The following is a 72,089-nucleotide window of genomic DNA, read 5'->3' as shown; positions in this document are numbered from 1 at the left end:
GATGTACTTGCACTGGAGGAAACAGGATGGTTGCGTCTGACTTATAGAGGATGGGTTTACTTTTGCGTCAACTGGTGTTAAGATGACATTATTAGTTTACCAAGAACTGTTGTTATATAAATTATGTAGTTCCAGTACAAGTGATGTTTCGACAACGATGTTTGTGCCTTTATATGAGGATTGAGTGAGATGGTTGGGTTTAATGTCTTCATATGAGGAGTGAGTGAGTTGGTTGGGTTTAACGTCTTCATATGAGGAGTAAGTGAGTTGGGTTTAACGTCTTCATATGAGTGAGTGAGTGAGTGAGTGAGTGAGTGAGTGAGTGAGTGAGTGAGTGAGTGAGTTGGGTTTAACGTCTTCATATGAGGAGTGAGTGAGTGAGTTTGGCTTAACGTCTTCATATTAGAGACGACGTTGTGTTCCCGGGGCTTTGTTTCAGGAGAACAATTGACTTGTTTGTGCATGTGTTTGTGACGAGTGCAACTTGTGGGGCAGGATTCGCTCACTTATTCGCGAACACTTGGTATAATCACTATTTGATAGTGACTTATAAACACATGCTTATGCTATAGGCGGAATTGTACACTCGACTCTGCTTTCAGAAAAGATTGACACAAATGATGTGCGATGCAGTTCCTTATTTTGACTTTTACTATATGTTCCCAGGATTTTTCAGGTGAACACGTGCACTTGACTTGCCATTGCATGTCTTTTTGACGGGTGCCAACTGTGGGGCAGGATACACGAATACTTGGTATGATTACTCTTTGATAAGATTCAGGAACACATGCTCATGATGTGGTCAGAATCGTACAATCGACTCTGTTTTTTGCAGAGATTTCTTATGAATATGAAAAGGGTTGTTTCACTTTTCTTTACATGCATCATGAACCATTATCTTCATTGTCTCCGACATAGAAATAAGCCTGTGAAACTGTCAAGTTACAGATCCCGCAGCCACGTTGATGAAGCAAATTAAATAAGCATTAGAAATATCTGAAATTCACAAAATACACTCCTTTCTCTGCATCGATTGTATTAAACAAAGTTGTGTAAAGTCGGTTACATACATGTATGCTGAGAACAAGGCTGTGACTTATTTGGGTCAGATGATGTACAGTTTATATGTCTGCAGAACAGAGATTACTTCCAAGTAAATCGGAGTTGTCTTGAATGTTAATCAGATCATAATGCGTCTCATATCCAATCACCACGTGATTACACATGGCGCCACACAGAAAACACCTGACAACCGATATGTGTGGAATCAAGATCAGCTCCCAGGGAGGTTTACACACTATGTACGACTATTAAGACATAACACGAATGTGTATGTGTTTGTTATAATTACATGTACACACGAGATCTCAAAGTCTTGCAAATGAATGCAACAAACCCGGATGTTAATGTCAACGGATATCAGTAGATTTCGATAAGTAGATCAGTAGACATATGACAACAAACTTTGAGTAAAAAATGATTTTTAAGCATATTTGACTCGTGAAGATCCGGGTAGAATATGAACTTCAGCAAGCCATTCTTGACATAATTAAGAGGCGACTAACGGGATCGGTTGGTCAGGCTCGCTGACATAGTTGATGCATGTCATCCCAATTGTGTAGATCGATACTCATGATGTCAATCACTGGATTGTCTGGTCCAATCTTGATTGATTTCACAGATCGCCGCCATACATCTGGAATATTGCTAAGTGCGGCAAACGTAGAAACAAACAAAACATGTATGCGCATTGCATCATTAAGAAAAATTCACTAAAGATACTATATTAAAACATGATGATTACTTTTACATATAACTCAGTGCCAGGGAAAGGTTGAATGTCACATACTATGAAGATACAACATGGGAGGCTGCTGATGGGCCACGTCAAACAGTAACCGTCTGTTCTTGCATGCACAGTTAGGTTGTAATCAATACAACACATGTATCACAACATCCCTTTAAGTAAGCAAATGTTATGACCCTTTGCCTTACGTTTGGTGTTTTGTTTTGTGTAATGACCGTCAGAATGGAATGTTTGCACTGTTACGTAATTAACATTAATGTTTCCTGTCTGTTGGGCTACATTATTAGGATGATATTCTGTTGGCTGAAAAACTCACCAACTCAATCAATCGTCACTACAATGCACGTCACTCCATCATAATTCCCCGCTGACAGTGGAAGTTCTTCTATGACAAGGTATTACTGAGGTTTTTCAAAGGTTCGATTCAAATCTACGCTAATGTCTTTCATTGAATACATTTAGCAATATTGATGTAATTTTGATCTAATAAACATAATTGATATGTGTGTTGTAATTTAATAGGAATAGCTATTATGGTTGGTTTATAGAGGTTTGATCGTTTTCTATGACACAGATGAAGCCCTAAGTTCGAAGCAGCAAATAAGGGAGTGCTCAAAGAGCCAAATTGCCATCATTTCAGCAGAACACAGTAAATATTAACCAAATACATTCTCCACAGAGATATTGCCTTATTTAATTGTCAAGAATACAGAACTACAAGCATTAGTTTTAACAGAAGCCTCCTCACAATACGAATGCTTATAATGTCCATTTGCTTTGGTTATTACCATCACTGTCAGTGATTCATAAACACATGTTTTTTTATAGTCGGAATCGTACAACGGACTCTGCTACGGAAATAGTTTTTGTTTCTTTTATTCACATGAAGTCTTTGATATGCATTAATAAATTGGTAGAACACCAAACGTCTGACAATGGGTTGTAACATTTCCCTGACGTACTTAAAATGGATTTTGTGATATATGTGTTGTATTGATTACAACCTAACTGTGCATGCAAGAACTGACGGTTACTGTTTGACGTGGCCCATCAGCAGCCTCCCATGTTGTATCTTCATAGTATGTGACATTCAACCTTTCCCTGGCACTGAGTTATATGTAACAGTACACATGATGTTTAAATATGGGATCACAGAATATGAATGTTATTTTCGCGGCGTTGTTTTGCTTCATACTGCATCTTTGTTTTGTGTGTTTCTTTGTTTGTTGAACGCCACACTCAGCAGTATTCCAGATGTATGGCGGCGATCTGTGAATAAACGAGACTGGACCAGACAATTCAATGATTGACATCATGAGCATCGATCTAAAGTATTGGTTGGTTGGTTGGTTGGTTTGTTGTTTAACGCCGCAATCAGCAATATTCCAGCTATATGACGGCTGTCTGAAAAAAAATTCCGAGTCTGAACCAGACAATCCAGTGATTGATATCATGAGCATCGATCCACGCAATTGTGATCGATGACCGTGCATCAACCAAGTCAGCGAGCCTGACCACCCGATCCCGTTAGTCGCCTTTTACGACAAGCATAGTCGCCTATTACGGCAAGCATGGGTTGCTGAAGACCTATTCTACCCCGTATCTTCACGGGTCTCTAAAGTATTGGGATACGATGACATGCATCAACCATGTTAGCGAGCCTGACCCCGCTGGTTGCCTTCAGGTTTAACCATTAACATAATTGCTGTAATTAACGTTCATTTAATAAGAATTGTGCAAGATAGAAATTCATTTACATGTATGGTGTACGAGGGCTGGTAAAAAAAAAGTTCTAAGTCTAACTAACTTTCAACAATGGGCCATAACAGATGGAACTTGTCAATGTAGTATACTGAACCGTAAAAGAAACGTCACCCCAAGTAACATTGCATGAAAAATTGTCATTTAAATATCTGGGTAATTTTTGTCGAAGTTTCTAAAATGTGACATTACCTTGTAAGGAAAAATGATATTTGATGATAAAAAACAAAGCAGTTGATAATAAAACCGATCGCCCTAACGCATCACGGCAACGGTTATGGTAACCCGATGCACGTGAGTTCCGTGCAAATTGAAATGCACATGCGTTCCCCAATTTCTTGCCCTCTAAATATCCGCCCAGATCGGATAACATTCATTCGGTATTGAATTGCTACCACATGCAAAGATTGACAAGAAATCAGCGACACCAAGCTCTTGGACGATTGTAAGCTGGACACACACCCCGGCAAGTAGCCAATGCATTTCAAGTACACGTAAGGACCATATACAGGCTCCAGCAACGGTACCAGACCACAACACTACAGATGACCGCCGGGACCGTCCTTAATGTGTACACATCACCAGCATTCGCGCCACTAGCAGTGGAGAATAGCCGTTACTGTATCTCAACAACAGATGGCAGAGAGAGTCTGGCGACGCCGTGGAAAACGTTATTCGGATGCTTGTGTTGTTGAGAGAGACTCGTGGGGTGGTCCGAGCGTCATGGTGTGGGTTGAAATTGGTCTTGCACAGAGGGTCGGCACTGTGGTCTTCCAGAACATCGGTCCAGGGAGAGGCAATGGTGTCACAGCAGCTCGGTACATTCATCAAGTCTTGAGACCACACGCCATACCTCATTTGGCACGCCGCCGCAACCACGAGTTTCAGCATGATAACGCCCGTGCCCACACTGCGAGAGCAACAAGAGACTTTCTCCAGCAGAATGGCATTTCAGAACCATGCAGTGGCCTGCCCTCAGTCCCGATTTAAATCCCATTGAGCACCTGTGGGACAAGATTCAAAGACGGCTGAATGACGTCCGACCAAGGCCGACAACTGCAGCTGAATTGGGTCAGGCGTTCCTCAAAGTCTGGGCTCAAGTGCCTATGTTCTTCATCAACCGCATCATCCATTCCATGTATCGACGTTGCCCGGCAGTCATCAGTGCACATGGCGGACACATGAGATACTGCCATTGTGATGCCATTTTCTCACATACTAGTGTTGTGTTTCACTTTAAGAACATTTGACACTTTAATTTCAACCTTGATGATCAGTTTCATCTTTTTAATATGTCTCAAAGTATGTTTACAGTGTTTGGACAAATAAGGTTTCTCATATATCTTTCCATGGTGACGTTTCTTTTGCGGTTCAGTATATATTGTTTAAGTAGTTCATTGCAAATGTATTTGGTCTGTTGAGGCCATTTTGTATATCAGTGTCAGCCAGTTGTCAAATTGACACAGAAATTGAAAAGAACGAGTACCGAGCAGTCATCAAGTTTTTTTACTTTGTAGAAAAGTACCCCTTTGCAAGAAATTCATGACCGCATGTCATAAGTTTATGGGATAGGTGTCCTTGCAATTCCACTGTTAAACGTTGGGAAGCTATGTTTAAGGCTGGAAGAACAAGCCTTGATGATGATCCTAGGTCTGGACGTCTCTCAACTTCCATCAAGAAAGATTCAATCAAGTAGAGAGAAAAACGCATACCGTCAGATAGATGTTTTACATACCATAGCTGAACTTGAGGAACAGTTTAAGCCATTGATCCATTGAAACTATTATTCATGACATTGTACATTAACAGATGGATAAGATATCTGCTCGTTGGGTGCCAAAATTTCTAAATTCTGATCTTGAGGAAAAAAGAACTGACATTGCCAGAGAAGATTTAGAGCTACGTGAGGATGATTTCGTCAAATTCAATAAAAGGATTAGTAACTGGTGATGAAACATGGGTCTCCCACTGTGATCCCCCGAGTCAACACGTCTATACATGGAATGGGATCATTCCACTTCTCCGGCACCGAAGAAATTCAAGTCTTCAAGATCAGTGAAGAAAGTAATGGCCACTGTATTCTGAGATGCAAATGGTGTGATCCTTGTTGATTACTTAGAAAGTTAAAACACGATTACCGGTGCCTACTATGCTGATTTGCATCATCGGCTGAGAGATTCTATCAAAGAAAAGCGGCGAAAATGCTGACTGCTGGAGTTCTATTACCTCATGCCTCTTCTCACACCTCTCGACTTGAAAAGGCTGCTGTGCGACAATGTGGGTTCGAAGAGCTTCCCCACCCTCCATATCGTCAGACCTGGCACCAACTGATATCCACCTGTTTCCTAAACTGAAAGAATTCCTCCTTCGTGGAAACCGCTATGACGACAACGGTGACCTCAAAGCTGCCTTGAATGTTTCTTTCAGGGTGGCTTCAGAAAACTTCTTCCTCACTGGATTTAAAAAGTTTCACTATCGATATGAGAATTGTATTAACTAGCAAGGAGATTATGTTGAAAAATTAAATTTAAAGCACTTTCACAATTGTTGGTTTTGTTTGTTAGGCTTAGAACTTTTTGACCAGCCCTCGTATGTAACCGTCTGTACTGAAAATATATCAGAACCAAATTACTGAATATATAAAAGGTCTATAAGGATCACAACCAATGTGATCATATGTTTGTCGGGACATAAAACAATTGTCACCTGTAGTTACCAAATAACAAACCTGTTTCTATGTACACATTCAACGGATAATCACAACAGTGGGTCTGTTTGGAGAAAAGTGTTGAGCAGGTTGAAGACGGATTATTAACTGTTGTCAGGTACCACTTCCACACATCATCTTACATTCGTGGAACACGCCTTCCACCAAGACTTACATAAAGATACAGGGTTTATGGGGCATACAAGGAACTCCACAGACAAGGAAATGAATATAATCGAGGTAAATCAAATTAGGAATCGAGACACACCATGACAAGTGCATGGTGAAAGAGCAGTAGAACATCTCTACTTCAATTATAGCTGCGCCTATCCAAAGCGGCTGGTCTTGTAACCAGAGTGACACAAAGGATCCCGAAGAATATACTGGACTTAACCATCGACCAAGCTTTCTGCAAGACATATTGACCTAATATTAAATCCCATCCTTTCTATAATATGATTTACCATAGTGGTTTGGATTGACTCTTTGGCTAGAGGACTCGGGTACTTGATTGCAAATGCAATTTTTGATCTTGTTAACCAAGGCTGGTTCAGTAACAAGCTTTCTGCCTCTATAGAAAGCGTCTTCTACGTCTGCAAAAGGACTCACTTTCATGGATCCTTGTGTACACACTTGAAACAACCGGCTTCTATTGTTTGAAGTACTCCACTGTGTTTACGTTGCAATAGGTTTGACATTCAAGAGCCCTGAATTACCGACTGCCGATCGATGTATCATGACTATGTAATGTTATTAAGTAATGAGATAAACACGGGTCCAAGATTAAAATCCATCCCGTCACAGCGGTTGCTTCACTCCGCGTCATGCACGAATGAGATCAGACACGTGATAGCATTGAATAGCATTGTACCTGACCTGAAATAATACTATTACGCATTCAATGAAGGCAGCACGGTATAATAAATGATATAGATGCTTACTTGACTCAACGAAAACATACGCGATGATTCTATGATTGGATGACTGGCATTTGTAGAAAAACTTTATAATTGGTTGCTAGTTAGCTAGCATCCCGGTAACGCTACAGGATGCCACTGCCAATACCCGAGGCATTGGAACTGTCGTTATGGAGGTTCTAGTTGTGAAGAGCTACTTTTTATATGGTTGGTAGGTAGATATCGCACCACTGAATAAGCCCTCAGGTTTAACCATTCCTATAATTGCTGTAATTTGCGTTCATATAAAAAATTGTTGTGTAAGATAGTATTGGTTTTCAATTTTCCTTCTTAAGTACGTGGATGCCACTATGACCTTGACGTTGAAATACCTTCACCTCTTTCGGCCTCCAGAATATTTTTCTTATTTTGTTGCAATAATAGGCTTTCTATCCATTTTAGCCGTTGTACTTCAATGTCCCTCGACATTTCCTTCATAAGATGAGCGAGTGATTGTCAACGCTCCTAAACATATCCATGTGTAGTGATGCCTACTCTTTCAAAGACACCAAAGGTGCTTTGGTAGTTTCCTCGATCTCGATTTCTTAAGGAACACTATTTTGTGTACGACAATACTGGAATACACATTCTATACTTAAAATTGTCACTTACAATTCCAATTGAAGGGAAGTACAATCTAAAGTGAATTAGTGTTTACTTCTGGGCCCAACCGTGACTTAGACCTTCATATCTCAATATACGCCTCCGATATGTTTTTTTTCGTTTAATGCGACAGATCGATGACGACTATTTCCAAAACGTGTAGAATGAATAACCTCACACTGTTATATGGATTGGATAATGTCCAACTCCAACACCCACTCCCGACGTTTTATTTTACCGAACCAAGGTCAGTGTATTATTCAGTAATTCAATATCATGGGAGCTGCATTAACTCTAACAACCATTGCTTTACACCATATGAAATATGATATCTTGCTGTGTCACTACAAAAATAGTTGCAATGCAACCCGAGCTTATGGTTAATAATTATGGGACATATAAGGTGAAAATCGTATATTTCAGTCCCAGATGTGCATCTTTCAATCAATAAAATCAAATAATAGTCAGGTCTATGTCTGTTATGTTGTGGTAGCAGATGTTGCTTCGTCGTTCATGTTTTATCGACATAAATTCACTAATTTGTCATTGAATTACAAAAAGGTGAGTTCGCTTTGGGGAAGATTACAAAAATAGTCAATTTAGTGTTGTGAGTTTAGTATTTCCTATAGGTATTGACACAATACCTGTTTATAGGTAAAGTCATTGTTAACGGCAACACCAACACCACATATAGATCTAGACTCTCTGGAATATATATTTAGAGGTACTTATTGACACGCGGCTAATTATGGACAGTTGGGCTGTATAAGAGATAAGGGAGCACAATGCCAATGCAGATAAGCCATAACTGTCGAGTGAGCTTCCGTTTCTGAATAGAATGCGTTCCCCATTTGTAATTAGTAATAACTTAGCGTCTGCTAGTGCCTTCAGCAAATATGCCCCTGGGTATTCTTCTCTGGAAAACAGGTTTCTTCATCACTGCTTTTGCCTTCTTAGGTAATTAAAAGTGTGTGGTAATCCATTGTCCGTCAAGGAGGCCCAAGGAGTACTTTTGAGTGAGTGAGTGGGTAGGGTCCGTACTTTCAGAAGAATATAATGACATCAGTAAACGGGTCTGTACTTTCAGAAGAATATAATGGCATCAGTAAACGGGTCTGTACTTTCAGAAGAATATAATGACATCAGTAAACGGGTCTGTACTTCTAGAAAAATATAATGGCATCAGTAAACGGGTGCGTACTTTTAGAAGAATATAATGACATCAGTAAACGGGGCCGTACTTTCAGAAGAATATAATGACATCAGTAAACGGGTCTGTACTTTCAGAAAAATATAATGACATCAGTAAACGGGTCCGTACTTTCAGAAGAATATAATGACATCAGTAAACGGGTCCGTACTTTCAGAAGAATATAATGACATCAGTAAACGGGTCCGTACTTTCAGAAGAAGACAGTTTGATAAGTTTAACCAAAACGTTCACTGTTGGGAAATATGATTTTCCATTTTGTTATTTCTAAAATGTTGAAGCACGTACATGGGCATGGTATGAAATGTTTTAGGTAGAGACAGGTAAACTTCAATGTTTAAGTTAACTGTAAAAACATTGAATCATTCAATGGTTGTGATTCTAATATTTAACCTCTTGAACATTGCAACTTTATACTTTTATTGTATGTCAAGAAGAGGGGGGGCTTATTGGTTAAAGCGTTCGCTCGTCACGCTTAAGAACCGGGTTCGATTCCCAACAATGGTACAATGTGTGAATCCAACTCTCTGGTGTCCCCCGCCATGGTATTGCTGGAATATGTCTGTAAGCGTTGTAATACCATAATCACTCACTCACTCATTGTGTGGCAAATAACTGTCATTGTTATTGTTGTTTTGGTTTCTTATTGTTTACTTTATTTCTGATCATGTACATGTATGTGAGTCACATGACGCATATAATTCTACTTCCAAACTTTAAGTTTGGTCGATTGTGAAAAGGGCCGCTATTCAGACATACAATGTACATCCCATAAGCCTATGATCCTGATTATGATCGATGGCTTGTCAGCACCATACCCGTGCTGTCGGGTCTCAACAAACTGGTAAACGTCACTTCGGGATTTCCTCCAACATTAAGCTGACAAGCAGTAATAAACCCTCAAAATTCACACAACTCAACTTCTCAAAATAGTATCGTTTTGTCTCTAAAACTTTCTCTTACACTTAATCTGAGAACTTAACTCAAAGCTTCTTCTCTTACAGCATTGATGAATATACTCTTAAGTAAAAATCTTAACCATCAATTATTTAAGGCAACTTAAGATCAATCTTAGAATTTTCTTGGAATACAACCCTCTGGAGAAGGGTACCGACTAGAAGAGAATCAGTATACCACACTGAACTCCAGTGCTTTAGTTTCATTACCATTTGCATTAGAGTAAGGTCATATCTTCCGAAAGCTGGTCTCTCCTCCCACAAATAGCTGAGGAAAGAAATGCTTCTCCTCTGTCAATGCTGTGCTACATTAACCAAGAACCTACTCTCTGGCCTACACATCAGCAGCATCCTCCAGACAGTCGTCTCAAGGGATGACTGATTTAAGATTTTTGAAGGAATGTTTACCATTTCCTTTTCAATTAGCCGAGAAACCATTCTAGATTAGTATTCGAAATGTCATCTCAAATGATTTTTCAACGCGTACAAGAATGGATCTATTCAAATTGCATTGGTTATGTCTTTCATTTTCGCACGATGTAGAGATGGATACAACGCACATAAAAACCTATTACAGTTTATTTTTTTAATTCATTTTTCGGTCCGTTCTTGCTAAAACCTGAGTTTGAAATAAAATTCGCAAAACACAGTGATTTATTTCTGCACGTACTGTCACCAGTCTGTTATGTTTAGAGATTGATGTTTTTTACTGAAATTGATAACGTCTGGCCAAACAACGTTTACACACCATACATAGTGCTGTTATTAACAGGAGTCCATGCTCATTGTACTTTGCATTGAACGCACGTTTGACTCAAGCAAATCCAAATCGACGTTGTTGGTCTAACGAAAACTTTGTCATATGTATCTATCTATGCGTTAATATCTAAAATTCACACAGATAATGTTTCGCATTCACAACTGTCAGTACATAGGCATCAGACATCAGCGCATTGTCCTTTTTGATTTTCCTACGCTTTCACTGCAGCCACTTTTAATTTCACAAGCACCATACTCAACCAATAAATGACAATTTGTTTAACTTTTTTGTCAATATTGATTAACGGTAACTTCAATATCAAACAACGCTATCAATATCTGATGCTTGCTCGACATGCTTGCAAATCTTTAAGCATAACAATAACTACTGGTAATATTGTTCAATATTAACTTGCGTTCCATGTATAGCGTTTCTAGTCAAAATAATGAAATGATAGAACTACGTAAGCTGAAACAAATAGAACTAGGGGATATATGACATAGGTTTTAAGCCTCCAATCCATCATCTGGCTTATCAATCAGCTAATAAGTCACTGTTATGCTTTCCCTTGGCCAATATCAAGGGTCAGATAACTAAGATGGTATTTAAAGCGACGGGATGGCCTCAATTGCTTATCTCAACGTCTAATGCGATAACGCTGAAACCAACTCGGTTGCACAATCACGCAATCCTGTGACGTGCGATAACTAAGACTAGGGCCAGATCCAAGAACGACAATCGACCGTGTGTTGCTACAGACACTAGGAATAGTTGCCAGTGTCTATCACAGCATCTTGTCAGTTCGTAATGGCCCCTGTAAAGTACACAATACCAAAGTATTTCATCATTTCTTCCCAGTTCTACTCAATCAACACCATAACAGATCTCACACCACGAACGTGGCCAAGAAAAAACGTTGTTACATATGCGTCTAATAGTATATCCAGAGTGATATGACAAAATGATGAATGCATTATGCTGGCCCTCTCTGCTACCCTACCGAGTAGGGGTATAAGTTTAAGGCGCCGTAATATCAATCAACAGTGGATGAAACATTACTTCCTTAAGATGTGGGTTAACAGATGAAAAAAACACACAAAGGAAATCTCTATGTCTTGTGAATGTAATTAAATTAAGAGTGGTTGATACTAGTACAGAACAATACACACGTGGAAATGATTGTCTCGGTGTAAGCGTTTACAAAAAGTTCCGTTTTATCGAAAAAAAGAAATACTTTAAATATAATCATTTTGATCATGACTGACAATCTGTCTCATTGAGAATATCAAAGTACAAGTAAATATAATCATTCAAACTTATAATGAAGGATGGTGAGTGTTATATGAATTATCAATAATCAGGAATTATTGTCTATTACTTCCTTACAATATCAAAAATAAATATTAATGAGGCAACAATCATTGATCCCCAATTTTCCATTTCGTTATGCAGAGAACTTCGACTTTCGACCACATACATGCCTATATAATTATATTGTTGTTGGTGTTGGTGTTTAATAATGTTTGTGTTTTGCGGATGCAACTTGTGTATTTTGCAATGTAAGTACACACTTATTATCAGTAGTAGTAGTAGTAGTAGTAGTAGTAGTAGTAGTAGTAGTAGTAGTAGTAGTTTCAGATTAAAATAACAAAAATGCAGCAAATGGGCTTTGGGTGATCCTGGCACGGTTAGGCTGGTTAGGCTCATCATCGGCTCAGGGCCCTTGCTCCCTCTACACGCAGCCCAGACAGCGAAAGGGACTTCTCCCCAGGACATGCTGCCTAGTCGAACTCACAGAGAACTTTTCGGAGCATGTGAAGACTACCCGACACTGCAGCCTTCTGCATTATCGAGATTGTCAGAAGGGCTGTATTCCTGGCAGAAAACCCGGGTACTCTCCCAATGTCAGTCAACAGCTTTGGAGGTACCAAACCTAAGTCACCGAGAACAATGGGGAGACGGACAACTTGGTACTTGGGATGCAAGCGTGACATTTCGAAAGTGAATCTAGTCAATCACACTAGTGTCAAAAGGGACCGAATATTAAATGATACAAATGATTTCATTGTATTTATCACAGACGACAAGATCAGGTTTTGTATTTATCATTTTTCATCGCGCCCTCTACATATTCTTGGTAGTACCATGGATGGACCTCTGTATCAAAACCACAAGCATGGCGAAGACGCAATACAATGATCGAGCCACTCCACTATGTCGCTTAAGATACTATGTTTGTGCCAAAGAGGGGCATCCACTGACAATGCTTTGGACAATCTCATTAAACTCATTGCTTTATCCTAATTTCATATTACCATTTTGATGCAAATCAAACATTGACGGTTTCGGGTGGGAAATGACAGCACTTTTCAGGCCAGCCGACTTCATCCAAGCGAAGGACTGCGCAGCGTTGTTGCTCTGCTTAACAGACTCGCATAAACTCGACGCAGTTGTTCAGATAGCCTCTCATTGATTTTTAATTATAATTGGGCCAGGACGAAAGTAGTAGTAGTAGTAGTAGAAGTAGTAGTAGTAGTAGTAGTAGTAGTAGTAGTAGTAGTAGTAGTAGTAGTAGTAGCAGTAAAATTTGCGAAAAGTCATCGGGCAATTCTTTTTCGATCCAACATGGAAATATGACAACATAATTTGTTAGTCCGTCACTGTGACAGAGCGTTGTGACTTGTCGGATAAGTCTACAGATGCTTCAAATAATGTCTTTGGCTCCAGTGCCTGGTGTTTGATGAAACCGCGAACGGACAGCGCTCGCCCCCCGGAACTCTACATCATCCCCTTGTACCGAAATACCATAACGACGAGTACCTCCTTTCCTAGATTACCTCGTGGAACATAGAAGAACTCAATCATGTATCTGAACCATCTTCCACCATCCCGTGACCAACTTTCAACACTCTACCCCTCCTAGCTGCAACAGTACACCACTCTGTCCCGCTACCATCCTTAACTGAACTATAGTATTGCCCTAGACCTCATCCCTCGTGCGAGTATCGATCTCCGACAAGCTAGCGATCATTGGACGGTCTGCTTGGCGCTGTGTTCACAGTACCCTTCTTTCGCTGCCACTCACTTCGTCATGTCAGATTGAGGCATACCTATAAATGCCCGAGCACTGCAAGTGGCACGTCACTTGTGAGTTACCCTGCAGTGGCGGGAAGTCGGGTGCAATGGAGATAGAGAGGGATTTACTCCGTGTTTACACTTACATTACAAGGATTCCAATCCTCCAAGTAAGTGGGCGTCATTATACAAACAAAATGCATTAAGAGGTAGTTAAGTTTATAATTCTCCAGAAACCAATATCCCATAATGTGCTTGAATTATGTGTGTGAAAACGACTTGATATCATCTAATATTGTAATGTATATGAAACAACGAATATGTAACTGCATATATGCATGTTTGTATCAAATAACATAATTATCGTTTGTGATGAAAAGATTGATAATAGACGCGATTATACTACGACTAACAATAATAATAAATAATAATAATGTGTTTCATGTTTCTCCATAAAAAACGTTACCTTTGTTAAGCCGACAGTCTTCCCCATGAGAATAACGTGACCTCCATCAATGTTGTATGGTAATGGCACACACCGATCAACTGTGTTCTACCTATATGAACGTAGCTAAAGCTGTGGCTCTGAATTACTTCATAATCTAAAATCAATAGTAAATACGCCTTGATCAAGATGTTTCTGCATCATTGATTTGGTATCCATTGCCTATCATCACGGCACTCAAACCCTGTGACCGGTCCGTGTGATAGATATGCTGAAGGTATTTGAATTAAGTTCAAATGTTGTCGATGGCATTGTATAAAAACCTCAGTCTGTGTTCACATCACCAGACCTGGGTGAACTTCATACATCGCCTTCAGCAGTGTCTGCAATGAATCTAACGATGCTGGGTTCCATGGTGGAACATAGACTATAAACTGGGTCATCATAGTGACCTCACATAGCTGTAGAATCGGTATTAAATGAACATGATAGAAATAGAACTGGATGTTTTATTAATCACGTAATGTCGTAATACCATGTTGTAAAATATGACCACGCCTACATGATTCCTGTATGTGATTTCTTGCCCTTCTTGTGATATATGATATGGTATCCTGTCTCTCAAACCCTTATCCTCGGTATAACGGCTGGAACACGGGTACCAGGAACTTACCTCCACGTTTCTTCATGATGCAGATCATATCAATATTTAATATAAACAAGTAGAAAGAGAGCTGCAAACTAAAACAGGTGTTCTCTCGAAGTACAGGTGAAGAAAGTAAACTCTCAAAACGAGCTTGTTTGGACCACACGAGTGTTGACATATGCTTGAAATGTTTATTTAGTTACCCACAATCTAATCGTTGCGCGAGTTTCATAACAGCTCATCGATTGATCACAAGAACTGTTGATGAAACAATTGCCAAAGTGATTGCAAAACTTCTGGAATAATTATAGAATTTATCAATAATGTCTCATTAGCGCTGTAGTTGATATATTGTTCTACTGTCATCACGCATGCTTATGAGCTGGATAATGACATTACTGGAAGGCTGATGGAGAGGTAAAACAGAGTTAAACAACTCTCCAGTGCATCGCGGCTATCATGCATGGACTGTGTTAGAAAATGAGCTTTTCACTTCTTTTCAACTTGATGAAATTAATTGACATGTAGTTGATTCTATACTCACTAATGGACAAATTATATATCATTAGGAAATTAGAGAATGCATTCGCCATTAATTCTATTCAAATGTCTTATTTACAATATAGTGGTTTAATTTCCCGCCGTGTAGCTGTTCTACAGCAAATCCACATTTATTACAGATTCTTTTGAAGTGGTTTAACATGCATGCATTGATCTAAACTAATGCTAATATGATCCCATGCATATGCTTCCACACATCTTAGGAGAAGCATATTTTGAACAGTTTAACAAAGTGCTTGTCTGAATTAGTACATAAGTACAATAGTTCAATTAAGATTACTAAATACATATATTATTTATTCTCTGATATAACATCAACATTAACTGATACCAATGTTCGTCCTTTAACACCCCCATTTTGTTTTATCCTGTGTTTATACTTCAAGGCGACTTCGTTCCAACAAACACCATCATTAAACAATTGATTTTCATTTAGGGTTCAATAAACACTCAACTCAATGAAACAACATTTATAAAAAGGAACTATTTGGTAAGGAGAGCCATGAAAACACATTGAAATGTTCAACTGTGCTTTTCTTTAACCGTGTTTAAACATTCGATTAAAGAAGATACCGAGGACACCACATATTTTCGGTCCGATCTGAATTCGAAACCTACTTGTGTTGGGTTGAATGACGGAACTACTATCTCCTTCATCCTCAATTTAACGTGAATATCGACAACAGTACTGAATAGGGTCTTTTATGTTGCGTCTATAATAAAGGATTTTATAAAGGATTTTCCTTGAACCTTGAAGAAGGACAATTACGCCATGTTGATCAGCTGATAGGTGTGCCCTACATAATTATAAGCTTTGCAAAGTTCCAGGAGGCGATCTATACACACAGCATAGCAGATTCCATATCTGGGTTGAACTCGTTCACAATTGATCGCTTTTTACTCTGAAATTGCCGACTCTTAAGTTTTCCGCTGGACAATATCGACAAACAACGCATTACAGAACCTGATCTATAGTTCTTCTTCTATTACTCATATTAAAGGAATTACGCCGCTGTTTAGGATCAGTGTATGATGACGTTCTGAAGGGATTGTCGGTTGTAACAACATCGTACGTTACACAACTGCCAAGCCCATGACTATTATGTATGATTATGTTTTTAACATCGACATAGGGAATGATTAATACGCAGCTTGCTGGATGTTTGGTATTGATAGATAGCACTTAAACCAATAGGCAGACGCCAAATATAGATACGATGCCACATTCCTTAAATACAAATATTACCTTAACATGGTGCAAGGTAGCTTTATTTGGATATGTGTTATATGGATGCTTCTGTAAGATCTCAGTTGCGCAACTGCATTGCAATCTAAAGCAGCAGTGTTTGAAGGGTTCGTCGACAGGCTGGAAGCATGGCTGTAGCTGTGGCTCGCACTGTTTATTGACTTGTACCTAAATCCAATTTGATGTATCGACGGCGATATCAGCAGTGCTTGAAACGGACATCAGTCCTGTCTCACAGCTCACAGCCTAACGTATCCTTCCGACAGTCGAAGCCCTACGTTCTCTTTCTCTCAGTCGCCTACATCGTACACTGTACGTCGTATAGGCTTATAAGCTTCAGGCTTCTCAAGACCTTGATGATTCCGGAGGTCCGCAGTACCATGGTGATTGTATGCTAAAATGAGGATTGGTTGGTAACAATGGGTGAGCTTGCTGATTGCGTGCGCCCATAACACGAGTGCGGGGATCTTTATTCATCCACTGGTGCCCGATATGTTTTCAGTTGAGAAAATCGCTGACGTATACATTTGTATACCGTTGTGTGTATACCTGTTTGTAGTTCAACGTCTCCGTCACCACGATTCCAGTTGTAGCCCCACGGCCTATCATTGCACGAGTCTGGGCCAGGCGCACCGATGGTTGAAAGCAGGAGGCCACAAAGCCAGGCCACACGATCCCCATTTACGTCGGCTCTTATGACCAGCATGAGGCACTGAAGCCCCACTCTGACCCGGAATCCTCACAAGGAGGCTGTGTGTCTAAGTTCAGAGACATGGAAGGTGAAATTGTACATACCGAAACGGCTCGTATATTTTACACAATAGTTCTTATCCAGTCCATTTCTGGTGTCCCCACTGTGATATTGCTGGAATATTGCTAAAAGCGGTGTAAAACCATACTTACTCATTCACTCGCTCTAATTCAGTCTCGTTGCATTGTGTCGTATCTAACAAAGCTCGACTGTCATTAAAGAGATCATATCCTTCAAGACACGTATCTAAAGAACGTGGTATAACCTTTGAAACACCCCACTGACGCCTTACACAAAGTATGTTTCAGAAGAATCCATTACATATTCGACCGTTATCCATTTTTCAGTGTAGACACTCATTTGTTACAGGCACATTAGTCTATTTCATTACAGTGTTCAACAGTCTCATGGGATTTATCGTTTCAACCAGTTGTAAATATGTATGGGACATACGTAAATAGGTATACATGTGAGAGCGTAATCTGACGTCAAGCATCACATATTAACACCTTTTTGACCTTGTTGTTACTACTGCAGAGTAAAAAGCGTGAAATAGCGGTTGCTATATACAAAGACCCTCAATAATGGAAGGAACAGAGCAATACCGTTCAAGCGTAGTGTTACGCACCGCATCATTTGGATCCAATAGCTTATCATAAAAAGTACCCTTCGAGGCCATACCACACATGACCATACCACACAAGGCCATACCACACATGACCATACCACACAAGGCCATACCACACATGGCCATACCACACAAGGCCTCACCGGGTAAGGCCATACCAGCCAAGGCCATACCACACATGGCCATACCACACAAGGCCTCACCGGGTAAGGCCATACCAGCCAAGGCCATACCACACATGGCCATACCACACAAGGCCATACCACACATGGCCATACCACACAAGGCCATACCACACATGACCATACCACACAAGGCCATACCACACATGACCATACCACACAAGGCCTCACCGGGTAAGGCCATACCAGCCAAGGCCATACAGCTCTCACTGACACTGTCAACCAAATGCCATGCTAAATACAATGCCGTTAAAGAGCCCAATTGCCTGTAAGGCCGCCCTAGTGCCCTATCAATCGCAGTTAAATCATAGTACAAATGCCACAAACAAGTTGATATCACTCCCATTATGATAAAAAACGTCCCGGCATAGTGTGATGCGCGTGCGTAGCGGCCATACACTTTTCGAGTCCCGTGCTCGGATTCGAACAACGGACCTTCTGAAAGGTCGGGCGTCTTATCCAAATGACCAAAGAAATTAAACCCCGCCAGCAAGCTGAGGGAGACTCCATTCCATGTTGCATACTCCGATGTCAACAGAGGGCACGTCATCGGCCGCATATTATTGTACAGAGTCATATTTTGCTCAAACGTGCTCAGCCCAACGTTAGACGCTAATGTAGTGGCAATAACAGTTCCTTGAAAGGATTAGCCCACTAGCAAGCTGACAAGGTAAGGGTGTCATCTGTGGGATGACTCCACGTCAAGCAACATCGCCAACACTTAATACCATGCCAGTGTTCTACTCTTCGGAAAGTAGTGAAGTGCCCAAACTCTTTGCTCATGTCATGTTCCACTTCATGCTTACCCGATATCAGACAAAGAAGGGCACGAGTGGCACAGTTGTCTAAGACGTTGTAATTCGCTGTGCAGAATTGCGTCCCCTGGGCACGCCAAAAACCTTCTCGGGGGTTCGAATCCCGGTTCGCCCCAGTAATGTTTCTAGGTTTATAAGCACCATACTGTACCCGTGGGTTTCTCCCACATTGTGCTGACGCACCGTGACATAACTGTAATAACATTCAAAGCAACGTTAAACCCAACTAATTCACTCACAGACAAAGCTTAGAGTAATGCCAGAGACATTTGCAAAGATCAACGTGACACAAACTATTTCGGAAATCAACGGCCACGGATCTGTAAATTGTGAAACTCCTTGGTGAAACATGACGACAATGAACTTGATGATAATTGTTCGAAACTATAATGATACTTTTGTACGTATGATGCATAATACAACAAGGTCAATTTACACATATATTATATTGATACAACAGAAAATGCAATGCATGAGGTTGCGGATCATAATATTCATAGGGTTTTTTCCCTGATCATAGATAAATTAGAAATGACACTGTGGAAGCTTTACGTTCACAAATATGTGTGAGAATTTATTTGATCACTAGGTATGAGGCAAACAACTCTTTTGTAATGACTGCTATATAATTCACGGTCAAGTAATTATACGTACGTCGTTTCAGCTGCGGTCCGATGTATTGCATAACCTTTTATATAAACCCTAGGTGGGGACGTAACATTCTCTTAAAGACTTTAGGAAAATTGAGTCTTAAGATATTTAGGCTGAAGTGTATGTTTTTCTATCCGTTTTAAATAACGATCGCCAGGAATCCGAGTAAATCTTCCTCCAAATTTGTTTCAAGGTTACAAAAGCATGTTGAAGGCCAAAAGTAACCACCATAATCGTTACTGGGCCCATAAAGAGAGTGTTATTTCAAGGGGCAAATGCCAATACCACTGGCCATCGATGAAATAACACTAACTGGATGTGATTACATGGCTCTGGAACCTGCGTCAAACCCAAATTGATCAGGCCAGGAATTTTGTCTCAGACGAAAGTTGCTGTCCAAGACTTTTAAAAGATTTCTCATTTTATACCGACACAGCAAAAGTGAACACCTACGCAGATCACTGATCGCCTACCTTAAAGGTTAGTAATGGCGTATGGAAGCTCAAATAGTCATCGCATATTGAAATATTTTAATATTTACCAAGGTTGTTATACTTTTACCATGACCTTTCTAATGTAAAGCCCATAGCTGTCATGGCTACACTTTAAATTTCTCGGAAAGATTGAAAAGTTGATTTCATGTTGACATCATGATAATTTATTGGAATGAGTACACAATATTATGAGTTACTTCGCTGGATTCTGAACATACAATGCTGCGAGCATAAATGAACGAAATGTACTTTCATAGTTCTTATAAATTTCTTCGTGAGTAAGTCTGTGCTTATCGCCGCATTGGACAATGTTTTAGTAATTCCGAGGCGGGACTTTTGCCGCGTATGTAGAAACCCATACCCAAGCACAAGTATGATTCTGACAGCAGAAGGAACATCTACATGTACATATCGAGTCTAGGACAGAGCGAACTCACGACACCTAGACCCTTGGACCATTAACAGAGCGAGTCTAAGACAGAGCGAACTCACGACCCGTGGACCCTTGGACCATTAACAGAACGAGTCTAGGAAAGAGCGAACTCACGACCCGTGGACCCTTGGACCATTAACAGAGCGAGTCTAGGATAGTGCGAACGCATGACCCGTGGACCCTTTAACCATTAACAGAACGAGTCCTAGGATAGTGCGAACTCACGACCCGTGGACCCTTGGACCATTAACAGAACGAGTCTAGGAAAGAGCGAACTCACGACTCGTGGACCCTTGGACCATTAACAGAGCGAGTCTAGGATAGTGCGAACGCATGACCCGTGGACCCTTTAACCATCAACAGAACGAGTCCTAGGATAGTGCGAACGCATGACCCGTGGACCCTTGGACCACTAACAGAGCGATACTAGGACAGAGCGAAGGCACAACCTTTGGGCCCTTGGATCATTATCAGACTGATCCTAGGACAGATCAAACCCAATACGAGTGATCCTTGGATCATGACGGAGCGAGTATAGGACAGAGCGAACTCACGACTAGTACATCCTTGGATCATTATCAGAGCGATAGTAGGACAGAGCGAGCCCACGAGCTTTTGAGGGACGCAGGTCTCTACAGTCAGGTACAACGTTTAAGACCCCTGAACTCTGTGACGTTTACCACTTATGTAGAAACCAATAAGCACATGAATAATTCTGAGGTGAAATGGGGTTTAACGTCCCGTTCGTGATTATTGCACTAAGATAGCGACGTGCATGCACGTGTGTGTGCGGCTGCTTGTACTAGTCCGGACTAATGCCGATTTTATAGTGCTAGCCTACTGAGATACCATGCCATAGTTTAACAGGAATACCCCACTCAGACACAATGTACTGACTCCGAGCCGACCAGTCCTTGTTTTAGCCCCTTAATATCGAGCGTCAGGCAGTGTAACAACAATTACCATCTTTTTACGCATTGTGGTATGACGCGGCCGGGGATTGAAAACCCGGACCTTTCGCTCTCCAAGCGGAAGCTCTACCACTAGAACACGAAGGCGGCTTCGCCATATGTAACCGCACCTTCGAATTTCAGTGTTTACTCTCGTGCTCTGGGCTGGGTAATGTGAATTGACTGCGGAGTTGTATTGTTCACAACTAAAGATTCACTATGTATTGTATCTGTTGTTGACAACAGACCATGTCTCTAAAGAACATCTGTCACCCAAGCCAAGTTTTACCGATATACACACATTTGAATAAAACGTGGATACATAAACTACTGATAGTACTAATAAAACCTGGCTAGATTTTACGAGTGTGACTCAGTTCCTTCAATGTTAAAAGTGATTTCATTTAGCCTTGCAGACAAGGTTTGGAGTGGACGTTCTTCCAGTCATATCGATCGTTACTGGCCTCGATCTTATTCTCCCCGAAGACAGTAATAATCAAGGGAGACAACCTATTGTTCTTTTTACACGTGCGATTGATGCTCTGTGGGCAATCAAAGAAAGGGCGTAAGTTTCAATCAGAATGGCCAGTTGTCTGTCTTCCGGTGTTTGAACATTCTTTTTCATTAATGTGCACCGTGACATCCAGCTGCACCGTTATTGACGGGATGTGCCAACTTTAATTCGGTTTAGAAGTAGACATCTGTTTGCCTGGTGAAGCCTGCGTGCAACCCCGGATGCAGCTGCGCGCGTCTGGTAGGCTTACAATCAGTAGCCATGCGCATGCAAATAAAAAACCTTGTTTCATCATTTGTCAAATCAATTAAATGGGTGTGATTCGTGCAATTTGGAACACATCACGGTGCAGCAATTGCTGTGTGTTTTTAGAAAATAGAAAACCTTGATAAGCAAAATAATACCGAAAACGTATCTGGGATGAACGTGGGCTCAGCCATGTGCAGGATCGCTATGTCCATAGACCGACTGCTGGAATCAATTCCACCTGTATGTCTTGTTATCGATGTACCTGCAATCGCTGGCTTAGGCACGCACAATTTTATGCGTGTCGTTTGCGCATCGCTTCCGCATGATGGTCATCCTTATCCGTTGAGTAATGTTCTGCTCTCATCGCCATCTCGTTATACATTATTTACCTCCGCAATATCCGTATATCTAATATTTCTGTTTGCATCGATATGTACGATCACCATAAACAACGACGTCCGATTCTGCAGTGACACTCGACAATATGTGTTTTGAAACATTAGGCAATCGTACAATGACATTCACGTTCATTCAAAATGCAGTCGGCTTGACTTCACACATCAAAACATGTAAGAGAGAGTGAATCGTAGAGGGGCACGTTTACCATCGACTGCGTCTACTTCTATTACACCATTTAAGTGTACTATACTTTCTTCTATTATTGGGTACAAATAGCCCGTGGATGACGCTTGGTTTTAATGTAAAGCCCATTGTAAGAGTCTACATGCTTCAACTGGCTGAAATAGGCTAATAGTTGTGTACGAAACTAACTCACTCACTCACTACGACCTATGGTGATTGATATTGATTTGAATAATAAAAAAGACTTTCATTCCACGAAATAAGTGCTGGTTCAAACCATGCCATAGCGTCATCCTTACCACTACCCATTTCCCGACTGTATGGAATTGTACAATACGAGAAAGCTATGATGGGTGGAACATGCCACGGTGTCCAACATTATGCAGGTCGCAAAGCTGTACTTGATTTATTGTTACGGAACATGCAACATTCAACCTGTCACGGTAAGGTTCCCAAGAACCATGTCGTTGTTCAGCTGAATAAGTAACATGCGAGGTCGAACTCTTGTAAAGAAATGCAGATATCCCAGAAGCAATGTATATCCTTCGAGGCGGGTAATACATTAAATATTTTTCATTCATTCATAAAATTGCAAAACATTAAAAAAAACTAATCTGTTAAAAACATTGGGCATTTCCGAACCTTTCCTTGCGTTGCGGTTTCTATTCCATCATACCGTTGAGGTACATAAAAGCCAAGCTGAATGAATTACCTCCATGGAAGTTGGTACAAGACCTGATGTGAGGACCAGATCAGTGGGTTATTGTTAACATGACCAGGCTAGAAGCACCTTCTGTTTGTTTATGGAATAACCACTGGCCATTAACGTATCAGAGTGCAGCAAGACCAGATGATGTGTTCGTTCTTGAAGTAATAGTCATCAGCAATGCTTTTAATGGCAACTCATGTTCATGTATGTCGATTTACAATGGCTTACCTAAAGCAGTAATTCGAATGTTTTATACGATGGAGACGAAGTTAATGGCGAGTGGTCTTATTACGGTTCCAGATAATGTGTTTGAAGGACTCTCCTTAGATATGTTGTTTCCTTTCTGTCCTTTTAACAAAGGTATCCTATTAGTGGACGTCAAATTACTAATGAAACATAATTCACTTTCCGATTTACATATTGTACCAGTATTCATCTTCGGATGGTAATCGGCAACACCATTTTGAATAAATCTTCCATACAGAGGTTCTGTGACGAATATGGTCTCTCCTTTACTGCGGATGGTTAGGGAGAAGAAACAAGAAATTGTTTGCACTCCCGTAGAATTATCGTTTGTTGTATCTGATGTTCCTGACACGACTATTTCTCAGTTGTTTGTTCAGGGTTGCAGAATACAAGGCCTCAGTAAAGCGTTCAAATGTTTTTTATGGTAGTCATGTGGATGACATTTCCAAATTCTACGCAACAGTGACAAAAAAGATGCCCGATGCAATTCCCTATTCCATGCGTTCCCGTAGTTTTACAAGTGAACAACTGACTTGAATGTCCACGTGTCTGTGACGGGTGCCTCCGATGGAGCAGGATACGCTCACCTTTTTTGCGAACATCTGGTATCATCATTATTTGATAGTGATTCATAAACACATGCTCACGATATAGTCTGGATCGTACAATCGACTCTGCTTTTAGCAGAGAAATTCTTATGATAATGGAAATGTTTTTGTTGCTTTAATTGAGTTATACAAGGAACCGTGCAGGCCGAATAGTTGTTTATTACGTATATAGTCAATCAATTGCTTTCCACAGAAGGTAAGGACATAAACGACGATACCAAGTTTGAACGGATGCATTCATTTGAATCTTAATTACCCAAAGGGAATGGAAACACAATGCTTCGAGTGAACCCCTAAAAACAACAATCCATGATTATCGCAATGTTTCTTTTAACAACAAGAGTTTTTGTATGGTTGACCGGTTTGACTGAGAACACGACACGGTCGGGCACCACTGAAACAGAACACAGGGGAGAAAAAACACTCTGTCTACGGGGTTTTATTTCAAGCCATGAAAGCACTTACGAGATGAAAAGGCTCTAAGTTTGGAAACCTTTTAACATGTTAGCAAACTCGACTTCTTGAGGTTGAGTGCTTTTAAGAATATTCATGAATCTCCCATTAACTCTTTTCTCGCAGGTACCGCTGATCACATATTTATCTTATGATTGTATTTCTTCTTGAATATTATAGCTCAGCATTGTCTTATTTGACAGACCGTTAATTACATTCACAATCAATAATTCTCCTTGTTGTGTAGTGTGTGGGAAATCGCATTTTAAATTTTATGCTACTGAGGTATTCTGTTCTTTGCTATGTGACATGTTTGATATCTTCGCTAAAAGCCGTTAGATGAATGCTCTGAACAAGCAATGGCGTCAAAAAACTGATTACTCGCAGAGCAAACCTCTGAAGTGATGAGTCATGGTGATTGATTACCTTTGTTCATTTAACGTCTTCTGTATTGAAAGGAATGGCAAATATCAGAACAAATGCTAAAGAGGAATAATTACATCGAAATCAGGTCTTAGAATCTATGAAGGCAGTTCCTGTAGTGCTTCCTGATAAAGTTGGCAATACACATAGAAATCTCAATCAAAATGAAATTGAAGCGTAAGTGAATTTGTATATGCATCATAAGTATGTGAAAGCCCTATTTAGAATAATAATCAGTTTGCAAGTGAAGTTTAAAATTGGTTGATTTTATGGTATGCAGTGTTATGTTTTCAACGGGTGTTATTTACAGATAAAGTTATATTTTCTACGAGCACTTCTTTAGCACTTAGCCTATCATATCCCCAAGTAAGTACTATTTGCTGGAAAATAGAACACTATTCACACCTGTGCCAAATGTCTGCACGGGTAGTCGTGATATCGTGTGCTTACTGTACCCGCTGAACTATTTCCGCCGTAACGGTAATGTCTGTGAGGAACAATGTTCTTGATGTTCCGCCACGGCTTGCGTGTAAGAATGTGCGCCATTGTAAGATTAGACACATCACGTGATATCTTCAATAGCTGATGTGATGCCAACAAAGGTCCGGATGTTTTGGGAAGTTCGAACAATTGTACATTATTCCAATGACCATTGTCAGAAGTACTTTGATGACCTTATGATAAAAATAACCTACCAATTGAATCATTCAATTGAATTTTGTATTAATCATTGGAACATTATTACCATGTGCACCTCCATCAATGTAAAGGGGCCCCTCCCAAATTAAACATTTTTTTACTTAAAAAGATACGCTCATATTTTTTATCACTCAAATTAAAATGATATTTCTTCCATAACATAAACGTCACGAATTTTTCCATTGACCCATTTACAGCCCTGTCTTATGTTTGTTAAGAGGTAATTCTGATATAATTTGTATTCAATATTTTTACTAATTCTGTAATTATGTTATCTGTGTATGAATATACTCGAAACATTGTTGGGGTATAATTTAGCATTCATTGGTCTGACACGATGCATGTGATTGTCGGAAACGAAACACGGCAACTGCTTCCACAACAAACAGTCTTTAGGAAATTGATCTATCTGTACTGCATAGGAAATCATTTTGTGTCTGTGGTCCTCATCGACATAAACCATGTTGACTGTGATAATCCAACTCCCTGCACGCACTACCTCAAACACGGCTTGTAGTCAAAAGGAAGTAATTACAAGAGAATCGTCCTACCCTGGGGACAACAGAATTAATTGATTATTCCTTCTACAGTTTATTAGTGGCAATAAATATTTGATATGACACGTAGGTGCTATAAGGTATCACAGAGGAGATAATCATCTCCTCCGACAGTCCTCAGTCGGTATCAGATTTCATCCATTGATACAAATCAGACTGTCTGGCCCTCATGCCAGGGGTCGAACCTGTCTTAAGTTACGCTGTTAGGTGCTGCAGCGTAACGTGCATCGCGTCAGATTTTGCATCTATTTACAGAACACACTTATTGATTACTGATCCAGTTTGATAGAGAATGTCTAATATATAAAGTCAATGCAAGATGATAACCAGTCTTGATTTTCGGCCGAAACAGATTTCATTTGGCGTGAAGGGACAAAAAAGCTGTGAAACTATATGAATGTACAACTGAAAATCAGTGATCACATCCCGCGTTCTGTTTACGTTTGTTGTTTAACGCCGCACTTAGCAGTATCCCAGCTATATGACTACTGTCTGTAAATAATCCAGCTTGGACCAGACAGTCCAGTCATTGATATCATGAGCATTAATCCATGCACATCAAGTCACCGAGCCTGACCACCCGATCCCGTTAATCGCCTCTTACGACAAGCATAGTCACCTTTTACGGCAAGCACGGGTTGTTGAAGACCTGTTCTATCCCGAATCCTGTTCAGGTTGTTTATGTGCACAAACGTCACGTACGATAGACAAGTGTAAGTATGTGTGTAATGTATATGCATAGTGGCTGTGCCAATGTGATTATACCAGCCGAAGCTTAATATCGAAGGATTTTTTGTGTGTGTCGACTGAAACATGTCCATCAGAAGACTGTGGAAATTAGATGTGTTAACGATTTGGATCACAATCACGTTTACCTCTGATCATGTAAAGATATGCAAGAACTAGTTATCGAGTTTTCATCCCACTTATTATTTTTCATGTTTTGACATGGAAGTAGGTGTGAGTGTGCTACACTTAGAATAACATTTCAACGGAATGTACATGTCAGGATATTGGAGTAAAGAATTAATTTCCATACCTGACTTCCTGTTATTGCTGTCATTCAAGGCGCGTGAGGGTAGTACATCGGCAGTGAAGTGTGAGCAGATTGTGGTGTGACCGGGTTTGTGAATATTCCGGTAACGTACATGGCGTGTACACCAAGATAGACGATCGTAGCGGTACATAATTACAGAAACGTATTTGGTTTGTGTTTGCATGATATATTTAGTTTGTTTCTTTGTGCGTTTGGTGTTTAACGCCGCACTAAGCAAAATTCCAAATAATCGAGTCCAGACAATGGAGTGATTGACATCATGAGCATCGATCAAAGCAATTGGGATACGATGTCATGCGTCAACCAAGTCAGCGAGTCTGACCACTCGCTCCCGTTAGTCGCATCTTACGACAATTATGGGTTGCTGAAGATTAATTCTGATCTTCTCAGGTCGTATAATATTTACGAATGGTGAAAATTTATACAACTTGTATATTACGTATCATCTATCTACATATGTGAAATATACATATTGGCAAAGTACTAGTATGTATTAAATGATAGATTTAAACGAAAACAGAAAGTATAATTATACACAAGATGAAATTGGGAACAGTAATGTAGTAGTTAAATGTGAAAAATGACAATTTCACCGGATCTCCAATATGGCATTGATATTAAATACTACGGATAAAGTTACCATCTCTATTAGTAATGGTTACAGTTACCAAATTACATGTAACAGTAAAATGACGTAATTATTAAATATCACTGTGTACCTGGGGTATATGGTAAAAATGTGACTGCATGTTTACCGGAGAGAATCCAATAGAACGTCTGCTTAAAGTTAGACCATTAATATGTCGTCTTTGATGGGCATTTTGAAGTTGGAGCGTGAATAAATACAAATTATACACGACACTTTTATGGATAACAGGTTCAATATTCGTGTAACGACGTTTCAGGGCTACTTGCTACCTTTTCATTCACCTGATGAATGGGCAAACCGTAGCACTACAACCTTGTAACAAAGAATAAAGAAGTTATTATCCATAACAAAGTGTCATGTATTTACATTAATCTGTCATTGGATGTCATGGACAAAATCTAAATATTGTACATGAAGGTGTAACATACTTCGCATTTGTCAACTCGATTACCGGGCGTCTGTGTAAAGTCTTTGTATTTAATACATTATAGCTTTGTTGATGAAACGACGAGAATAATACACTCCTTCTTTGTTCGTAAATAAGAATCCTAATACACTTGTTCTGATGCGTAATGTGGCCGTAACAAGTCGTTCATCTATAAAACAGGAACATAATTATCCCTTAAGCGAAAACACGAAAGTTCCTGGCAATTGATAAAAGAATATATGCAAATTACGTAAATCATCTAGCTCATATGTATACAGTCATGAAATTAAACGTCTCTTTGTGATGCACGCGCTCTTGTAAGTCTCATCGTAAAAGAAAGCGAGTTCGTGTTACATCTCAAAAGTTCCGGTTTCTAAAAAGTGTTATTACGAAAACAGTTACCAATAACGCTGCAATACCCATCATTTAAATTATTCCCAGCACACAAATAGCTCCATAAAACTCATTCACAGCCTGTCCAACACCTAGGGATCCATTAGAGAAGCGGTAATGAGGTTGCTTCTACTATCGCAGTGGTTATGGCTGTGTTACGAAATAACCTCAAATGAGCAATGAAACGCGGCAAATTGCTGGTCATTGATCATGATTTGTCACAAACCTTCATTACACTGTTACAAAACACCATGATCAGCCATCCTGCACCTGTGTTATAGAAGACGACAGAACACCTTTCCGAGACAGTCCACCTAGTCACATTGACTAATAGGCAATAATATTCACTTTTCTGTTCTAAGAACCTTTCCCGCTCTCAACATTGTCGCCTGCATGTAACCAACTTAAATAATGTAAGCAAATGGGTAGGTTGTAAGTTCATACAAATATAACAGATATTTTATTTTGACATTTTGATATTATTGAACATCATGAGTCACTAAGTAGTTTGTCTTAAATGAAACGTGTCTGTGTTAATTCATGTATTGCTTAGAGACACAGCAGCATTCAAGTCTCAAGTCACAGTTAACGCTGAACATAAAATGATGGAGATAAATATCATCCAAGATTCATCTCCAGCGGTTTGGAGACATCTCTGGTTTTCGTTTGATTGGCCCTTTGTATTTTGGGCTGAATAAAAGTGATCACTTGTCACTTGTTCGCTGATAGTCATCCATCACATCATTCGGCACGACGCAAATTGACACATCAGTATCCATGTTTGAGCAAATTGTTTAGTCATACATAGTGAAACTCGCTTTGGGGCTGGGAACGCCGAGAATGGATACATAATATTAAATGAACATAACACAATGTTCATGGTTCGACAATACGGACATTTACTAATCCGGACAATTTCATTGTTACTTTCTGTCCGTATTTATAGGTTTCCACTTTAAATGAAATACGTTCAATGTGTGCTATTTGTTGTTAAAGACACCAGGCCACACGATGTAAGCTCGGACTATAGCTATGATTCATATATGAGCCTAGTCCTAGTCTTGAAACTGTTGAGCGCGCAAATATCCTAACCACGAATATTGTCTACATGAGTGTGGGTGTATTACTGTCATGCTGCATGCTTGACAATATGACAAAACATAAATATTGATGACTGTGGGTTGACAATAGGAATCATGCACGAATGCATCATGCCTATTGATTACGTGAAGACAGCGTCATGATAATGAAACATGCAGACAATACCTTCCAAACCTCCCTGGAGACCTCCCAGTACCTGCAAGGGAAGGAAGATTGGTAATTGTAATCTAAAGTTAAAACTGCAGGATAGCGCACCTGTGTCATTATCAATAAAAACACGCCTTTAGATATAAATGAAGACGTGTCTTTTTGCATATGGTTGCGTTTGCAGATTAATAAGATCAGTTATACGATTCACAGTACCACGGATATTTTGTCGTCAACTGCTGACTTCGTCTTGTGGTCTGTTGGCTTGCCCGAGGTTAAATCTACTTCCTACTCTCCTTGTCATTCGTTGTATATGGGGCATACCACTGAGGCCTTATACATACATCGCGTCTGAAGTTTTGATATCATGATAAATGTAAAAGAACTGTAGCTGATAACATTCTTACAAATCAATAGCCTAGGTCGACGTTGGTCGATATTTTGGAAGCAATGATGTGCCCAGAGGCTAAAGGACGCCGCGAATCGATGTGCAGGGTTGCGTCAAGCTCGACTCCGTGAAATGCTACCATACAATGAACCTTGATTTGTCAGTACTATACCCGTCCTCTTGACTTTCAAAGTGGTATACACCTCCGAATCACTAAGGTTCTCCTCCTATTACAAGCTGACACAACAAAATGTTATTCAAAGTCACTGATTCGCCCAGTCGAAAATCTTGTAGAGAGGCATCCAACATTTAGATTATCATTGTCGTATATAAGTCATTCATACTTCGATGTGATGTGTTTTTGTCATTTCGCAATTAATGTGTTTGTTAATTAACTACATTTTCTAGTAACCCTTTTTGGTGTTTTGTAGGCCTGAGTATGCGCACATGTAGGGGCCTTCTGGACGCTGTGTCGAGGCGGAAGTTATGGGATACAAGGAGTTTACATGACACAAAGTACAAGCGATGTCTGAACGTCGTAGATTTGATTGGAATTGGTGAGTAATTTTTCGATTGTGCCTACATGAATAATCGATTTTCATATCGACGTTAGTCATGGACAGGTTATTCCATTGTGAGTTTCCTATTTTCCTAATGTCAGGAAATTGTTTACCATATCCACACACACGCACACACGCATGTACACACATTACACACACAAACACGCCCACATGCACACTTAACCACACGCAAACGCAGATGCACACGCACATACATACACACACGCACGCAGCCCAGACAGCGAATGGGACTTCTCCCAGCAGGAAGCGCTGCCTAGTCAAAGCCACCCAGAACCTTTCGGAGAATGTGAAGACTCCCAGTGCATTACCCAGGTCGTCAGAAGGGCTGTATTCCAAACCCGTGTACTCTCCCAATGTCAACAGATTGGGAGGTACCAAACCTAAGGCACCGAGGACAATGGGGAGTGGGACAACTTGGTACTTGGGATGCAAGCGTGACATTTCGAATGCGAGGTCTGCATATTTGCCATGTTTCAACACTATAAATGATTTCATTGGATTTATCAAAAAGGACAAGATCAGGTTTGTTGGCATGGACACGTCTGGGGCTGTTTACTGGCCTATTCCAAAGAATTTTGTATTTATCATTTTCCATGCCCCCCTCTACATATTCTGGGTCGTACCATGGATGGACCACAAACATTGCGAAGACGGTAATAAAATGATTGAGCCCCCCATCGTGTCGCTTAAGATAATGTGTTTGTGCCAAAGCTGGGCAACCACTAAAAATGTGTTGGGCAGTCCCATTACATTCATTACATCATCTACATTTCATACATTAGTAGTAGTAGTAGTAGTAGTAGTAGTAGTAGTAGTAGTAGTAGTAGTAGTGTTACTTGGGTCATAGCATCAACCGCGTTTATGCATACTGCATTAGTGGAATGAGACGCAGAAGCAGGTAGACAAGAGTTCCAGTGACACAAAAAGTTCCACAAATCCATTACCCACACATTATCCTTTTAGCAATGGAAAGAGAACCCGAGACTCAGTGTTGGACTAAACGGTGTAAGAGCTTCCCTCTGTCAGTTGTGTAGCTTAGGCTTCTACTTTGAGAGATTCTGTGTGCACCATGAACGCACAGACTCAATGTCGAGTGCTCATTCATTCAAGAACTATTTGCTCTAAGCTGTTTCGATCCGGATTTCGCCATTTTAGGAACCTTTAACTACAAGCACGTGCTCTTTGTGACTTATTTTCTCAGACTAAGGCATCTATAAATAAAACTCTGGAACCCAAAACACTCGAATGTTAAAGAAAACATGACACATTTGTGCATGCGTCAGTATTGACCGATGAATCAGAAGTATTATTTGTTCATAAGGATAGAAAGCCTGCCTTGCACGGAAAACAGCCTTTATTCCACATTCGTGCCCGGCTTCCTATTCAAGGCGGAAAAAATAGTTAAATTATTTTAACGATTTTAACGCACCAATAATAGATAGATCGTTGCCTGTGGCACCTGGATGTCTGTTCAGAGGCTTCCGTCGGCACGCACAACGTGTATGTCAGGAAAAACATTGGAACCTCTATCAATGTCAAAATCAGTTCTGAATCTCACTGAGGTTTGCTTAGGGTACCCGCTCTACTATTATTTTGAATATGTTCGTGACATAACGGGTCCTTGTTCATAGTACAAACTGGAATACAAATAAGTTTCATTTTAAGCATTATTTGATTTTTAATTATTTCAACATCGAATATCGCAAATTGCTGACACTGAAACTATAACAAGCATCTCATTATTGCATTCTATAACGCGTAGAGTTAAGATGTTCAAAGACTACTCGCTATTTTCTACTATTTTGTCAGGACAATAATAATGCTTTTTTCATGTGCTCCTTCTCGACAGAGTCAATATCCGGATCACATCCGTGCCGTTTCGTAGCAGGCCTATCTAATAATTACCGGCAAAACAAGACATTTGTAACCTTGCAAAGTCTCTAATATGTATGCTTTCTCAATATACTCTACGTAAGATACATACGGACAGGCAGTTTATAGAGAATAAAAGGCCACGTGGCCAAGAGTACATTGGAGGATTATGGCACTTGCGCACATGTTTGTACAACTGACCAAACAGTTGCCTATCGTAACGTAAGATAATGATACATATCGCCTGTAATGTTTAGTATGTACATAATACCTGAGACATAAATGTAACATACACAACGCTTGTAGACATATACACTGTAAACCACCGTTATTCCGTGAAGTCCGCTCTCCTTTCTCACCGAATGTAGCATGTTATGTTATTCGGGATGTCGTAAGCTTTGCCCGCTCTCCCTTCTCGCCGTATGTGGCATATTGAGTTATTCCTGATCCCGTAAGTCTTGCCCGCTCCCTCTCCTCACCGTATGTGGCATATTGAGTTATTCCTGATCCCGTTAGTCTTGTCCGCTCTCCCTCCTCGCCGTATATAGCATATTACGTTATTCCTGATCCCGTCAGTCTTGCCCGCTCCCTCTCCTCACCGTATGTGGCATATTGAGTTATTCCTGATCCCGTTAGTCTTGCCCGCTCCCTCTCCTCACCGTATGTGGCATATTGAGTTATTCCTGATCCCGTTAGTCTTGTCCGCTCTCCCTCCTCACCGAATGTAGCATATTAAGTTATTCCTGACCCGTAAGTCTTGCCCGCTCTCCCTCCTCACCGTATATAGCATATTGAGTTATTTCCGATCCCGTTAGTCTTGCCCGCTCTCCCTCCTCACCGTATTAAGCATATTACGTTATTCCTGATCCCGTTAGTCTTGCCCGCTCTCCCTCCTCGCCGTATGTACCATATTGAGTTATTCCTGATTCCGTTAGTCTTGCCCGCTCTCTCCCTCGCCAAATGTAGCAAATGACGTTATTCGTGATCCCGTTAGCCTTGCCCGCTCTCCCTCCTCGCCGTATGTACCATATTGAGTTATTCCTGATTCCGTTAGTCTTGCCCGCTCTCTCCCTCGCCAAATGTAGCAAATGACGTTATTCCTGATCCCGTTAGTCTTGCCCGCTCTCCCTCCTCACCGTATTAAGCATATTACGTTATTCCTGATCCCGTTAGTCTTGCCCGCTCTCCCTCCTCACCGTATGTACCATATTGAGTTATTCCTGATTCCGTTAGTCTTGCCCGCTCTCTCCCTCGCCAAATGTAGCAAATGACGTTATTCCTGATCCCGTTAGCCTTGCCCGCTCTCCCTTCTCGCCGCAGGTGGCATATAATTTTATTGTAATATGTTCGTTGACTGTAATATATAGTCTTTGATTAAATTTAACGACCATACTAAACATACGTGTTAATAACTGAGTGCACTGCACTTTATGTCAGTCATGATTAACCGAAACTGTTTGATGTCATTTGAGAGCGTTAGGACTCCGTATTATAATGTGTCACAAAACTGCCCCCAGTCACACTTGTCGTGAACCTCACACACCTACACAACAGATCAATTCCAACCTTCACACACCACTGCACATGCATCAATACATGCTGGGATCACGTGTTTGAAGTGATTGCGAATTATCATGTTACTTTGGCTCCACATGACGCATCGCAAGTGTCAGCTGGTGTAAGATGCTGGGATTTCATCGAAATAAATAAACTAAGCGGCCAAAGAAAGTATAGGTTGGCAATTTGTAATTTTCCTAAAAACAGCGATAACTAGTGGAAAGTTGGTATTGGGAATATGACTGCCCGGGAACTGGTACCAAAAAACACCTCATCCGAACGCGCCACCTTTGGCGGCGCTCGTGCGGTGACAAAAAAATGGTGAAACAGGTTTCCCGCCTATGGTATAAACTGCACGTGCATGTTAGCTATATAAATGAGTTCGCCTGCAAGGTATACTACACGTGATGAAAGCACACAAAAGAAATGCCACGACTGTCACAGGAGCAGAGAGAGAGAGCCATCGGTATGGCCGAAATGGGGGAAACACAGGTCCAAATTGCCAGAAGGTTTGGTTAGATACCATTGACAGTAGCCACGCTGATTCAACGGTACAGGCAGACAGGGAGGACACAGGACAGGCCTAGAACCGGACGACCCCGAGTGACAACACCACTGGAAGACGGTCAGATACGGCTCAAACAGATTCGTAACGGCGACGGCGACGGCGACGGCAGTAACAGCGTTGGGACATCCCATTAGCCAACGTACAGTACTACGACGACTTCGTGCTGCTGGAATCCGAGCGTATCGTCCTTTCCGAGGAATGGTACTGATTGCTCAACATCGACGCCTGAGACTGCGATGGCGAGGCAGGTTCGACGCTAGCAAGTGAGATATTGGCGTCGAGTGCTGTTTACTGATGAAAGTCGGTTTAACTTGTTTCAAAATGACGGCAGAGAACGAGTTTATCGACGCAGAGAGGAACGTTTGGCTCCGGCGTGTATTCGAGAGGTCCATCCATTGGGCGGGGGAGGTGTCATGGTGTGGGGCGGTATTTGTGGAGATCAGAAGACTGATTTGGTGATTATACAGGGAAACCTGAATGCTGTACAGTACAAAGACCAAGTGTTGCAGCCAGTTGTGCCTCCGTTCTTACAAAACCAACAACAGGGGACATTGTTTCAACACGACAATGCCAGGCCCCATACTGCAAGACTGACTCGGAACAATTTAAACCAGCAGAACGATGACGTTTTGCCCTGGCCTCCCCACTCACCCGATATGAATCCTATTGAACATCTGTGGGACCATCTTGACAGACAGATTAGAGCACGCCATCAGCCTCCCGCCAACAGACAAGAATTGCAGCAGACCCTGGGAGACGAGTGGCAACGGATTCCAGTCCACGTCATCAAAAGACTGACGTCATCGATGAGGCGGCGTATCACAGCATGCATTCGGGCAGCTGGAGGTCATACACGCTATTGAAGGCAACTGTGACATTTCAGACAACTTTTGAAAATGAAATTTCTTACTCCACCATTGTTTACCTTGAGCTTACATTACCTGTGATTGCACAATTTCATTCAAACTGTGGCTAATCAATCATTGTTACCCCTCCCTAAATTATATTATAATTCACAACAAAACCTCTTGTTATTTTTTTATCGATCATGGAACTCGACCTATACTTTCTTTCGCCGCCCAGTTTATAATGTCCCAGAAAATTCTTGAAAAATAAAGTCATGCTTCAATCTGTCGAAAAGAAAAGAAAAAAAGGCTCATAGTTTTAAATTAAAAAAACATATGGTTTTGCATCCGTAGCTGAAAAATAGTTATTCTCCATACAAAATCCCAGGACAGCCCTTTACCCCTACCCCCAAATGGTCGGTCGGTCTCTTAACTGCAGCTAAATAGTGCAATGCATGTCCCTGTTTATCCTTTCTCTGTGGATCGATGGGAATTCTTTCCCTCCATCACATGTTAATGTAGTGTCGTTAGTATTCAACGGGCTTGATCAGGGCACTTTCAAACGTCAATCAGGACGCCTATTTCAATTGGCGTTAACTCGGCGATGTCAACTCACTCACTAACGTTAAATGTAATATGCAAATAAACCATTCCGTAATTAGTAGGTGTACTTGGAGCGCGGCACCCCAGCTCACTGACTCAAATAATGACGTCACACCACTTAACTATGTGAAGTAAGATTGATGCCGTTCTTTTGACGTATATTGCTGAAACCAATTCCCGAATCAATCGAGTCAACTACGCGTGAAATCATTGCTCTTAGAGTGGGTAATTTATAGACAGCTGTCTACGAGGGTGACGGGAGAATTGTTACCTTATAACAGCTCTATAAATTGACAAAACTCCCTACAACGACGGTAATACACAATTATAGAGCATGTTTAATTTGTGCATGTCTGAATACAGTAATGTCAAGGTTGACTATTGATGCAATACCTGTTAAGATAAGCACTTTGGTTCGTCATGTGTCGGTTATGTAAATTGGTAAAACCTGTTGTACTTGTTCCCAAAAAAAACACATAAAACATATATATGCTAATTTTATATGAAATCATTTTTTTAAATGTTACTTCGTTTGAGAATTCCAAACACTTCACGCATTACCTAAGACAATACAAAGGACGTAATTTAGAAATATGAATTAGTTACCTCTGACTGACCTCTTCCCGTTCTAGACATTCTTGTCCATGGTTTTCTGTATCACTAGATACAGTAATCCTTTTAGGATCCCCTGGGAAAATCAATCTTTTATGCGTTCTTTATACTGAAGTTTCTTGACGTCAAAGTTACAATCACCCCATGAATATTACTTGAAGGCTTTATTTGGCCATCATGGCATCACCATTCTCATCAGATTAGTTTTTATTGAACTAATACATAATGTAAAGCAACCGGCATGACACCTGATAGGAGAGAAAAACCGTGTTACACAAATGCAAACAATGTCGTCAATGCCAGATTGGACGTTAAACTGTAATGTCATCACCACAGGCTGCAGACTGATTAGTGGTGTGGGAACCGCTTATACAAGTTGGAAAGGCAATCGGTATTTCAAAAAGGCAGGAAGTCATTTGGGAACAGAATTAAAAGTAACTAAAATGTTTGTTATGCGTTTGCGGTTGGTAGATATCAATTTCACAATAAGTGATATAGATCTGTGATGTATTTCTCATTAGTTAGCGCAGATGGTGGATGGATTTGCATAGTAATGACATGTATTGTTAGTTGGCCCAAGCTTGTGTTTGATGTGAAGGTTTGACCTGTTTCCAGGATTATCTAGTATTCATCTAACAGCTGTAGCGTGTTTCATGTGTTTACGATGTGCGTATGTTGATGAATAAGCAATGTATTAACATCATTATGACGTAGGACGTGACGGCCGAGTGAATGTTTAGTACGAATAGAACAATGTACTCTACCAATTGATATGTATTATTAAAACCAGATCTGCTTCTTTCTCTTGTGTTAACAGATTTGTGAACAATTTATGTTTAGCTGATTAGGGGTGGCCTAGTTTTAAAGATGGTGCTCCGCACGCCGAATGTCCAGGTTCTGTTCCCTACATTGATACATCGTGTGAAGCCAATGTTGAGTGTCCTGTGATAATGACTGAATATTGCGAAGATCGGCGTCAACCCAACTCATTCGCTTCCTTATACGAGTAGCTTGTATTTACGTCAAGTGTACGTGGTTGCGATATTAGAAACATCATTATCCAGACGCAGCATGAGTTGGAAGGTTAGAAGCTACATGAATAGAAAGCTCACATTCAGATTGTTTAGAACACACTGTAATATAAATACTTTATTGAAAAAACTTATCCAGATATAGTTATTTCTGTACATGCTGTTCCGTTTAACATAATATTGTAAATTAACAATATGCAAGATCATAAAGTGTATATGCCATTAATATACACGCACGAAGAAAGGGAATGAGTAGAATATGAGAAACTTTTTATTCAGTATTTAGTTTTAAATATTTAGAGAGTATTTTCTTCAAATGTTATATTTTTATGTTCCAGGCACTGGCAGCAGTGCGGGCCTCGGGGTGTACGTGCTGTCAGCATATATTGCACGTGCAGAGGCGGGGCCTTCAGCTGTCTTGTCTGTCCTGTTGGGGGGAGTGTCTGCACTTCTGTCAGGTAGGAATGTCTCTAAAGAAGGAACTGTCTGATTTTGTAATGTCTTTAATAATCAGCTGTGTTAGACTTTCAAGAATTACAGCAATATAAGAATGAGGCCACCTTACATTTACCAATGCACATAATATAAGTAATATACACATAAACATAAACAGTAACTGATTCGCAGGTGGTAAACACTGTATTAACGGATTTCATTGCTTGCTCACAGTTACTGATTCGCTGGAGGTAAAGACTGTATTATCATTATTTCATTGCTTGATCTGTGGTCAGAGAGTATTGTCACTTGTGTTGTGTTATAGAACGTCTAATCAAGATAGATCTGATCGTCATCTGGGCACGTGTGCAACAGATATAGATGAAATGCGTCTCTGGCTTGTACTCATTACTTTCCAGTGAGGATCAGATGGTTACAATGCGTGGCACCATGGGGATTGTCGATCACGCAGTCTTGCTTGTCTGGTCTAGACTCGATTATTTACAGTCTGTCAAGAAATAGCTTGAATATTGCATTTACTTATTTGATATTGATTCATAAACATAATCATGCTTATGTATGACTCTTACAATGGGCAATGATTTTAGTAGATATTATTTCTTATGATAATTGGGAGCAAGGGGAACCAGCCCTCCAAGGCGCCACAGTTCGCTGTCCAGTTGCGTTCCTTGGACGCGCCAGAAACCTATGATTGTCGGTTCGAATCCCGGTTCTCCCGAAATAGATTTCTAGGTTTGTCAGCACCATACCCGTGCTCTTGCGTTTCACTAAGGTGCTAAACGTCTGTGACCTGCATCACCTCGGATTTTGCTCCCACACGCCGTGATATAACTGAAACACTATTCGAATTGGCCCAACTCACGCACACTTATGATCATGGAAATGGTTTTGTCGCTTGTACCCATACTACCTCCACTTTCATTGCAATGTGTGGTTATAATTTTCTTTTCAAACTGTAACAAAGTGAGATATATCTTCGGCATCCACTGTCATGTTACATACGTAAATATATACAAATTTAGTGTAAGCACACTGTTCATATACTCCAGTTCAAGTAGAGTATTTGTTCATGTTAGTACGTTTACCTCCTAAGGCCGATGTTTATATCTTGAAGCAATACATGCGTTATTTCTACTTGTTTAAAAAGTCCTCTCATCCCGGAAAAGACATTTCATATTCACCTTGTCCATTTTGTTGTGAGTGTTGAAGCTATTACTAATAAATCATGTACATATTGACCTAACCCTTCAAAGTGTTTTCACATCCTGTTACCTATGATACGGTGTCAAGGTCGATATGGTGGTTTGAAATTGGTTACGTTTTCGTGAAGAATAAGAAGCTAATATGTCTGCCCCTTGACATTTTGCTCGGCATATCTAACGTTGTTGAGCCGCACTTTCGTATTGATTAAATCTCGACTTTTCTCGTTTTCGTCGAGGTTGTATTTGACTCAGGCCGCTAGAGGAGCCAGGGCGTATTGCGCGAGGTAATCAGTCGACGGTAGACGGTGAGAGTTGGCGTGAGACGACAGTTACATGTAGACGAGTGTTGCTCTTTTCCTCGCGAGTGTTGTAAGCCGCTTTTTGTGTATTTAACAGCTTCCTTGTGATTCGAAATCTCTTTTTTTTCTTCCTCAGAGAGTCGCATCGTCTAAGATCGATTGTTTACGCTTCCTGTGCAGTTCTTGGTTCGAAATAAGCGCAAAGACAGTTCTTTTTTTGTTATTTCTTGTCTCCTGTACAGATGGGAACAGACCCTATACGGACGATGGTGGGAGTCTTTCAACCGATTTTGTTTTCACATGAAAACAACCGACGTACACGTCGTTATTTAAGACAGTCGTGGGGAACCGGTTCACGCCGATAATGACTTCTGTTAATCCAGGTGCTGAATTATTTATTGGTAAGCATGATGCCTAAGGCTCTGCAATTCGCAAGATCATGTTGCTCGGTTTGTCAGCACCAAACTGGTCTTCGTGACTGAGACCTCTTCCACATCAAGCTGACACGCCATAATATAACTGATATAATGTTAATGTTTAAAGCGGCGTTAACTCTCTCTCTCTCTCACTCTCTCTCTCTCTCTCTCTCTCTCTCTCTCTCTCTCTCCTCCCTCCCCCTCCCTTCCTCCCTTCCCCACTATCTCTCTCCCCCTCCGCCAGTCTCTCTCTCTCTCTCTCTCTCTCTCTCTCCCCTCCCTTCCTCCCTCCCCCTCCCTCCCCCTCTATCTCTCTCCCCTCCGTCCAGCTCTCTCTCTCTCTCTCTCGCTCTCTCAGACAAAGAAGAAAACGTGAAACTCCGTATCCATATTATTACTTAACGTTCAACTGGATTGTGTTTATAGTGGAGTACCCAGTTTGCAGCAGCCTAAACGTAGCCTCTGCTCCCCAGTATGATAATATCCTTCAACACACAAGACAGAAAACCTGCATGAATACTTAAGTGTGATTACAACAAACTGAGATCCCAAACATATGTTGTAAATCCTGGATTGTATCCCTCTGCCGCCGGCCGGACATGAAAATTGCTCTGCCAAACAACCGGGAAGATTCGCCAGGATTCTCAATCGATGTTGACCACTCTCGCTTAAAGCTGTAATTGATCTGTTGGCGGTCGACATCGATTACATCCCGGGCGGTCCAGGTTTAGATTTGTTTGCCTGACAAATCGAAAGTATTGTTTCCACTAACCATATGGCAAACCTATGATCATGTCCACGCAATGCTCAATTGAGTTTCAACAGTAGCCCTTGGAGTAGGATTATAACCGTCTAAAGGATAGACTGAGATGTGTTTCTTTGAAGTCTCTAATTGGATTGATATTAGACTCAAGTTACGTGTATCGAACTTGTAATAAAAACTAATATTTTCGATTTCACTTCATATGAAAGAAGAACGAAGTCAGATAGTTTCCGGCATTAATCAGCGATGCCAGACAATGCAAGGGTATCTTCTTTCTGGACACGGGACCCTATGCCTCTGGCATGGATTATGGTCGCAACCTACCATGTCTAGTGGTCTGAATTGAGATGTCAAAGACGAGTTAATAGATTAAAGAACGACATGTTTAAGTCATAATGCAGAAAGTCTTTATCGAAGTCTGCCTCTTTACTACTGTAGGATAGATCACTATACCTTCAATGTCGACATGACAAGGTGGCGTTCACTCAGGACCGCTCTTTTGATGTTATTATCTAGAGGCTGGAATGGAAGTTGAGGGGAGACTAGATGTATTGTCTCTAATTTTCTACTTACGAAACATATTTCCATCAGGCGTAAAACGAAAGAAGGCATAAATATGTACGAGTCTGTATCTTACCGAAACACAAAGGAAACGACTCACGTAGCCTGTATAATGTTTGTTCCATTTGTCTAATGCATTGAGCAGTAGCGTAATCTAAGAAAACGTACAACTTTATGGACCACAGTTTATTGCATATAGCGACGTTTAGATGTAGATTATTACCACGTTATCAAGCTGGAATGACACCAACCAAGAGATGAGAGGTATAGATACATGACATGTTGTGATGAACAGCAGATTAACATTGACAACTACAGGTAATAGATAACAAGTAGCATACAGATAATTTGATGAAGCCAGATGTACAGTAAGCATATTCTGGCCTCACTGCCTGTGTGCTTCATTACCTGTGTGTTATTTGACATTCTTACTGTAGAATGCCAATCAAACAGTTTATCTACGTATATTTTCCCACCATTTCATAAACTTGGTGACTTTAATTGGGGCATGTGACCTTTGATCAACCGACCTCAAACATCAGTCGCGACGTAGTAACTTTTTTTTTAAAAAGCAGGGAACGAGTAAACGCCACCGTGATCATGACGCGACTATTTGCTCGGTCGCGATTGGGGTACGTTTGCCTTAAACTGTAGTGTAAAGTCATCAAAGGAAATTTAGGATCAATTATTCACTCAAACATAATAGCCTCGTCGATACTCGTGATACCCTGCTCAGAAGGTGAGATGGAACACCAACCGAACTCCCCTGTCCGCTGTGAGGTAGCAGATGCTGGCGTCCCAACCTTTTGATATTGTCAAGCAGACGCAACATAATTATAACTTAGGTTTTTTCCTGTTAAAGTAATACCTGTGCCACGAAAGGGTTTTCTTACAATACACGCGGAGGTCCTTGTGACACAATTCTGTGCAAGAAACTGCTCAGGAAGAAATATCTTTCATGCTGGTGTTCCCTGTACACGCACATCGGCACATGTACATCACCATTCGTCGGCGGAGAAGACAGAACAGGCTCCAATGCACTCAACAAGACCACTCGACAAATATAGTACACCCTTCGAACTTAAACTTATAAAGTTCTTTAATCTTCATAGTGGGATCGATAAGCTTGAACCCTGTGATAGCAATTGCGACCTAAGAACGTGTGAGTGAACAGCAGCACTCGTCTCATACATAGGGGACGTTGATTACAACGACACTGAGGACAAAGAAATTTGACAAGGGAGATCTAATTTGCCGTAGTTATTGTTAAACGTGCTTAGATTTGAAACACTGTCAGAAATCAAAACGGAAACAGCCTTTCTCTTTTTATGTGATGTGCGTTGTTTGTTTGAGGTTTGTTCACACCATACCAGCCCTCGTAGGGGCCACCCTAATGCTATCTCTTGAAGATCAATAGTCATTTCCCCTTGTCAGAAGTGATCTAGTGGGGTAATTGTACCGCAGATCAAATAAGCAGCCAAAAAATGAAATCGGCGAAAAACGCGTTTATTGACCAAACTACTAGGCGCAAAATGTCACGGGAGTGTGTGATGTCAGTTTTTGACCCCCGATAAAATTTCTTCTGTAAGTAATTTCTCCCACTACTATTTACAATTGGCTGTAAAAGCCATCCCTGACCCAAGCGGTAAATCGGCCCTTTGAGGTTCTTTTACAAGGACGCAAGTTTCTAGATTGGTTCCGATCTCAAAGGAAAATGTCTTGATCTATTGTTTATCATATGAGAGATCGATGAGGCTCCAGACATGTACTTTGGGCAATGATGTACTTTGTGTCTGATGCCTCGGAGGTACATTGCCAACAGTTAACAGGAAATGTTCTTATCCTCTGACGTAAATTGAATGTTTACACATTACATAACCAGTGTGCCCTTAATATGCATACACTAATGTTCAATCCTGACTAATATGGTAATGTTGACAAACGTACATACTATAAAATGTTCCGAGTTTTTCGGGAGCTTACATTATCGATCATCGATGTTACTAAATCGTGGTGATTGGGCCGCCTCGCATTTAGGTTAGCAACTCTATAAGCGTAACACCGTAAACAAGTGGTGCTAATGCCTGGCTGCACAAGAGAGTTTATGGGTATTGGCACTTGTCTACTGTAGAGCCTCTCGGCCTCTCAGGCCTGACTTTAGTTTTCACTGCATCACCTAAACTTTAAAGCCAGCTACGAATTCATTTTGTCATATATACCATTTCCCAAGATACACATAGGATATGACACTGTTCGACCTTTGAGACTACAGTTCCTTTGTGCGTATGCATTTTGCGGCCAGTATGGATTTTCTATGATGACTTCCAGATCGGAGCACCAGGACGGGCATCTAAACTTAATTATATTACCCTTTTAGGAAAGAAAACAATTTGAATATAACCATAGTTCGTTAACAAATTAAGATCGCAGATAGACTGGAATACAAAAATACATCAGTCACATTTTGTGTATTCAAAAACCTATCATGTGGGATGCAGTGTCCAAAATCCTGCATATTTATCCACATTTTCTCGTTTAATCAGCAAGTTTCAAATTTCCAAGAATATATGCATTTACATATTATAACAATACATGGCAGAACGGGGGGGAGGGGGGGGGGGGGGGGGGGGGGGGAGGGGCGAGAGGGAGGTCAGGGACTGTTATTAAGTACATTTGTTTTTAAATAACCGAGACCCCCAACACACACACCCTACCACCGTTAATAAGACTTCTCCCCAGAATACAATTATTGATTTAGATCGAAGATGACATGCGAATTCGGGAAAAACTTAACCGTTTCTATTTCCACACTGTTACGTACCGTATTTTGACTAGTATATCACCAAGCACACTATTTAGTGACTACATATCTGCTCAAGGTTGACATTCAATAAACACAAATAGATTATATTGATATTACGTACTCATTATAGAGCTTCTCCTCTTCAGTATTTGATCAAACGCTAATGGCCGATGCTTGACATTTACCTTACATCTAAGTTCTACTTCCGTGAGCTGTGTTTTGCCGTATACCGAACCTTCTGATGAACCATGTCATACTGACAGTCAAGTTTTTTGTTGCCACGAATTGATTTCAAACTATAGGTTTTTATACCTAGCTTCTGGTAACGTCTCGGGACGTAATTAAAAATAACATTGATCATGTTGATAGACCAATCTTCTAGTGTAACTACGGAATTTGAAACCAGAATATATTGTTTACAAATTAAGTACGCAGATACATATGCCATATTCAATACAACGTTTGTTCAGAATGTCGTAAATACTTACAATCTAATCATTAAGTCTGACTGAGAGTCTTTCCTCTCGCCATTTCTACAATTTGTAGTGTATGGTGTCCAAGGAAGAATATCTTATCCCATGAGCCTATAATTTTGTCTTATGATATATTGCTTGTTGTTTAACGCCGCACTCAACAATATACCAGCTGTGTGAAGGGGGTCTGTTAATAATCGAGTATAGATCAGACAATCCAGTGATTGACATGATGAACATCGATCCGCGCAATTGGTATACTATGACATTCATCAATCAAGTCAGCGTGCCTGACCACCCGATCCCGTTAGCTGCCTTTTACGACAAACATGGGTTGTCGAAGACATATTCTACCCCGGATCTTCACAGGTCGCTAACATGTATAATTAGTTGGGGACTAATTGAGATGTGTACGCTAAAGCACTTTAAATCGATACTCTACAGCTAACACGACACCTCATTGCCCACACTGACAAACAATAAACACACAGACGAGTTCATCAGACGGTACGGTACATCTTTATCGTAGTCTAACAAGGGACTGCATTTCGCCAAACAGTGTTTCAATTGTTGCTTCTGGCTGCATCATTTGAATACAGATACAAAGTGCAATAACCACAGCTGATTGACTGTCTCTATGTCACTTGCATATTTGGCCAAGGGTTAGCCTGGTAGTGGAGACCCCTGGTTCGTTTTCACCACAAGGTACAATATATGAAGCCCATGTCTGGTGTACCCAGTTGTGAAATTGCTGGAATATGGCTAAATCATTCAAATTGACAGAAACATGACTTGACACACATCGACTAAACTTGTGGTAGTAACTGATTCCCCGTGAAGATTCCAGTTACAAATGATCTTCAGCATCCCAAGCTTGTAAGAGGCGACAAACTGGATCGGGTGGTCAGGCTCGCTGTCTTGGTTGATGCATTTCATTGAATCCCAGTTGCTTAGATCGATGATCATGGTGTCTATCACTGAGTTCTCTAATCCAGATTCGATTATTTTCCGACCGCCGTCATATAGCTGGAATATTGCTGAATGCGGCGTTAAAGAACAAAAAAAACAACAACAAAAAACGTTATTCACAGTTGCAGAATCCAAAATCAGTCATCCTTTAGTGCTGTATAAGCTTCCACGTGTCCTTGCAGGTGTCTGCCACGCTGAGCTTGCTGCACGGTTCCCTCGGGCAGGGTCGTCCTATGTCTACAGCTACTCAACATTCGGCGAACTGTGTGCCTTCATCACGGGATGGAACCTCCTCCTGGAACACGTCCTGGGGGCAGCAGTGGCGGCAAAAGCCTGGAGTGGATACGTCGACTACATGCTCAATGACACCGTCAACAGGTGCGTTACATGATTTCAGTTAACTGTTTCTTAACACGATACATGTACATGTTGTTATTAAATTAGCTCGTCATTCCTCACAGCCATTGTAACTGACCAATGTCCACGTTAGCGGTTGATCGGACAAGCACACTTCTTTCCATGTATTGTGCAATGCGACTGTCGGTGACTTCTTGGAGGGACCAGTAGTTAATGTTGATTAACTGTAGATTTGACTATGCTGATAGGAAAAGTCGCATCTCATGCCGTTTGTTAATCAATGTACGCACTCTTAATGTCTGATTTAACCCCGTCGTCCTAATTACAAATGTATCTTGACGTGATTATAGACAATGTAAGGTTCCAAATTCTATCCGCTAATAGACTACTTTCCAGATAGTAAACTGAATAATATACACTTTTACTGACAGATAATGCAAGGTACGCCAGTATTTCCTCAGTAAATGGTATACGTTGCAAGTGTATCTGACATGTGGATGATTTCGCTCTAACGGTAGGATGGTCAGTCACGTTTCTGGTACATACTTTGGTATTTTGCGCTTACTGGATCTTTTATGTCTCTGATACAAAGGAGATGAATGTGTAGTTCCGCGACAGTACATATTATTTAGTTTCAGGAGTGTCGTCATATTGAAGGAGTAATCCGACATTTATTTTCAATAAATTCAAAATATTAACGTTTCCTAGCATCAAAACATGCATTATCTTTAAACTTTAATTCTTAACTACGAGGAAAATATTTCAGTTCATTCATTCATTCATTCATTCATTCATTGAGAGATGAATGGAGTTCGTTAAATTGCTGTTTCACAAACATGTTACATTTCAAACTCCGTTATCTTGCCTCATCACATTCCATCCTCTGTCAAAACGTGTGTAAAAGAACGCTTACATTAGTGGGTCCGGTGTCCGTCATTCAGGCCAGTACCCGAAGGTTTAGGCGAGGAATTGTTGTCAAGGACAACAGGCACACGTAAAGTAGCGTATTACTTGTCATCAATATACACCAGGGGTGGCAGGATGACGGATTACAGTGGTAACTTATTCTGAAGACCACAGGTGTGCGGACTTAAAGAGATCCGTGTTCCATCTTAAAAGCTCTGATATTACATCTGTTGTCCTAATTTAGATTTCTCCTGTTGACACTGTTCCTTCATCAATTTGAGATCTTTTCTTCTTTATCAGACAGTTAAATCTACCACAAATTTAATTCAAATATTTGTTTTGTGGAATATGTTGTGTAATTATATAAAGACGTCAAAGTGTAAATATAAGTGACAAAACCCTTTGAATATACATAAGAAAGCTCAAAGTGATTGTACGATTCATACAATATCATGAGCATGTGTTTATGAATCACTATATCGACGATACCAGGTGTTCGCGAAAGGTGGAGCAGACCTTGCTCCACCGGTGGCATCCGTCACAAACACATGCAAAGGCAAGTCAATTGTTCATCTGAAAATAACACGGGAACATACTGTAACAATCAAATAGAGAGGTGCATAGGACATAATTTTTGTTACTGGTGAATCACGTGTGGAAATGGTCTTCACATGTCTGCCATAAAACCTTTTGAAAGCTTTACTGAGGCCTTGAATGTTGTAACCTTGACCAAACAACTTCTGAGCAAGAGTCATTGACGCTATTTAACATATTGATATTGTATCTCAAAAATTGTGAAATGTAAACACCACATCTTTTTTCAATATGTTTTAAGATTGTGGGTCACACAATACGCAAACACATGTATTCTAACACAGTCCACCAGTGCCACGTCTACATGTAACCATAGGAACAATGCACGTCTACATGTAACCATAGGAACAATGCACTAGTGTCACGTCTAGATGTGACCATAGGAACACAGTGCACAAGTGTCACGTCTAGATGTAACGATAGGAACACAGTCCACCAGTGCCACGTCTACATGTAACCATAGGAACAATCCACGTCTACATGTAACCATAGGAACAATGCACGTCTACATATAACCATAGGAACAATGCACCAGTGTCACGTCTAGATGTAACCATAGGAACACAGTGCACAAGTGTCACGTCTAGATGTAACGATAGGAACACAGTCCACCAGTGTCACGTCTACATGTAACCATAGAAACACAGTGCACCAGTGCCACGTCTACATGTAACCATAGGAACAATGCACCAGTGTCATGTATACATGTGACCATAGGAACAGTGCACCGGTATCACGTCTAGATGTAACCATAGGAACACAGTGCACCAGTGCCACGTCTAGATGTAACCAAAGAAACACAGTCCACCAGTGTCACGTCTAGATGTAACCATAGGAACACAGTGCCCCAGTGTCACGTCTACATGTATCCATAGGAACACTGTCCACCAGTGCCACGTCTAGATGTAACCAAAGAAACACAGCGCACCAGTGTCACGTCTAGATGTAACCATAGGAACACAGTGCACCAGTGTCACGTCTACATGTATCCATAGGAACACTGTCCACCAGTGTCACGTCTACATGTATCCATAGGAACACTGTCCACCAGTGCCACGTCTAGATGTAACCAAAGAAACACAGCGCACCAGTGTCACGTCTAGATGTAACCATAGGAACACAGTGCACCAGTGTCACGTCTACATGTATCCATAGGAACACTGTCCACCAGTGTCACGTCTACATGTAACCAAAGGAACACAGTGCACCAGTGTCACGTCTACATGTATCCATAGGAACACTGTCCACCAGTGTCACGTCTAGATGTAACCAAAGGAACACAGCGCACCAGTGTCACGTCTTGATGTAACCATAGGAACACAGTGCACCAGTGCTACGTCTACATGTAACCATAGGAACATAGTGCACCAGTGCCACGTCTTGATGTAACCATAGGAACACAGTGCAGCAGTATCACGTCTTGAGGTAACCATAGGAACACAGTTCACCAGTATCACGTCAAGATGTAACCATAGGAACACAGTGCACCAGTGCTACGTCTACATGTTACCATAGGAACATAGTGCACCAGTGCCACGTCTTCATGTAACCATAGGAACACAGTCCAGCAGTATCACGTCTTCATGTAACCATGGGAACACAGTTCACCAGTGCTACGTCTTGATGTAACCATAGAAACACAGTGCACCAGTATCACGTCTTGATGTAACCATAGGAACACAGTTCACCAGTATCACGTCTAGATGTAACCATAGGAACACAGTGCACCAGTGCCACGTCTTGATGTAACCATAGGAACACAGTCCACCAGAGCCACGTCTAGATGTAACCATATGAACACAGTGCACCAGTGCCACGTCTAGATGTAAACATAGAAACACAGTCCACCAGTATCATGTTTAGATGTAACCATAGGAACACAGTGCACCAGTGCCACGTTTAGATGTAACCATTGGAACAAAGTGCACCAGTGCCACGTCTAGATGAAAACATAAGAACACAGTGCACAAGTGCCACGTCTAGATGTAACCATAGGAACAAAGTGCACCAGTGCCACGTCTTGATGTAACCATAGAAACACAGTCCACCAGTGCCACGTCTAGATGTAACCATAGGAACACAGTGCACCAGTGCCACGTCTAGATGTAACCATAGAAACACAGTCCACCAGTGCAACGTCTAGATGTAACCATAGGAACACAGTCCACCAGTGCCACGTCTACATGTAACCATTGGAACACAGTCCACCAGTGCCACGTCTAGATGTAACCATAAGAACACAGTCCACCAGTGCCACGTCTACATGTAACCATTGGAACACAGTCCACCAGTGTCACGTCAAGATGTAACCATAGGAACACAGTGCACCAGTGTCACGTCAAGATGTATCTCGATGAAATACAAATAAATCACACTTGTTCTATCAAAACGCTACATCAAATGCTGACATTATCACCGTGGATAAAAGCATGAAGTGATTTAGACTGTAGGGTTACTTATAGTGGAATTGGAAAGGTTTTTTAATTCGTAATGTTACCGATTTAAGCACGATGCATCGACCGCAGCATAAAGCTAATGTTTCTCAGCGCATCACAGATAGCTTCTACGTTGACTATCAATGCAATTTATAATACACTAAAAACACTGTTGTAACTCGCTCAAGTAACAATTTTTTTTTCTTGTGATGTATTTACAATCTGAGTAACGCCAGTTTAATGCGATGTTGATGGCATGTAACACTCTTCCAATTCCAAGACTCCATTGGGCTAAGCAAGGCGTTCATCTGCCACGAGAACCTCTTGCCCAGTTCAGAGAGCAACTAAAGGACTGCGGTGGCTCGCCATCGATTTCAGATGTCGTGTTGATTCTACCGCTTCCACTAATTAGAATCGACTTTCATTTCATTTATTTAAACCAATTGTGTTACAACCAAATTTGAACAATTACTGCAGAATTCGGTATTGCTAAAACGAATTTAGAGCTAATCTTTTCCGCTTATTGAGTTTATTTTTTAATGAATTTGTTTATAGCGGAATAGATTCGCGCTTTCTGTGTACACGGCACACAAGGAGTAAAGGCAGTAATCGTTATTCAACTGCCGCGCAACAGCGTATATATGAACCGGTAAGGGAAATATTGCTGACGCAAGGACTTCTTGATACGTGCAATACCCAGGGGAACTCCTTTTAATCAATTCGATTATGAAAGTAATATCTGAACTCACTCCGAGGCCTCTTTTTCGTCAGTTTCACATCGTGCCATATTAAAGTTTTAGATTACATTGTGTATTATGTACATGATCTGTACGGGATTTGTTTAGATCAATGTTGACCCTGGGAGGATATCATCCCAAAATGGTCCATAACATTTAATATATGTAATATTTATGTACAAAATACTGTGTTTGTAATTGATATCGTAAATCATAACGCTCTAAAAGAGGAGAATTTACATACTCATAATTCCCTAGCCTCTAAAAAACGCCATGTTTTAAAGATAATAATGCATCATCATCATCATCGTCATTATCATTTTCATCATCGTCGCCGCCGTCGCCATCATTGTCATAATCATCATTTTATAGACGTTTAGGACATATGAGCATTACCCTTATTATTACCTCGATAATAGAACTATATGAACTAGCTCAATGTTTGCATCCCCTATCCGAGACTTTTCAGACACAAGACACAGCACTAACCTCCTCTGTTGATGTCAGAATTCCATTCTTGATGGGAATAATGTCGTGGTTGCAGCATTTACCGATTGATTAATCTAAGAATAGCTAACATATGAATGTTGGAAGCACTTATGGGGTATGCAGTTTTACACTGTAAGAGGTACAGGTGAGGGAGAACGATGCTGATTGAACACACGTCTGCCCAAATTGTCTCTGCAATTCGATCCCAACCTGATGTCACTTCTCACAGGCATTACGCAAAAAACATCGCGAATTTGCCAGGCGCGCGGTTCAATACTTGCTATAGATTTCTCCAAGAATCAAGTAAGGGACTGTTTCATAATAATCCACTGCTAAATAAAGGAATGCCTTCATTAACATCACTGTACATAATTTGCAAATGAGAGCTGAGTTTATGGGATTCCTATTCTTGTCTGCCGAATCTGGCTGACATACAACTTCTGGTTTAAAACAGGGTTTAAAAGGAATTTTGAAACGCACCCTTCGCTAGATTCTGAAATAGATGTGTTTCGTTATTTCAATGTACAAGTCCTTGCGTCGCTTAAACCACATGTATATGTACACGATGTTAATGTTGATGTCAATTATAACATGGGTAAATGGATACCACAGGCTCCCGGACACGACGCGAAGACACACTGGTGTTATGTTTGATCAATCTGACAAACAAACGTATAAATAAACACATGACAGATATTCGTCTGGAATAAGTGAGTGTGTTGACTTTAACGCCGCTTTGAACAGTATTCCAGTTATATCACGGTGTGTCAGATCAATGAGGGAGGAAAGCTGGAAGGGATGCCCACATCGGTGAAACTCACGAGCACGGGCATGAAGCTGATAAACCCAGAAACATATATCGGGTCGAACCGGGGTTCGAACCCACAATCATAGGTTGCTGGCGTGCCCAAGGGACAAATTGTGGTGCCTTACACGACTGGGCCACCCATGTCCCCTGTTCCTCTGGATGGACGTGGAGCGTCGATACCATAAGAACCAGAGGAAGCTGGATTGTTTCAAGAATGTACATGCAATGTAGATTCCTAAAAAAATATGTCAATGGCCACTGTTGATAAGATGACGGAGTATGAAAGTCTTTAATGAAAGTTGACCGAGTTACATACACATGTACAATATCATAATTATAAAAAAACATATTTCATAACGACAAACACAGTGACAGTACACAAATCAAATATCAGTACAAACAGCAAATTACAAGAACCAAGGAAGAATTACAAAGCAACAGTGAACACTACATCTCTATTTGAAGTCAAAATATGTATGGTGTTTAGTTTACATTTAAGTTTTTCTCTTGTGATACTTTTGCTGCTCGCATTCTGTTGAGATCTCAGCGTACAAGCAAAGTAATCAACGAACGCGCATAAAGATCGGAAGGAAGTTTTCCATCTTCTCTGATGAAGCGGAAAAGTTGCAGTCGGCAAACTAGAATGCCCTGAAGCCGACCTGCGATCTTAGATAGATGGCCAACGTTTTATCCAGAGCTTCTAAATCTGGCAAGTGCTTCAGATGGTGGCAAGGAGGGGATAAGAGAGGCACCTTTGTCCATCTAGTTATTACTGCCTGGTCAAGGGGTCTCGAGGGAGACGCTCAAATCACTGGCCATTACACTCTAATGGACCAAGGTCCTCGCCGGATGCCCTCAGCCAGGTTTTGCGATGGAAAGTGGACATTTTAAAGGTTAAAATCATTGCAAAGGTTATGCCGGCTGTGTCGCTGATTTCTGATGATGACTCTCACGCCAAAGTAGTTATGAATCTTTTCTTATTCTTCTTCGTCGGGAGAAGATTTCAAACTTTTGAAACTTTTTAATCATTTTGACTTCCGTACTGGAATAATCTGTAACCTAAAATTTCAGAGAGTAGACACATGTGCTAATTTTCCTTTACACAACATTCACTGAAACTACTGAACACCAAGCCATCTACTTTGTTACTTCCGTCTGTTGGGGGGATCTTCTTTTAAGTAGTAATCAGGACATGATATTATCGGATATTACGTCAGGTCTCCGTTTGTCCATTGCACATCTGTTATGTAATGGTTTGGATGTAACTAGTGGTCTCAAAGCTATATGTCTTTGCCCAGTTATTGAAACATTCATCGGTTTATTTATTAACCGATTCTTAAGATTTAAGGAAACATATGTGTTGTGTGTGGCACGTAACCTGACTAAAAACATTCTTGAATTATTTAATTAATAAATATATATTTACAATTGTAAAGAGCTAAATTCTCTCGAATCGGAGTCTCGAGGGACATCACACCAAAACGACACAAGCATCAACTCGGTCAATGTACATGTACCTAAACTCAATTTCCACTAGCTATTACCTTAGCTTTTGAATCAGCGAGTACTGGTTTCATCTTTGCATGAAGGCATGCCCTTCTTCCACGCATAGTCAACAAATTGCCTCTACAGATGAAGACAACCTTGATCGCTTTATTGAAATTGAAGGGTGTGAGTCCACGCATGTGCTTCAAGGCTCGTTTTTTGGCGTTAACGAACACAACAAGCAATCAGATACTAGTACTTCATGCCACCATGGGTTTGTTCAATTTTATTTCGTACTGTATTTAACCCCACCCCCCAAAGTGAATACAATGTAAGTCAGCTTATATAAACATTGTCCTCAGCCCTTTCAAACCAGGAAGTCAATGTATGTTTTATTGAATTTGTCTCTTGTATTGAAGAACTGTAAAAATGTACATACCTATTTCCCACGAGGATGTATCTTTTGTTCAATTATGAATATAAAGTCATTTTGTCAACACATACAATACATGGTTACGATCATAAGTGGCAGACAGTTTCTTTTGGTTCTCCCCCGAGACAAATTTACTTTTTTCCACTCATGAACTTTTCTCCCCTAGCATATAATTGACACAGAAAACACGTTTGTCAAGGAAATCGGATTAATTTAAATTTCCCAAAAGGTAACACGTGTTCAGAATATCAGACCATCCCGTCCATTGCCAATTTTAGTCACCTCTAACGTGAATCAGAGGATCGTTTCTGGTACGGATTCCCACGGATATAGTTCTGGTAGCATCCGGTCCACGTCAACAAAAAGTCTTGTCATGCATAGGTACCTACTTGGGAATGTATTTCATTTAGTGTCGGGGGTGGGGGTATGGTATCGTGGTAAAATCGTTCCGTCGCCATGGCCTAAGGCCCGAGTTCGATTCCCCACAAGAAGAGTCTTCTGGTGTCTCCTTCATATGTGAAGACCCCTTCTGGTGTCCCCTCCATGATATTGACTAATTATTACTAAAATATTACTGAAAGCGACGTCAGACCAATTTTACTCACGCATTCAGTGTTGTCTTTTCCAGATATATGTCCGATACAGTTGACTGGAGTGACTGGTGGATATTGGACACTTACCCAGATGTGCTAGCGTCTTCTATATCACTGCTAGCCACCCTGTTCCTTGTACCAAGTGTAAGAGTAAGTGACGTTAAACTTTCCTGTAGATATTTACGCTTACTTTCAGAGATGATCCTGTATTCTAAACTAAGTGCCCCTTGCAGGACAATTGTACACAAAGAGTTATTTTGTTCACAATTAAGATTTGTTTTATGTTTAATTCAGAGGCAGGCCCATTTTAACATCGTATTTGAGATTGCATTCAAAGTAAAATTATATAATTAATCATTACAACCTCTTCCTATTTATTTGTCCTGTTATCTATGAAATACAGGTTAATTTTACTAAGCCATAAAATGCCATCAGTTATTAACATAAATTTGGAGACTTTTAATTCCATTTTGTAATGACATTTGCAGACGTATTGGGCCGGATTTCGGCCTCTGGGTTTAGATAAATCCCTGAATGTTACATGTTTACTATCTCACTATCATTATAACAAAATGAGCTGTAGTGTATCTGTTTATGTATTGGAATTAACAAATTCCAACATCTAACTGACAATTATAAACAAATTTCGAGTTGCACTAGCCCAGTTTCGCTGTAACTCCCACACTCTCCACATTGAGACTGGTAGATACGTTAATACTCCACGAGAGCAGAGATTGTGCAATAGTTGCAATCAAAGATATGTCGAGAATGAATATCATTTTTTATTATTTTGTAACGCTTATGATGAACTTCGTCTTCAGTATTTACCACAGAAGTATTTTGTACATCCTACCCTTGCTTAATTCAATATGTTTATGGCGGTAAACAATGAAATGTTATTAGAAATGTTGCAACTTTTATATACCATGCTATGAATGTTAGACTCCAAACACTAAGCCTATAAATGTTAATAATGGACCAAATAATGTACCATGAGCCGCTGGAACGAATAGTGTGATATTGAGGGTTCTTCCTACACGGAGTCACAGGGGTGAGTTGGGGGATCACTGCATATTGCTTCACATTTGGATGTCGACCGGCACAGGTGTTTGCCCTACAATAAAAGGTAGACGTCGACATCTGAGTTCCATGAATAGAGAATTGAATTGAAAACAATTAAAAACTGACAATTATTTATAGAATATCCATGTCGCCCGAAAAATAAAAATCTACATTTATGTTGAAAGCATTAACATCCCACGCGAGCAACATTATGAAAAGGAAATGATACTTTATATGACAGCTGCTATTTGCATCGATCTTACATTTTCAAATTAGTCTGATTGATCGATATATCAAAATAGTGATATGATTTTTTTTATAGAAACAATATCGGTAAATTAACATATCGTTTGTCTGAAATTAGAAAAAACTTGTTCCATTATTAATAAATATTCCCTATGTGAATGGATCTTGAATTTTATCTCAAGTAATGCCAATATTGCATCAACGGAGCACACACACCATGCCCTTTACCCGCTCTCCTAATGTTTTCTCTATAGAAGGTTTAGTGTTATTTTGTTCCTCACCTAACGCTCGCACTACCCCATTATATCTGGTGCTTTGTCATATAATCAATATGCCGCTCATTATTACCCATCCAAGATAAAACTGGAAATGGCGAGTTAGTTCGGGGTCATCTTTATTGGAAAGGAATTCGACGGAAATTGCTGCAACCTTTGTGTAACGTCTGTCGTTTCAACACCGTGCAAAAATGAGCATTTCATAACACTGATTGCATTCAGATGGTCACTTAATGACATTGATGGGAAAATGCCAGTGCACTGGGGACTTCAGAAGATTTCTTTAGCACCAGATTGAAACATGTCAGGAATAGTTTGGTTAATTTTAGACTAAATACTTCCAAAATGTGAAGGACGGGATATGATAAAGTCTCACATTGTCAACACTTAATCGCAAGGCTGTCTTTATTCTAATCCTTCTCGTTTAAGATTCATGGAAACAAAAGATGCTTTATAATAAAACTTGGTAACTGATAATAGCCCCAGCCTTATCGTAAGTGTTGAGGCATCCTATTCTTTAAGAACTACGAGTTAATATTCTAAGAATACTCTTGTATGAATGTCACGTTGCCGCGGCACTATAATCACTGGCTTATAGGAAGGGCGAAGGCGGAAAACAGTCATTACGGAAGAAGACATCATAATTGATCAGTATTTCGGAAGGAAAGAATCAAGTTAACTCGCGATATAGTCCGGAGACGACACTAATTACCCACGCAGGAGAATCGTTATTAGGCCACAACAAATTAACGACTTGTTGCTCTAAATAGACTCTTCCTTAGATGAATAGTGATTTTATCACCAGGAAAAGGTCATATGAACTACCGAATTACCTAACTTGATTACAAATGGCTGATTTGGCAAGAACAATTTTCCCATAAGGGTACGGTAAGAAAAACATCTCAACTAACTTCTGACATGCCATTTATATTCAAATAGTGTGATATTGATACCTGACAAGTGAAAACCTTAAGATGTGTTACTCATCTCGACATTGCACGAACAAACAAAAATTCATTCCCGTCTTCGTTCAGACTTTATAGAAATTATGATTAGATATAAATAGAGGATATACGATTGTTGTGTCCATAAATCCTTACTTGGTGAAGACTTTGAAAGTATAATAACCCAGGTAAATACATCTTGCTAGACTTACTCGACCACGATACATTAATAGATGTTGCGTTCTAAATAACGTCGAATGTCTTTTTATTTTAACATTATATTTTACAATTGTGCCATGATTTTGCTGTTATTTGGCACTGTTGGATACGCTAAGGGTATCGCGGTTGACGTTTGGTTGGAATTGGTGTTTCCAGGTATATTCGGTCATCAACTTCATCCTGATATGTCTCGCCGGCCTGTTTGTGCTCTCCTTCATCTGCGTGGGGTTCTTCCACGTGGAGACCCACAACTGGACTAAGTCGCCAGGGTTCTTCCCACACGGAGTCAGAGGGGTGAGTTGGGGGATCACTGCATATTGCTTCACATTTGGATGTCGACCGACACAGGTGTTTGCCCTACAATAAAAGGTAGACGTCGACATCTGAGTTCCAGTTGGTGTTGTGATGCTGTTGATGATGCGACTATTCCATATTTAGAGAGTGACATTACGGTTTTGCTGTTTCACACCAATTCTAATCCGGTTTACGTCTTTCAATAGTTCAGCCATACTGTGACGAGACTTCCTTCTATGTTAGGTCATAGATTCATGTTATCCAAGCATGATGTCATGTTACTATCATCGCAAGGTTCAGTAGGGGGCTGCATCTACTGGATGAGGGATTATGACATGAAACACTATGAAATGTTATTCAAATTATTCCCACCATTTTCTTCCATGAATTGATTTCGTAACATGTATAGAAATGTTAGAAGAATTATGTCTCATCTGCCGTTTGGTTGGTCCTCGTGCATTGTTGAATCGTATTGTGTTTTACGACATCAACATGACGTTACACGTAGACGAGACATTCAATGTTATTCTTGATCAGTATCGACAATATTCAAACGCATACAAACATTCTACAATATCGAAATGAACTGAATTTACCCACAGGGTCTCGGGATCATCTCGGGATAACTTATAATAATAATATTTGGACAAAATACTTTCATTGAAATTCTAACATACATGTTCAGGGTATGCACGAGACTGACTTCATGAGCATTTGGTTCTTGTATTTGTCGACATCGAGCTGAAGATCCTAGAGTTTCGGGTCCTTTGGCAGCATTTTCGGAACACGGCGAATGACCCGTGAAGCTAAAGCCCATTTATTGAAAATTCAAAAGGGAAGATTACTCTTGGCGGACCATTTTGGTGTCCAAAAGAAACTCACGAAAACAGCCAAAAGTCCATGATATGATTCCGGGTGAGCTTGTTGACTGAAAACCATCAAACATGATGTCAATATCAAGACACCCGGGACTTCAAATGCATCCAGACGGGTTCTTAATGCATTTAAATTTTTATTTACAGATGACGTCTGGAGCGGCAGTCCTAATCTATGCCTTCACCGGAGTGGACAATGTGGCGACCTCAGGTGAGGAGACGAAGAACGCCTGTCGCACCATACCTACTGCTATCGTCGCCAGCATTATGATCACTTTCGTCGTCTACTTCGGTGCCACGACATCGCTCACATTGGCCTTCCCATGGGTAGACCTATCGGACAAAGCTGCTTTAGCCAAGGCGTATGAAGGAAGGCATATTTTCGCTGCTAAGTATGTGATTGGCGTTGGAGCTGTATTTGGTCTATCAGCCGCCATTTTGGGATCCCTCTACCCGCTATCTAGGATACTTCACGCCATGTGTGAGGATGGACTGCTACCACGTGGTCTTTCACGTGTCAATTCCTCGACACAAACGCCAATTGTTGGGATTCTTATTTTGGGATTATTTTCTGCAGGAATTGCCCTTATCGTAGCTTTTGATCCAGCAATCGAAATGTTGTCAATAGCTTCTTTAACTGGATATTTCCTCAGTGCTTTAAACGTATTATGCCTTCGTTACCATCCTGATGTTGTCGGGGTGTATCGGGAATATACGGATCCCGAGGATTCTGTTGACTACACAAAACAAGCGCGACTATGCGAGACTTGCAACCACCCTAGCACACCCAGGTTAGAGGTGATGATGAACGGAGATCTGACACTGCATTACACTACTGAAAACAGGTTCTCAAACTCGTCTGACAAACCGGATTCTTGCCAGCTAAACGGTCAGTGTAAATGTGCAAATAGTGCGCCCTATTCCCAAACTGGTTACAAATTCGATTCCACCGAGAGGAGTTATCTCAAACCAGAAACTAACAGATCCAGTCTCTCCCTCTCGAGTCTGAGTAGCCTCATCCGCCTACCAAGTTATACTTGTTTAGACCCAGACGAGTCCACCTGGCGGTCAACAAGGCACTCCATCCTGACTTATCTGATCTCGAGTGTCTTCATGTGTGTGTCTGTTATTGCCGTTGCTCTTGAGTCGACTGCCAGATCCTGGTGGGCAATAACCCTAGCGTGCATCTCTGCAGTGTTCATGGTGACCTCAAGTCTGTTTATTGCCAAGCAGCCACAGAATAAGACAAAGCTATATTTCCAGACGCCCTATGTTCCTTTTGTCCCCCTGCTGTCAATGCTAATCAGTATGATTCTACTATCAGCTCTATCGTCACTTGCGTGGACGAGGTTCGCTTTGTGGATGCTTCTAGGTGAGCTATTCAACAACTAACATTGTATTGTTTGATTTCAGTGAGTGAGTTGGGTTTAACGCCGCTTTGAACAGTAGTCCAGTAATAGCACGGCGTGTCAGCTTAATGTGGGAGGAAAGCCCGAAGTGATGCAGGTCTCAGACGTTTACCACTTTGGTCAAACCCACGAGCACGGGAATGGTGCTGAACAAACCTAGAAATATAATCGGGGGCAACTGCGATTTGAACAAATAATCATAGGTTTCTCACAGCGGATTGCGACACCTGGGCCACCCGTGCCCCCTATTTGATTTCAACAACCATTATACCCACAAATTCCATTATGATCAACTACGCTTTTGCGTATCTTTTATTAGCGAATCATGAATATGTAGTAACGTGATGTAATCGTCAGCAAGTCGAGCTTTTTTAATTAAGGGGGTCCAGTATTCTCAATCCAGTATACTAATTTAATAAGAGCACGATATTAATGCTTATTTATGTATGCATTTGTTTCAAACATTGTTATTAGAGTATAAATATGGTCCATGATTTGATCATCCTTGTCGATCTTGGTCTAGTTGTAGTAGGGGGCACGGGTGGCCCAGTCGTCTGAGGCGCCGCGATTCGCTGTGCAGAGTTGCGCCATTGGGCACGCCAGAAACCTATGATTGTGGGTTCGAATCCCGGTTCGCCCCGATTATGTTTCTAGGTTCGTCAGCACCATACCCGTGCTCGTTGGTTTCACCGAAGTGGTAAACGTCTGGGACCTTCATCACTTCGGGCTTTCCTTCAACATAAAGCTGACACGCCGCGATATAACTGGAATACTGTTAAAAGCGGCGTTAGACTCACTCACTCTAGTTGTAGAATTAGTGACTGAGAGTGTAAGTGTACTAAGTGTATTCATAAACTGCGAATTTCGATACATACCAGAAAGAAAAAGTTACAGATGAAACAAATTTGTTTTGAATGACTTGACCCGAGCATTGTCTCCATTCAAGGAAATAACGTTCTTGTCGAACTTGGTCTAGTCGTAGCAATTACTGACTGAGATAGTATGTCAACTTTGTGTATTCATAAACTTCGAAGTTCGATACACACCATAAAAAATAAGTTACAAACAAACAAACTTGGTTTTGAATGACTTGACCCGAGCATTGTCACCATTCACTGTTTGAGGGAATGGAGCGGTTTGTCACTTCACTCGGGTCTCGGGTCTACCAGAGCCTATCCAGCTCACAGAAAATGTTCCTCCTTGTTTCCATATTTAATTGTCAGCCTGATCGCTAATTCAACACTACTAAATACATGAACAAACACACTAACACACGCCCAACATACTATAGATTAAGTTATGTTGACATTTCAACAGTTGAGACAATAATGGGCGGGCAGCTTAATCCTGGGTAAATCCCAGCTCATGGGATAATCTGTATGGTCAATATATCATAACCAAAATAACGTTCTGATCGTGAGAATAGCACGATGCACTCTGTAGAAATCCATGTATTGAGATTACTAATGGGTCTGAATATGCTGAACCTTTCGGTAAACTTGGGGTTGGAAATGATTTCGGTAATACTTGTTGAATTAGCTTTTGTCGAGCTGGAACTGCTTTCCGTAATATTTGTCTTTTTTTGTAGGTCTGATGTTCTATTGTATATATGGAGTAAGGAACAGCGCTATACGCCACGAGGACGACCAGGAAGTTGTGCTTTATGACGTCACTAACCCTACGTTTAACATGAACTCAATACCCAGATCACATGTCAGGTGACGTGACCGGAAGTGACCTGTCACCTATACACTATGCATGGACGATGTTATCTATTTCAACCAGTCCTTCCGAACATCAATACAGATCTTTCAATAAACGTCAGAAGTCAGCTGAGGTTATTAATATGTGACCTGAACAATAAAACGCTTTTGTATGAAATAGTTGTTTGTATATATAGGTTTGCAAATGGTGTTCTTGAAATTAAAAATCCTTATTTTTTTAAGGATGGAATCACAGATAGTTCTGTCAATGTCTCTCTAAAAGCAATAATATATATATGCTATATGTATCAAAATAACTTAATGATTCATTTTTACTCGGATATAAATTTTATATCCTTTGTGCAACAGCTAGTTCTGTGCAAATAAAACGTGGCCATATCAATAAATTAGTTATGCTTCACACGTATTCCGTTATGATCTCAACTAGAAACCATGCACTTGACTAACCAAATCAGTACCTCCCTTGTGCCCAGGGTTCTAATGCGGAAGAACCTGCCCTAACTGTACTCGACACGCGTCATGACAACCAATGATTCTACCACATGCATCTGTCACGAGGCCAACATCCTTTACAATGACATGGACCATACAACTATACAGAAGAAATATATCGAGACATGCATTTCTGAAGTGTAAAAAATACATATTTGGAAGAATTAGTTATATTGTTCCCGTTATCTTGAAGTTTGTTATGGGGAGGTAAAAGCGGATGAAGAATGATTTTGGAGATGTGGAAATCGATTTACATGTTCACTAAACTTCAAGAAACCAAATCTGCAATGTAAATGCAGTCACATTTGATGCTGATTCAGGACTCTTGTAGAATTATTGATATGAGGTAGGATATCAAAAACAACATATTGTTTCACACAACCGTAACACTATAAAATATTGAACACTCCATCGAATGAACCACGGGATCGAGCGCACATCAATATCGGAGTATACTTGAAATGACGCCAGTGCAGATGTATCGCCGCGGCCTTGCTGCATCGTATCTTGTATGTTGTATTCGTATCTTGTACCAGCAAAACTAAGCAGTGTGAATACCCCCTCCGTCGGTCGCCCTCGTTCCAGACCCATCCTCCTCAACCACCATCACCTCGTTTCGTTCTTGGACCCAGTTTACCAATGTGTGGGTTTTCCCTTGTGATACAAGTGTAGCAATAATCAACTGCCTTTTTCCTCTCTGAATTGGTGATCCCCCTCGCGATCTACATCATCCTGGTCACAATAAATAAGAGGTGTTTTGAAGTAAAACAATGTTAAATATACAAAGGAACCCATTGGGCGATAACCATTATGTAATTTCAGATATGCGGATATTATTGTGTATTCAATTCCGGAAATTTCAAGAGTATTCAAATACTATATGCGGGAGCCAGTACTATTCAACTTTTTTTAAATAATCAGAAGCAATGAGGACCCATCTGGTGAATTTTCACCGGTACTCCGCAGTCCACATCATGGTAGGTATTGTCTAACATGGTCAGATTATCTATGTATCAGATTGTATGTGTATCCACGATGCTCCGTACGCTAATGCAGCCACCCATTTGTGGAGCGTTTATCTTCGAAGGTGCTCGTTAATCGACATCTGGTCAGCGCCCAGTCGTAAACAGATGTTAACAGGTGAGATCACCTCGAGATGCAACACCTGGTGGATATCCAGGCACAACCCTGAGATCACCTTGACATGCAACACCTGGTGGATATCCAGGCACAACCCTGAGATCACCTTGAGATGCAACACCTGGTGGATATCCAGGCACAACCCTGAGATCACCTTGAGATGCAACATCTGGTGGAGTTCCAGACACAACCCTGAGATCACCTTGAGATGCAACACCTGGTGGAGTTCCAGACACAACCCTGAGATCACCTTGAGATGCAACACCTGGTGGATATCCAGACACAACCCTGAGATCACCTTGAGATGCAACACCTGGTGGATATCCAGACACAACCCTGAGATCACCTTGAGATGCAACACCTGGTGGATATCCAGACACAACCCTGAGATCACCTTGAGATGCAACACCTGGTGGATATCCAGGCACAACCCTGAGATCACCTTGAGATGCAACAGTTGGTGGAGTTTCCAGAACGTTTGGTAGCACTTGATGGTTCTGTCAATTGTAATTGGGCTCGGGTGTGCCTCTCCGAGTTGGATTAGCATTCACAATTATGTACAAAACACAGCTATGTTTTCTCGTACACGTCCTGATAGAAGTTATTAACTGCTGATATAGAAAATTATCCCTTGGAAATAACTCCAGACGTTCTTGACACGTTTTTAAATCCATAAGTCCCTACTGGCTCCAATGGATGACGCACAGAAACACTTTACTTAAACTGAAGTATGCTAGACTATGCTTTAATTCAAACTGTAATATAAGTGTCAGTGTGTTGCTGACAGTAAAATGCGTTACCGACTTGATTAGGAGCTGTTTGGTATCCAAGCTTGGCAGAAAAGCCTCTACAGACATGCTTGTCAAGTCTGGCCGGCACATCCAACAGATATTAAGGTTCTCTTGAGATTAATATCTGATGCTTCACAACGTGTGTTTGACAGTTTAAACACAGACCCATACATCAAGTTATCGGGGAATTCTATTCGAAACCATATGGAAATTGAAAAAGTGTAATTATTTCTGTAATATGGCGATGATTAGAAAACGACCAGGCTTTGTGTATTAGAACGATCTGGTCTACGCGCCTAATGACGCTGTTCTACCGGCGAACAAAACAAAGATTACTTGTTGACGTCTATTGATATTTGTTTTTCAACATGAAAACTTTCATGGGCAAAAATTATTTCCTGGCGTAATATGTTAAGAGTATGTTGAGAAACTGTTATGAGAAAATGAGAATCATTGTTGCATATTTAAAACCCAAGGCTCCTGATGTACATAACATCAAACAGTGGACAGTGGTTGCACAATATGGCTGGAATACTAACAATGAGACTTAAACTTGATGAATCCCAAGCTGTACATTAAAAAATCTCATCTTGTGTAGAGTCACAACACAGGTGATGCACACACAGACACACACAGACACACATACACACACTCACTCACACACTCACATACAAAATTCGTTCTTTTATTGCGATGTGTAAACTAAGTACCAAGTCAACTTCCCCGCGATGATACAAACCCATTTTGTATCAGTGTCCCCGGTTGGCATGCGGCAGCAAAACAATACACATGACTAGGAATGCAGCTTGTCCATAATCGTTGCTTATGTTGTGTAACACTTTTCAGTTTACTTTATCATTGCACCATTTTCCCACGTACACAAGTAGAGTAATGTGTATCATAAAGCAATGTCCAAATTGGTGACTATAAAACAGTGTCATATGTATTTTGAGTTGAAGCCCCGACGGGTCACGTTAGATCATCAGAACCAGTGTTTGCCTACGATGCGACTAAATGGCTCTTGTGATCGATCAGATACGGTGATTCGTATTGCTTGCCATCCTATCCCGACGGCATGGCGTGTTGCTCGTAATATCAATCACTGGTTTGTCTGGTCCAAAATCGATTTTTTACAGGTGACCATGAAATAGCTTACATCTAACTATAGATTGAGGTGACGATAAGCAAAAAAACAAACAAACAAACTACTTAAGTAATGTACTGCAAAAAATAACATTAATTCCAAACAATAAATCATTGTTCAACGCAGGTCGACTCACGATCAATCCTTTAACTAACTACTATCCACATAGTGTAAACATATTAAGTACAATATATGTCTAAATTACATATTTAAATAAACGTTCATGATCTAATACAAGCTGCAAGGAATTTGTGTTTCTTTGTTTGTTGTTTAATGCCCAAATAAGCAATATTCCAGCAACAAGGTAGGAATATGGGAGTTTGAGAAATGTACTCAGCTTTCGCCTTTCTTAGAATATAATAAGGGACACAAAAGGTACGGATGGTACTTATACACATCCACTTATAAAATAATCAATATGTGATTTTTTTTCAAATGGTAAATATGGTATAGTGCAATAAATAGAAGTTCTCTTAAAATGTTTACACTGTGTAGCACAAGGGGGGCGGCTGGGATTTGTGTTTTTCAATCACTGCTTCAAGATATGCATTTTTTTCTCTGAAAGTATATATGAGCCAAGCAATTTTTATCTGAATCAACAACAGATTATTTTTTATAATTTCTGCCATGTGCAGCAAACAATTTACTTTGATTTGTAAATTCTGACAAATTATTTTTTGTAATATTTTCAGATCAAACAGATTTATCAACTCAAATGTGTGTTAAAATCAGCCTGCAGTCGCCTGAGGTTGATGAGTATGTGGTAATATCAGGGGTGGTCAGGACTCAACATTGCCTTCAAATGAAAGCAAGGCATAGTTCCATCCACTACCCTTGGACTGGCATTCTAGGGAGCTCATAGAACAACTAAACAGATACTTTTGATACATATTGACTTCACTTATGCCATCCCCTCATGATCTAAGTCCCCTTCTGTGTCAGCAAATAGTAGATGTTTCAGTGATTATTTTTTTAATATAAAAGGAACCCTTTGTGGGATAAAAAGTTGGTGTTTTCAGATTTGCGGGTGCTAGCGAGTCTGCGATGCCCAGAACGTTTGTTAGGAATAGACGGCGCGCGCTTATATTTGTCAAGAAGGGTACTCATACGCAGTGTAAAGCCTGCTTTCCGGGATCCAATTTCATTCAACAACATTTTTAAAACACAAAATGTTCAGCACATACCAACAATGTACAATAATTGCAATCCGAACTGCAATGCCATGGGGTATCACGGTCAGGATTCAAATTAATTGAATGAAAATATTTGTAATACATCGTAGGCGGTGAAGATGATACAAACAAGGCTGCGTTGAATGTTATATGCGTGGTGGTACAGTACCTGGTTGCCGTTGTACAAATCAACCTTGGCGCTACATGTAAGTCTATGGTTGTTGTTGTTGGTGGTGGTGGTGGTGGTTTGTTGTTTAACGCCGCACTCAGCAATATTCCAGCTATATGACGGCGGTCTGTAAATCATCGAGTCTGGACCAGACAATCCAGTGATTAATATCATGAGCATCGATCCACGCAATGTTAAGGTATGGCAGTTACGATCACCTAAGCGCTAAGGTCGCTTTGTACAACGGAACCCTGGTAGACAGCGGTTGTAGATTCAGTATCACCGTAAATACATGTGACGAAACCCTTTCCATAATCGTAAAAAAATATCTGTTACAGAATCAGTTGATTCCGACTTTATGATGAGCATGTGTTTATGAATCACTATCTAGTAGTGAAGCTACCGGGTGTTTGCAAAAATGTGGGCGTGTCCTGCCCCGCCGGTGGCACTTGTCACAAACACAGGCGAATATATTCCCGTGTTCACCTGAACAAACACGGGGACGTACAGTGCAAGTCAAAAATAGGGAATTGCATCGTACATCATTTATACCGCTGATGCGTCAGAGTTGAAAATGTCTCCATGTGTCAAGCATAAAACTTTTGACAGCTTTAACATGTAAAGCGGTTGGGTGCTTTAAAAAACACGTCAATAGTTTTACACTTTCCTATGTACATATTGGGGAATGTGGATATGATGAGGAAAATAGGATTTCAAATTCAGACAAATTATTAACCACGACGATGTTAATATATTGTTTACGCCAGTGCCATAGGATGGGTTTAAATGGTTCGAAGTGTTCACATTATGACTGTAAACGACAAAAGCATCTATATGGAGCTTCTGACATGTGTTAATTGGCATGAGAACAGTCCTAATTAAACTAAATAACATCCGCCACTCACACAACTCTGCATGATTCTCTTGAGAACAGTTTCGAGAGGGAATCTTGCTTTTAACTCTGTTAATCATGCGAATCTGCCTACTCCACAAACACCATTCCAACAAATTGCAGAGAAAAACAAGTCGGAAGCTGTCATTGTGTCTGAACCTGTGCCTATCGTTAATTTTTGTGCTTATTACTCTGGCATTCCTATCTCCTTCCGTTTGCACATAAAACCTGGCAGCTGTCACAGACACCGACAACCTCCGGGATTGAACTAATCTGCGTCCACAGAGGGCCCGCTGTGCAAAACAATTGAAGAGTTTCCAGAAGTATGACAGAGCCAAACTGAGTAAGTGTTGCAGATATCAGATTAGTGTCGTCATTAGTGTTGTGGCACAGGACTAACAACGTAATGTGACACTAACAGGCACGTGGGACAATACGTCCACAAGACAATGGATGTGATAACACAACTAGGATTACACAAAAACCGCAAATATAAAACTTTCAGTAGTGTTTATCAATGGTGATAGAACATACTGTTTTCTTAACCGGATGTAACAGGGCTGTCATGGTGTACTAGACAGCACTGGAATCTTACATTGCTATACAGTGCGACATATTTCTTAGACCACATGGTGTTCTTGCACTGTCCTATTATTTGGAATAATATAACCAGTATTGATCTGACAATTGTCTATTTGAGAAATTCAAAAACACCAGAACAATATTTAATAACTATCAATGCTCGTCTCTGTATGTTCTATAGATGACATCGATGTATAAAGATTTATTGCAGAATTTCAAACATTGATCAGTTAGGCGTTTTTGTGGGACTCTAAAGACGCAGCACTCGAACTAAGAAATGTGATCGATAACTGTTCGGAGTAGTTATATTATTCAGTTCAAAGATGTTCGAATACGGGAAGTTCAGTTGGAAGTTGAACCTTCAAGAAGGTGACTAAATGTCGAAGTTCTTCGATTTTGGAAACCTAATTTTTTAATCAATTTTGCATCGCGAGTTATGTTGTATTGGATGCCGATGTACAGACATTTTCTAAACATTAATGTGGGATGAGTATTTTTTATTATGATTACTTTGTAATGGTTCAGCATTTACAACAATAAAGTTGACTTTCTAGTTCAAGCAACCATAAGCATATTGCATTACCATATATCGACCTGTGTTCAAGAATATCATTATGGAGCCAAAGCTTAATGTACGTTATAGCCAATCCCAGTACCAAACTTCGACTTCTATTATATAAGGTACTGTTTGTCTACAATCAGCGCAACATCTGAGAGTCATCACATTATGACATAAAAATTGAATGAAATGAAAATCAGTTTTTACAATATTCAGATCCATTTACTTTCCATCACATTTAGATCCATATCTTCCGTGGCCATTACGGTTGACATAACAATCTATCTATGAAATGCTATCTGATTGATACAGACGCGTGATTGGGAATCCGGCGTTTAGATAGACTCTTAAGCTGTTGAAATCACTGCCAGACATTAGCATTCGTCCCATGCGGGTACAGTTGCCACGTTAATCTGTCAGTCCGTCAGACCCAAACTACCACACATTAACTCAGTCCTGACACTATCACAGCCGAGCTGCGTTTTATTCCTTTGGCTGGTAGTCTTCGCATAATGATTTCCGCTGTAACCGACCAATGCATTTTAAGCATAGAGTAGAGCTGGCCCGGATGCTACAATCTTCCTCGGCATATATCATTAGTATCATGGCAGCCGGAGAGGGAACGCGACAGACATTTGACATTTGAACACCCGAATTGTTCGCGACAGATTCTAATTAAGGCAGGAAATTGCTTTGTGGGCATAACTCAAGGAAAGTTGGAAGGTTCGACCTGTAATCACTGGGGCTTTATCGTTAGCTTTGTATGTAAATCATTGTCAGGGAAAGTTGAGAGTAATGTGCTGTTATATAAGAGTTAAATGTAATTTGACGTCATCGGTGTCTTTTGTGTACAGGTTGTTCAGATAAGAATGTATTTTTGTTACAGGTTCAATGCTATCACTTAACAACATGAGAAGGATCTAGTGTTTTTTAGTGTTCTATAATGCAAAGTATATATACAAGTCTGTTCATGTGCACCTGTTCAAATACTTTACGTGGTATTATTTGTTCAATTCGTTTGCATTACGTTACAGTTAGAAATAAGACGATTAAGACGGTATCACATCTTAAGAACAGAACATGGCAGTATTGTATTTTGAGGTAAAATAAACCAAGCATGACACGATGTACGAAGGGCAAATTCTGTAAAGGGCGATGGGATAGTGGTTAAAACGTTGGGTCGTAATAATATAGGCCATGGCCTCTCATAATGGAAGCTGGCTGACTTGTGCATCACAATGTTGATGGGCTGTACAATCCTAATGATTGGTTCTTGAATGAATGCTGTGCACGTAGACACAAACTAACTAATTATACTATAATTAAATACTATCATTGAATACTATCATTGAATACTATCATTGAATACTATCATTAAATACTATCATTAGATACTATCATTAAATACTATCACTGAATACTATCATCGAATACTATCATTGAATACTATCATTAAATACTATCATTAAATACTATCATTAAATACTATCATTAACGACAACCGAGGCCACATAGTGAATGATTTCAAATTCATCAATTGTGAATTTTGAAACAATATCAAACCGCTATTTGGTACAATATCATCAAAAGTTCACCACGAGTATAAGTATAGCATTACAGCAACGAAATACCGTGGGCCATGCTCCAACCACGGAACACATGTTCTTCCACTTGGTGAAAGAAACAGTAGCACGCTTAACGTAGATTTGATAGAAATTGGATTACAAATAATCATACTGGTATGGTGTCCTTGGCCGACTCCAAACAAACTGATGACCAATACGATTACTTTCGAATTCCTGTTTATATGGCTTCTGTTGTTGATTTTGAACATTTGTTTTTCATCATATGTGTCATGATGTTTTCAACACGATAAACCTTACGGAACGACTTAAGTGAATTCACTGTTGTGGGTGATGATGAGGTCTCCGTCTTCAGATCAGAGTTGTGACGGACATTCACGGCTAAAGGCGCGAGATATGTTTTCAACATGAAAATATACTGTAAAGAACAGCAATCGATGACATTCCGAATGTAAACGGCTTGTATATAATGTAAGTACTATCTTGCCTCTGTTACATTAAATGTGATGCTAACGTAATACCGCCGCTCCATTGGTTCTGTCTCCCTGCTGCATCACAGTTGCAATATAGGCTCGGCACTCTACACGTCAAATCACCGTTCTCACTCAGCATTAACACCGCGATCTAAGCGGCGCTGCCAAGCTTTGCGGGGAGACATGGCAATGGTGACGAGAACTTTACCGACTTTTTAGACTTTTTCAAACTCTTACTTATTACAGTGGTGCATTGGGTGTAGTAGGGATCCAGTCATTAACGATTACGTACGTCATTTGTGTGTATATCGCGATCCGAAGTTTACACTCACAACACCAATTAAAAGAGTTAACCTGTGGTGCATCTAACCTTCTGGCATTTTGATAATATCGACTACCCACACAACGAGTATGTGAGATGTAATTTTATTAATTGCATCATGTAAGTGTGGTCTATACAGATTATATTTTATTTGGCTTAATGTATCATTTGATGTTTAATGGCGCTACATATTGTGTTTCGGGTTGATAACGAAACATTCATTGTGACATTTGCTTCAAGTTGCTTTTCCGTGTACTGAACTGCCTTCGAGCACGACCACAGAAACACAATAACATGCGAAATGAACAAACCTGTCAATTACTTTTCTTGTGGTATGGAAACAAATGGTTATCAGATGCTTGTGGTCTTCACTGCTTATTAGCATGTATTTTCAGCTCAGTCGAAACGTCAAATACACATGTTCTTTACGTTGAA

At 40.4% G+C, this 72,089-nt stretch overlaps 1 protein-coding gene across 1 annotated transcript; it reads left to right on the top strand.

The window, feature by feature from the left end:
* The first annotated feature begins 13,838 nt into the window (after positions 1-13,838).
* On the top strand, positions 13,839-62,735 carry LOC124132264 (cationic amino acid transporter 3-like). Its single transcript, XM_046496108.2, has 8 exons — positions 13,839-14,005; positions 31,271-31,396; positions 38,847-38,966; positions 46,633-46,828; positions 55,323-55,437; positions 58,190-58,327; positions 59,350-60,574; positions 62,200-62,735. Exons 2-8 carry the CDS (start codon positions 31,279-31,281, stop codon positions 62,331-62,333), a joined length of 2,046 nt encoding a protein of 681 aa, XP_046352064.1. The 5' UTR covers positions 13,839-14,005; positions 31,271-31,278; the 3' UTR covers positions 62,334-62,735.
* Positions 62,736-72,089: the final 9,354 nt, after the last annotated feature.

This window comes from Haliotis rufescens, unplaced genomic scaffold (assembly GCF_023055435.1).
Source record: "Haliotis rufescens isolate VD_foot unplaced genomic scaffold, xgHalRufe1.0.p SCAF_13, whole genome shotgun sequence".
Taxonomy (NCBI): Eukaryota; Metazoa; Mollusca; class Gastropoda; order Lepetellida; family Haliotidae; genus Haliotis; species Haliotis rufescens.
The sequence above is the reverse complement of the archived record's forward strand: the minus strand, read 5'-3'. Positions and strand labels throughout refer to the sequence as shown.

Bases quoted from the DNA above. Each gene is read 5' to 3' on its own strand.
- LOC124132264 (XM_046496108.2), top strand. From the start codon at position 31,279: ATGCGCACATGTAGGGGCCTTCTGGACGCTGTGTCGAGGCGGAAGTTA. The intron at 31,397-38,846 runs GTGAGTAATTTT...TTTATGTTCCAG, and splicing joins CGTAGATTTGATTGGAATTG to GCACTGGCAGCAGTGCGGGC. The intron at 60,575-62,199 runs GTGAGCTATTCA...CTTTTTTTGTAG, and splicing joins CGCTTTGTGGATGCTTCTAG to GTCTGATGTTCTATTGTATA.